Raw genomic sequence first — 72,089 nt, 5'->3', positions numbered from 1 at the left:
CATCTGTTTGCAGTGTGATTAACATTTATTTAGTTGCACTGTAGTTATTCCTCTGTTTGCAGTGTGATTAACATTTGTTTAGTTGCACTGTAGTTATTCATCTGTTTGCAGTTTGATTAACATTTGTTTAGTTGCACTGTAGTTATCCCTCTGTTTGCAGTGTTATTAACATTTATTTAGTTGCACTGTAGTTATTCCTCTGTTTGCAGTGTTATTAACATTTATTTAGTTGCACTGTAGTTATTCATCTGTTTGCAGTGTGATTAACATTTGTTTAGTTGCACTGTAGTTATTCCTCTGATTGCAGTGTGATTAACATTTGTTTAGTTCACCTGTAGTTATTCATCTGTTTGCACTGTGATTAACATTTATTTAGTTGCACTGTAATTATTCATCTTTTTGCAGTGTGATTAACATTTTATTAGTTGCACTGTATTTATTCATCTGTTTGCAGTGTGATTAACATGTATTTAGTTGTACTGTAGTTATCCATCTATTTGCAGTGTGATTAACATGTAATTAGTTGCACTGTAGTTATCCCTCTGTTTGCAGTGTGATTAACATTTATTTAGTTGCACTGTAGTTATTCATCTGTTTGCAGTGTTATTAACATTTGTTTAGTTGCACTGTAGTTATTCATCTGTTTGCAGTGTTATTAACATTTATTTAGTTGCACTGTAGTTATTCCTCTGTTTGCAGTGTGATTGACATTTATTTAGTTGCACTGTAGTTATCCCTCTGTTTGCAGTGTTATTAACATTTGTTTAGTTGCACTGTAGTTATTCCTCTGTTTGCAGTGTGATTAACATTTATTTAGTTGCACTGTAGTTATTCCTCTGTTTGCAGTGTGATTAACATTTATTTAGTTGCACTGTAGTTATTCCTCTGTTTGCAGTGTTATTAACATTTGTTTAGTTGCACTGTAGTTATTCCTCTGTTTGCAGTGTGATTAACATTTATTTAGTTGCACTGTAGTTATTCCTCTTTTTGCAGTGTGATTAACATTTGTTTAGTTGCACTATAGTTATTCCTCTGTTTGCAGTGTGATTAACATTTTTTTAGTTGCACTATAGTTATTCCTCTGTTTGCAGTGTGATTAACATTTATTTAGTTGCACTGTAGTTATTCCTCTGATTGCAGTGTGATTAACATTTATTTAGTTGCACTGTAGTTATTCCTCTGTTTGCAGTGTTATTAACATTTATTTAGTTGCACTTTAGTTATTCATCTGTTTGCAGTGTTATTAACATTTATTTAGTTGCACTGTAGTTATTCCTCTGTTTGCAGTGTTATTAACATTTATTTAGTTGCACTTTAGTTATTCATCTGTTTGCAGTGTGATTAACATTTATTTAGTTGCACTGTAGTTATTCCTCTGTTTGCAGTGTTATTAACATTTATTTAGTTGCACTGTAGTTATTCATCTGTTTGCAGTGTTATTAACATTTATTTAGTTGCACTGTAGTTATCCCTCTGTTTGCAGTGTGATTAACATTTATTTAGTTGCACTGTAGTTATTCCTCTGATTGCAGTGTTATTAACATTTATTTAGTTGCACTGTAGTTATCCCTCTGTTTGCAGTGTGATTAACATGTATTTAATTCACCTGTAGTTATTCATCTGTTTGCAGTGTTATTAACATTTATTTAGTTGCACTCTAGTTATTCCTCTGTTTGCAGTGTGATTAACATTTGTTTAGTTGAACTGTAGTTATCCCTCTGTTTTCAGTGTGATTAACATTTATTTAGTTGCACTGTAGTTATTCCTCTGATTGCAGTGTTATTAACATTTATTAGTTGCACTGTAGTTATTCATCTGTTTGCAGTGTGATTAACATTTATTTAGTTGCACTGTAGTTATTCCTCTGTTTGCAGTGTGATTAACATTTGTTTAGTTGCACTGTAGTTATTCATCTGTTTGCAGTTTGATTAACATTTGTTTAGTTGCACTGTAGTTATCCCTCTGTTTGCAGTGTTATTAACATTTATTTAGTTGCACTGTAGTTATTCCTCTGTTTGCAGTGTTATTAACATTTATTTAGTTGCACTGTAGTTATTCATCTGTTTGCAGTGTGATTAACATTTGTTTAGTTGCACTGTAGTTATTCCTCTGATTGCAGTGTGATTAACATTTGTTTAGTTCACCTGTAGTTATTCATCTGTTTGCACTGTGATTAACATTTATTTAGTTGCACTGTAATTATTCATCTTTTTGCAGTGTGATTAACATTTTATTAGTTGCACTGTATTTATTCATCTGTTTGCAGTGTGATTAACATGTATTTAGTTGTACTGTAGTTATTCATCTATTTGCAGTGTGATTAACATGTAATTAGTTGCACTGTAGTTATCCCTCTGTTTGCAGTGTGATTAACATTTATTTAGTTGCACTGTAGTTATTCATCTGTTTGCAGTGTTATTAACATTTGTTTAGTTACACTGTAGTTATTCCTCAATTTGCAGTTTGATTAACATTTGTTTAGTTGCACTGTAGTTATTCCTCTGTTTGCAGTGTTATTAACATTTATTTAGTTGCACTGTAGTTATCCCTCTGTTTGCAGTGTTATTAACATTTATTTAGTTGCACTGTAGTTATTCCTCTGTTTGCACTGTGATTAACATTTGTTTAGTTGCACTGTAGTTATTCCTCTGTTTGCGGTGTGATTAACATTTGTTTAGTTGCACTGTAGTTATTCCTCTGTTTGCAGTGTTATTAACGTTTGTTTAGTTGCACTGTAGTTATTCCTCTGTTTGCAGTGTTATTAACATTTGTTTAGTTGCACTGTAGTTATTCCTCTGTTTGCAGTTTTATTAACATTTGTTTAGTTGCACTGTAGTTATTCCTCTGTTTGCAGTGTGATTAACATTTGTTTAGTTGCACTGAAGTTATTCCTCTGTTTGCAGTGTGATTAACATTTATTTAGTTGCACTGTAGTTAACCCTCTGTTTGCAGTGTGATTAACATTTATTTAGTTGCACTGTAGTTATCCCTCTGTTTGCAGTGTGATTAACATTTGTTTTGTTGCACTGTAGTTATTCCTCTGTTTTCAGTGTTATTAACATTTATTTAGTTGCACTGTAGTTATTCATCTGTTTGCAGTGTGATTAACATTTGTTTAGTTCATCTGTAGTTATTCATCTGTTTGCAGTGTTATTAACATTTGTTTAGTTGCACTGTAGTTATTCATCTGTTTGCAGTGTTATCAACATTTGATTAGTTGCACTGTAGTTATTCATCTGTTTGCAGTGTGATTAAAATTTGTTTAGTTGCACTGTAGTTATCCCTCTGTTTGCAGTGTGATTAACATTTATTTAGTTGCACTGTAGTTATTCCTCTGATTGCAGTGTTATTAACATTTATTAGTTGCACTCTAGTTATCCCTCTGTTTGCAGTGTTATTAACATTTATTTAGTTGCACTGTAGTTATTCCTCTGATTGCAGTGTGATTAACATTTATTTAGTTGCACTGTAGTTATCCCTCTGTTTGCAGTGTTATTAACATTTATTTAGTTGCACTGTAGTTATTCCTCTGATTGCAGTGTTATTAACATTTATTAGTTGCACTCTAGTTATCCCTCTGTTTGCAGTGTTATTAACATTTATTTAGTTGCACTGTAGTTATCCCTCTGTTTGCCTTGTTATTTACATGTTTGTTTACTTGTGTTGTTGTTATTTGTATTTGTTTAGTTGTGCTGTACTTGTAGCGCTGTAGTTATTCCTCTGTTTGCACTATTGTATACCTGTAGATTAGTTGCACTGTAGTTATGGCCAGAGTTGCATGTCAAGTTGTAACTCCTTTGGGAATGGCTTGTAATCTGACTCCAGATTTTCTCAAATATTCTTTGTGTGGATGTTGAGCTGCTCTCAACTGTGAGGTCGTCAGCACTGCATTCTGGGAAGATTAATCACGAGCATTCAATGAACACCTGGATGAAACTCTGAGCTGCTGATCATCTTTAAAACCATGACATATTCACAATAATGATTGTTAAAACATTCATCTTAACTCATGTCATCTAATAAAAATGTTTTCTGTCGTTTGAAGAAAAAAGAAAGCTAAAATCCTGCTGGAAAATATATAATATTTAATTATTCCTGATTTCATGATCTGTGTGTGTGTGTAAGAGAGAGAGAGAGAGAGAGAGAGAGAGAGAGAGAGAGAGAGAGAGAGAGACGGGGGTGTAACTGTGGTCTGTGTAACTCATTGTGACATATAACAGACATGAATATAATTATACAGTCAATAATCATCCTGTCAATCACACACAGGTTAGGTCTCTCTAAAGCGTCTCTAAGACTCACAAATCCATGAACTTCCTGAGATGTGTGTGTGTGTGTGTGTGTGTGTGTGTGTGTGTGTGTGTGTGTGTTAGACATAGTTTGGGTTACATCTCTGGCCCAGAAGTGAGCTAAATTGGACCAAAACCTTTTGGGAAAATTTTTGAACATTCACGTTTTGAAAAATTATTGATACATTATATTTTTTCTGTTAGGGTTAGAGTTATTATAATCACTTCATACATATATATATATAACAATAAAAGTCTATGGTATTTTCCCATTTAGACAGTGTTTGAATGCTGATTTTTAAACATTCCAAAAACATGAATATCAACACAGACAAACAAGTGTCATAAATTAAAGGGGTCTCAGGGCAGAAATACCATCAAAAAATAACAAAAATGCCCCAATATTGAATTCTTCTGTTTTTAATATGAAAAATCTGATATAGTTCATAATATTCTATTACAGTCCTAGATTTTGTATTAATGAAATGAATAAGTTTGATTTAAATGGACACTTTTGTCCATACTGAGTGTAAATGCGAGATAAAGGGGTGTAACTTAACTTCTCCGGTTAGTTTAATAGAAAGGCTTTGCAATGGTGAAATAGGGGCAAGAGGGAGGGACTCTCTCAGGTGGAAGTGATCAATGAGCCAAATGTCTGAGACCGAATGCATAATAATAAAACTAAATCTTGGGTAGGCCTAGTCCACCTTTATCAATCGGCCCATGTAACTTACTGAAATGTAATCTGGGACGTTTCCCATTCCAAATAAAGGACTTCACTATGATCTCAAACTGCTTGAAATAAGAGAGGGGCACATCTACAGGGAGAGACTGTAGCAGGTAGATGAATTTTGGAATACAATTCATTTTAATAACATTAATCTTCCCAATCATAGATAAATATAATGAAGCCCACCTGCCCACATCACTCGAAAAACTTTTTATTAAGGGGTCGAAATTAACTCTGACTACATCACACAAATGTGCTGGGAATAAAATGCCCAAATATTTAATGCCCTGTTTGGGCCACTGGAAGACACCAGCTGGAAAGCTGTTACTGGGCAGTGCGCTGTCAGAGCCAAAGCTTCAGATTAGACCAATTGACTCTGTATCTTGAGAATTTAGAAAAGGAATTATTAATTCTGTGGAGGCAAGGCATAGATCTAATGGGGTCAGAGACGAATAATAAAATATCATCAATGTAAAGCTAAAGCTAATGCACCACACTTCCCACCACCACCTCTGGAAAATCATCTTCCTTTCTTATTACGGCTGCTATTGATTCCAGGGCAAGACAGAACAATATTGGGGAAAGAGGGCAACCCTGCCGGTGCCCCTATCCAGAGTAAAATAATCAGAAATTAATACATTTGTTTGTACCGCTGCTACCGGGTGTCTATAAAGTAACTTAATCTATGCAATAAAAGTACTCACAAACCCGTATATTTCCAAAATCTTAAAAAGATAATCCCATTCTACCATATCTAACGCCTTCTCTGTGTCAAGTGAGATGCAGCAGAGTCTGATCGTTCGCCACTGATCACATGATATTGATGAAGGAGCCCTGGAGCCTTGCCTGAAGGTAAGGCCTTAATTACCTCGCCAAACTCCTCCAAGTTTATCTCAGAATCAAGATTATTATTTTAGGAAGTTCTAATGGGTCCGCAAAGTTTCTAATATCTTCATCATTAGACGATGATGTGGAACAATAGAGATCAAGATAGAATTCTTTAAAAGCATTATTATTATCAATGGCTGAGGTAAATATTTCACCACCAGCAGATTTCACTGAGGGAATGGTAGAAAAAGACTCTCTCTATTTTATATATCTAGCTAACAGCTTCCCTGCTTTGTCCCCTGACTCAAAGTATGACTCTTGCCCTGAATAACCAAAACTCCACCTTCCATGACAAAATAATATTATAACTGTATTTCAATCAGGTCAATTCTCTGAGGCCATCAGGCTATTCAGCTTCATTTTTAATATTCCCTCCATCTCCATGATTTCTTGTGCTTTGGATGTTTTGGTGAATGAGGCTTACTGTATGATCCGACCCTTAAGAACCGCCATAAGTGCCTCCCAAACCACGCCCACAGAGGATACTGAGGACCAGTTGGTCTCCATATAGACATTTGTTGGAAAATAGGATTTTGCAAAAGGGAAACATTAAAGCACCAACTATATGACAACCGGCACTGCCCAACTTCCTCAGACATTCAAGTGAATGTTGAGTTGATTCAAGCTCACTTGGGGGCAACATGAGAAACACCAAATGTTTTTTTCACTCCATTGACTTTATGAAGGACATTGTTTGCTGTGGGCATGTAAATATTTTACGGCCATCCTTACTATCTATTCTAAGCTTGGCCGGGAACATCAATAAAAAGTGATCTTCCACTGATGTCAGAGTTTCTTGCATTCCTTGAAACGATCACGTTTCTCTCTTGTCGAATATGCAAAATCTGAGAAAAAGAAAATGTTGTGGCTCTTCCAAGAAAGCTTTCCTTTACTCCTCACCTCATGTAACAAGAGATCTTTATCGGATGATCTCAGAAATTTGGTCAGAATTGATCGGGTCTGTCTCCGAGGCAGATCTCCGAGGCGGATCGCCGAGGCGGGACTCTGTGAGCTCGCTCGATCTCCAGCTTATGGCCTGTGATATCGAGCAGACTCGGGAAGAGCTCTTCTAGGAATTTCACCTTATATCTGCCTTCTTCATGCTCAGGAATTCCAAAAATGTGGACGTTGTTTTGCCGATTACAATTCTCCAAATCCTCCGATTTTTCCCCAAATGCATTTCAAATCTACTTTGGTAGCTAGCGGTTTAGCAGCTAATTCCCTCTCCGATAACTCGAGATAATCTATCGATGTATTACAGCAAGACCTTCTGAGTCAGCAACAACTTTCGTCAGCATCACAGACATGTTGTATAGTTACCACTGAATTTCTCCTGCTGCACTATCCAATCTGAGTCCCCGGTCTGCGGGCCCGTCAGGGGTTTCAGCTTGAGCGTGTGTGTCTTTTAATGTCTCCAGAGCCCGAGAATTTTGAATTATTTTCCATGCTGACTTCTTAGAACAGATATGTAGCAGGGTGTATTGAATCTTACCGGTTTATGACATAAAAATAATAAAAAACTATCAAAGTGCGCAGAGCTTGCGTTTACATGTCCGACTCTAGCATGGCGTTATGTGACTCCCCCCAAAAATTTTGAATTAATATATCCACTTTCAGCTGGTCAGAGTGGATTGTGAGAGGGGTTACTACACAATGTGACCTATATGAGAGTGGAGTGTTGAAATCCTTTGGCTAAAATTTTTAAGATTGCCAGAATGAGATTCCTCAGTTCTTCAGGTATTTACAGCTGTGCCACCTGCTCTGTACTGTTTTTGGGAGTAGCATACACCCCTCTAAAGCGGCAGACACTCTGCGAGAGGTGATTACTGCTTTTGGGAAAGGTCATGGGGCATCAGTGTATTACTCCCTGATAAATCAGAGTCTGGGGGGCGGAGCTTTAAATTCTATCAAGAGATTATGGGAGAAAGATTTAAACTTGGTATTGGAGGAGGGAGTGTGGGATAGGACTCAGAAAAACATCAAGTCTGCATCTAGAGATGCAAGGGTGCACCTTATGCAATTCAAGATTTTACATAGATTCTATTGGACCCCCTCTAGATTGTATAGACTTGGTCTTAAAGACACACCCACCTGCTGCCTTTGGATGGGTACACAATCCATGTCTTTTGGTGGCTTGTTAAGATCCTGAAATTTTGGTTGAAGGTTCAGAGTTTTGTGTGTGATGTGTTGGGCACTCGGGTTTCATTTAGCCCCAGACTCTGTATTTTAGGCGATGGAGTCATCCTCAAATAGGGAATAAACACATAAAAAAAATTTGGTTCCGAACAAATGATTTTGGGAGTGGTGCGTGGAGATGGGGAGGATGGCAGATTTCGAGGAGGTTTCATATAGAAGCACCCGTTTTTTTATCCTCTGCGGTACACAGATTATTTTATCGATCTCAAAGCACCGCTTATCAAGAACAACCAACAACAACAAACAATTGCGTGAGGGATTCACATCAATATCAAACCCTCACTGCTCAGGAACAACCAACAACAAAAAATTTGCGGTAATTCATGGCATTCGCTCATGTTTTGATAGCCTCCATCCATCAGCAGTGAGGGATTCACATGTGATAAATGTAAGGAATTAGTCAGGCTGACGGATGAGGTTAATGAGTTAGAGACTCGCATCCGAACACTAGTGGAGGTCAGTGAGAAAGAGAAGCCGTTAAATACTGTTTCGGATGCGGGCAGTACAGAGAGCAACACACACACTTTGGTTCCGGCTATAGAGCCCCTGCAGCAGGGCATTTAGGAGACGTCTCGGCGGCATACTCGTTCAGCAAAGAGACACCACTCTCCCATTCTTGTTTGGGTTTCCAATCGATTCTCCCCACTCAGTGATACACCCACTGAGAATCATATTGAAAGAGCCCTTGTTATTGGTGATTCTATTGTAAGGAATGTGGAAATAGAGACTCCAGACATTATTGTTAATTGCATTTCAAGTGCAAGAGTGTCTGACATTAAATCAAATTTACAAGTGCTGGCTAATGCTAAACATAGATTTTCTAAAATTGTTATCCATCTTGGCACTAACGACGTCCGGCTTTGCCAGTCGGAGATCACTAAAGATAATGTTAAAGAGGTGTGCAAATTTGCAAAAACGATGTCAGACACTGTAATATGCTCTGGTCCCCTCCCTGCTCATCGTGGTGACGAGGTTTATAGTAGATTAGTGTCACTGAATGGCTGGATGTCTGAGTGGTGTCTGCAGAATAAAATAGGATTTATAGACAATTGGAAAAGTTTTTGGGGTAGACCTGACCTGCTAAAGAGAGACGGACTCCATCCCTCCAGGGAATTTGCCGCTCTCCTCTAGTAATTTGGCTCATAGTCTTAATAATTATAGTAATTGACTAACTGGGGCCAGGTCAGGAAGCAGACAAACTGGTTAATCCGAACGTCTGCTAGCTGCCTTGAGACATCACACAGGTCACATAAACTACAACACATAGAGACTGTATCACCTAGATATCTCATAGAGACTGTGTCTGTTCCACGAACTACGAAACACAATACCCTCACTAAATCATTTAGAAAAAATTTGATTAAGGTCAAACGTGAACAAAACAAACAAATAAAAAATACACATCATATAAAAATAGGGCTACTAAACATTAGATCTCTTTCTACCGAAGCTCTAATTGTCAATGAAATGATTACAGATCATAGATTGGATTTGCTCTGTTTGACTGAAACCTGGCTTAAACCGGATGAATATATTAGTTTAAATGAATCTACTCCCCCAGGTTATTGTTATAAACATGAGCCTCGTCTGAAGGGTCGAGGAGGAGGTGTTGCTACAATTTACAGTGAAGTTTTTGGTGTTACTCAGTGGACAGGATATAAATGTAAGTCTTTTGAACTAATAACATTTAATGTGACACCGTCAGATATAAATAAAAATCTCTGTCGTCTTTTGTCCTTGCTACAATGTATAGATCACCCGGGCCTTATTCAGATTTCCTTAGTGAATTTGCTCATTTATCAGATCTTGTAGTTACTGTAGATAGAGCCTTAATTGTTGGTGACTTCAACATTCACATAGATAATGAAAATGATACATTAGGATTAGCATTTATCGATATTCTCAACTCTCTTGGAGTCAGACAAAATGTAACAGGACCAACTCATCGCCATAATCATACGCTAGATTTAATTCTTTCATATGGAGTTGATGTTGATAATATAGAAATTCTGCAGCAGAGCGATGACATCTCGGATCATTACCTCGTCTCTTGCATGCTGCAATCAGCTAATGTTACTCAATCTACACCACGCTATCGTTCAGGTAGAACTATTCTTTCCACCACTAAAGATAGCTTCACTAATAATCTTCCAGATCTATCTCATACACTCAATAAACCCCAAAGCCCAGAAGAACTTGATGAAATAACAGAAAATATAAATACAGTCTTCTCTACTACTCTTGATATTGTCACCCAACTTCGATTAAAGAAAATGAAAGAAATAAGCCCTGCACCACGGTACAATGATCACACTCATGCTCTCAAGAGAGCTGCTCGGAAAATGGAGCGCATGTGGAAAAATACAAAATTAGAAGTATTTTGTAGTGCATGGAAGGATAGTGTCTGTAGATACAGCTTGATCCTGGAGAACTTGCTAATTATAGACCAATTTCTAATTTACCATTTATGTTGAAAATACTAGAAAAGGAAGTATCCTCCCAAATATGTTCATTTCTACAGAGAAATAGTATATATGAAGAATTTCAGTCAGGATTTAGACCTCATCACAGTACAGAGACTGCACTTATCAGAGTTACAAATGACTTGCTCTTATCATCTGATCGTGGCTGCATTTCTCTTCTAGTGCTTTAGATCTTAGTGCTGCATTCGACACGATAGATCACGACATTCTCTTGAATAGGCTGGAGAATTATGTTGGCATTTGTGGAGTTGCATTAGCATGGTTTAGGTCATATTTAACAGAGAGGCTCGTCCTGAGGCACATCAAGACCCAGCTTCTCACCTGCAGTTCATGTATCGTCCCAACTGCTCAACAGACAATGCCATTGCCACCACCCTCCATCTGGCCCTTACCCACCTGGACAAAAAGTATGCATTTAATACTGTTCATAGACTTCAGTTCAACATTCAACACAATCATTCCTCAGCACCTGATTGGAAAGCTAAACCTGCTGGGCCTGGACACCTCCCTCTGCAACTGGATCCTGGACGACTGTGCAGCAATGCACAGCTCAAACCACATCGTCAAGTTTGCCGATGACACGACCATGGTGGGTCTCATCAGCAAAAACAACGAGTCAGCATACAGAGAGGAGGTGCAGCGGCTGACGGACTGGTGTAGAACCAACAACCTGTCCCTGAATGTCGACAAAACAAAAGAGATGGTTGTTGACTTCAGGAAAACACAGAGAAACCACTCTCTGCTGAACATCGACGGCTCCTCTGTGGAGATCATCGGGGTCTCTCTTCCCTCCATCAAAGACATTTACAAAAAACACTGTATCTGCAAAGCAACCAGCATTGTGGACGACCCCACACACCCCTCACACAAACTCTTTACCCTCCTCCCGTCTGGCAAGAGGTACCGAAGCATTCGGGCCATCACGGACAGACTGTGTAACAGCTTCTTCCCCAAAGCCATCAGACTCCTCAATACTCAGAGACTGGACAGACACACACACACACACACACACACACACACACACACACACCTAAATCCCATCTGACTCCCTTTGCGATTTTTGCACATCTCTGTGTTATCTACCCAATTTTTTTTGCTGCTACTGCATTCATAAAAATCCTGTATTTAATTTCTTTTGACTTTCTACCTGGCTGCTACCCCAATAACTGCTGTCCATATATGACATAAGCTTATCTGTTGAATACTATGTCATAGTGTGTTATGTTTACATTCACAGCATTTTCTATTATATTGCTATATCTTTTGCACTTCCTGTTTTATCTGACCCTTTCACAATAGAAATGTGTACTGGTCGGCGCTGCACTGTGTCTTACTGTACCTATTGGCCTGTTTTTAGAAATGATTGTACTGTCTTGTACTGTTTGCACACATGCACTTTATGTAGTAATGTGTAGGTCTTATTTAGTGCTGCGTTTGTTTTTATGTTGTTTTATGTAGCAACATGGTCATAAAGGAACATTGTTTCGTTTCACTGTGTACTGTACTAACTGTATATGGTTGAAAGACAATAAAAACCACTTGACTTCTTACAAAATCTTTGTTTAAACACTGGCACTTAATTTAATATTTTAAAGCATGACTTGCATTATACATAATATAAGTAATATTTACATTATATTCATGATGTTAGTCAGACGGGAACTGACCCCACAGTAAGTCTGGTTTAGGGTTAGGGTGGGGTTAGTCAGAGGGGAACTGGCCCTCACAGTGAGTCTGGTTTAGGGTTAGGGTGGGGTTAGTCAGAGGGGAACTGGCCCCCACAGTGAGTCTGGTTTAGGGTTAGGGTGGGGTTAGTCAGAGGGGAACTGGCCCTCACAGTGAGTCTGGTTTAGGGTTAGGGTGGGGTTAGTCAGAGGGGAACTGGCCCCCACAGTGAGTCTGGTTTAGGGTTAGGGTGGGGTTAGTCAGAGGAGAACTGGCCCCCACAGTGAGTCTGGTTTAGGGTTAGGGTGGGGTTAGTCAGAGGGGAACTGGCCCTCACAGTGAGTCTGGTTTAGGGTTAGGGTGGGGATAGTCAGAGGGGAACTGGCCCCCACAGTGAGTCTGGTTTAGGGTTAGGGTGGGGATAGTCAGAGGGGAACTGGCCCTCACAGTGAGTCTGGTTTAGGGTTAGGGTGGGGTTAGTCAGAGGGAACTGGCCCCCACAGTGAGTCTGGTTTAGGGTTAGGGTGGGGTTAGTCAGAGGGAACTGGCCCCCACAGTGAGTCTGGTTTAGGGTTAGGGTGGGGTTAGTCAGAGGGAACTGGCCCCCACAGTGAGTCTGGTTTAGGGTTAGGGTGGGGTTAGTCAGAGGGAACTGGCCCTCACAGTGAGTCTGGTTTAGGGTTAGGGTGGGGATAGTCAGAGGGAACTGGCCCTCACAGTGAGTCTGGTTTAGGGTTAGGGTGGGGTTAGTCAGAGGGAACTGGCCCCCACAGTGAGTCTGGTTTAGGGTTAGGGTGGGGTTAGTCAGAGGGAACTGGCCCTCACAGTGAGTCTGGTTTAGGGTTAGGGTGGGGATAGTCAGAGGGGAACTGGCCCCCACAGTGAGTCTGGTTTAGGGTTAGGGTGGGGTTAGTCAGAGGGAACTGGCCCTCACAGTGAGTCTGGTTTAGGGTTAGGGTGGGGTTAGTCAGAGGGAACTGGCCCCCACAGTGAGTCTGGTTTAGGGTTAGGGTGGGGTTAGTCAGAGGGAACTGGCCCCCACAGTGAGTCTGGTTTAGGGTTAGGGTGGGGTTAGTCAGAGGGAACTGGCCCCCACAGTGAGTCTGGTTTAGGGTTAGGGTGGGGATAGTCAGAGGGAACTGGCCCCCACAGTGAGTCTGGTTTAGGGTTAGGGTGGGGATACTCAGAGGGAACTGGCCCCCACAGTGAGTCTGGTTTAGGGTTAGGGTGGGGTTAGTCAGAGGGGAACGGGCCCCCAAAGTGAGTCTGGTTTAGGGTTAGGGTGGGGTTAATCAGAGGGGAACTGGCCCCCACAGTGAGTCTGGTTTAGGGTTAGGGTGGGGATAGTCAGAGGGGAACTGGCCCCCACAGTGAGTCTGGTTTAGGGTTAGGGTGGGGTTAGTCAGAGGAGAACTGGCCCCCACAGTGAGTCTGGTTTAGGGTTAGGGTGGGGTTAGTCAGAGGGGAACGGGCCCCCACAGTGAGTCTGGTTTAGGGTTAGGGTGGGGTTAATCAGAGGGGAACTGGCCCCCACAGTGAGTCTGGTTTAGGGTTGGGGTGGGGTTAGTCAGAGGGGAACTGGCCCCCACAGTGAGTCTGATTTAGGGTTAGGGTGGGGTTAATCAGAGGGGAACTGGCCCCCACAGTGAGTCTGGTTTAGGGTTGGGGTGGGGTTAGTCAGAGGGGAACTGGCCCCCACAGTGAGTCTGATTTAGGGTTAGGGTGGGGTTAGGGTGGGGTTAGTCAGAGGGGAACGGGCCCCCACAGTGAGTCTGGTTTAGGGTTAGGGTGGGGTTAGTCAGAGGGGAACTGGCCCCCACAGTGAGTCTGGTGTCTCCCAAGGTTATTTTTCTCCATTAATCAACATCTTATGGAGATTTGTGTTCCTTCAGTCGCCTTCAGCTGTTCACTGGGGTTATTAATACAATTATTATTTCATTAATTATACACAATTCACAAACATATTTAATCAAACTACACAATGATCACTCTGAGACATTATAGATATGACAGTTTCATTAATAATAAATGTTTATGCATGATTTCCTGTAAAGCTGCTTTGAAACGATGTGTGTTGTGAAAGCGCTATACAAATAAACATGACTTGACTTCCATTGCATGTTCATTATTTTTGGTGTTCTATAAGGGTGGATGAATCTGAAACTGATGCTACTACAATGATAAACTGGCATATAAAGTCAGAAGTGCAGCAGCTCACTAACACGATCTAAACTGCATCACAACAAATGAACACTTCCAATATCAGCTCCATTATTTACATTGTTGTTTGTTGGGAACAGTGTGCACTGCTTTAAACACTTGTTTGTCAAATCTGATCTTTAGAACTCACTGTCAAATCAACTCTGTATATTCAGACTGTGTAGACAATATCCACTATAAATTCATGAAATGTGCAGTAAGCAAAACATACAATTTATGAGCATTGAGAACATAGACAGAGAATACACACATGCTCCACAGGAAACAAATCAACATAAATAAAGTCATATACATGAGCTGTTAACTGTGGGTCATCATCATATTTCTATCAGTTCAGGTTAGAGAAATGGGATAACAATAAGTGACACTTCAATTAAGGCTCTCATTAATTAGTGGTGATCTGGATGAGTTAACGAGGCATCCAGGTGATGCAAATATTTCTCTGTTGGGCTATAAAAGTCCTGGTTTGACTGAAACTTCAGTATAGCTGGATTGGTTTTCATAGTAGTTCATCTTGTGGTCAAACATGAGTGCTGTTAAAATTGCCATTGTTCTGGCTCTTTGTCATCAGTTGCTGTGGAATGGTGAGTTTATTTTTGTGTCTGAAGCAGTACCAGATCTCATTGTGTTCTACTAAACATGTGAAGAGCTGTTCTGCATTTAAATCACAAATGTGTACAAGACATCGGAGTCTTTTGACTTCCAAGAGGAAGTGTGTTGCAGATAGTCAAACCATGTAAACCCAAACCTCTCCAGATGTAAACATGCACATCAAATGGACATCTGGGTGATTTAATGTGTGCTATCAGGGAGTAATATTGAAACTGATTCTGTTATGCCACATTTGTGTTTACAAGCTTCTGTGTTTTCTCAGCTCTTGGTTCTTCAGTTGAACATGGTTCTTCTATTGACTCATCCTGGAGTGCTGTTAGGCGAGTTGTCAGAGAAGATAAAGGTGTGTATTTCTTCCTTCCATCTGAGATGCTGGGTTTAATTTTCCCCTACAGTCAGTATCTCACAGGTTAAAGATTACACTGCATTTTATTTTCATGAGCAGTGTTTTAAAAGTAACTTCTCATTGTAATTCAAATTAAGCCCCTGATTCATCTGCCAATGCTACCTGGACCCAGGGCAATGCCACCTTGGTCCATGATGCTCCTGATGGCAACGCTACCCTGACCCAGTATGCTTCTGAAAACAATGCCACCTTGGTCCATGATGCTCCTGAGGGCAACGCCACCTTGACCCAGTATGCTACTGAAAACAATGCCACCTTGGTCAATGCTCCTGAAGGCAGAGCTTGGTGGGCCTGGTAATGTTGACTTAACCCAGACCAATTCTACAGCATCTGTCAGTGGTGGTTTGAGGCAGGACTTTCCTTGTAGGATCTGATTCTATTGACCAGCTCTTCAGCCATGAGTGTTCAGTATAACTCTTTGGACAGGATGCTTAAGAGCCCTCTTCTGGTGCATCTTTACCCAGTGATGTCAGTAGAATGAGGCAGGACACATTCTGCAACTGATCTGTAGATTCTTGATGTGTTTAATAAACCATGATTTGCTCCAAGCTTGTGTTCCTCTTGCTTCTGGTAAATTAAACTTGTTGCACAGTAGAGGATGGATACCCGAACCCGACGCGCCGGGCCGGGTTCGGACACATATTTTGAAATGACGTTCGGGCTCGGTGAGGTCACGTCGGCGCGATAAGGTATTGAACATTTGGAATTTAAAACCGCTTATAATGTTTAACTGGATGCAAATGTTTATTTTTGTGATCAAATTAAAAACATTACCCTAACATCCATCTTCATGTGTGCGGAAATTTGTTTGTTGCTGTGACAACGTGCAACACGTGCGTGCATAATATTGCATATTTGGCTACATGTGGCTGGCAGCGCCACGATGGAAGATGTTAAAAAGAAGTTGATGGATTATGTGAATAGATCCCATGTTACAATTTTATTAGCCACGCAGTTTGAGAAAAATGGTAAGAGTGATTTTTCATTTCAATAAGGTGCATTTGTCTTGCGTTAATGTTTTGTTCTGTTAGCTTGGGCAATTTTTGGTAGACCTAGCTTTGTTCATTTAATTTCAATTGGCATTTGTTTGGGCCTCTTGTGCGCGCCTGTGTTAACTTGCGCTTTGTTGGCCGTGTCGTGCGCACGCTGATGCGTTAGCACATCTGTAAACATTAGCGAATGCCTTCCAGTTGCTAAATAAAAGCGGGGTTTCTACACAAACGTACGTGTCATTAGTATGAGGGGGGGGGGGAAAAAACGAGATTTTTAACTGTGTCGGGCTCGGACATAAATATCTTAATGACGGTCAGGTTCGGTTACTGCCCTGTCGGGCCGGGCTCGGACAGAAAAATGCGGCCCGATCCGCACTCTATTGCACAGGTGTTTGTGGTGGGTGTTCAACTTGCACTTTCATTCAACTTTGTCATCTGTCCCTTTAAAACTGCCCCCCCACACTTTTTGGGGTTGAGTATTGTGGCACTTAACCACTATCCAAACCCATTGTACTGCTTGCTTCAATGACTAGTGTAACCATTCAAACATATCAATTGAACACTTCTGATCGCAATCTGTCTCAACTTAATGAAGACAGATGCAACTTTGTCCATGATTTACTGTCAGGCAAATTCCTCCAGTTCTAACAGGCTCTTCTAGAAGGGAAGCCTTTTTGTGTGACTGAATGGTAGCTTTACACCCTTACTATTAACCCTTCCTTGGTCTTCTGGGTCATTTTGACCATTTTTGAATTGACACTGCTTTTATCATGTCCAGCCTGAAACTTCATGACATCCGCCACAGTTATTCTGAAACTTAATGTTTTTGTATTCACACTGCCATGTCTTTTTTTTTTTTTTTTTTTTTTTAAAAGGGTAAAATCGAACGTTCAATTTCAAGAGTTTACGATGCCGGCTCTGTTTGCACTGTTTCTACTTTTGGTCTTGTTCATGTAGGTGCCAGTTACATTAGCCCTGTGTCTCTGATCACTAGGACCCCATGTTGTGAATCAGTATATCGTGGGCACTAATTCGGGCCCTGGCAAGGGTGTTCATCCAGTGAACCTTGGGACACTTATGACTCCATCACCCATGCCCCATTAACTAGCTTGTGCATTGAAGTGCAGCTGTTTATTGACAGTCGCTGTATAAGTGACAATCAATCTCCTAAATGTACAAGTTATGAATATTACAAGGAACTAAATATAAAGGAATTATAAAAGATTGTTTATCACAAGTACCCATGTTCATACTAAATCTATTTTTAACAACACTTAATTTAATATTTTAAAGCATGACTTTCATTATACATATAATGTAAATATTACTATTCATGATGTTAGTCAGAGGGGAGTTGGCCGGCACAGTGAGTCTGGTTTAGGGTTAGGGTGGGGTTAGTCAGAGGGGAGTTGGCCGGCACAGTGAGTCTGGTTTAGGGTTAGGGTGGGGTTTGTCAGAGGAGAACTGGCCCCCACAGTGAGTCTGGTTTAGGGTTAGGGTGGGGTTGGTCAGAGGGGAACTGGCCCCCACAGTGAGTCTGGTTTAGGGTTAGGGTGGGGTCGGTCAGAGGGGAACTGGCCCCCACAGTGAGTCTGGTTTAGGGTTAGGGTGGGGTCAGTCAGAGGGGAACTGGCCCCCACAGTGAGTCTGGTTTAGGGTTGAGGTGGGGTCGGTCAGAGGGGAACTGGCCCCCACAGTGAGTCTGGTTTAGGGTTAGGGTGGGGTCAGTCAGAGGAGAACTGGCCCCCACAGTGAGTCTGGTTTAGGGTTAGGGTGGGGTTAGTCAGAGGGGAACTGGCCCCCACAGTGAGTCTGGTTTAGGGTTAGGGTGGGGTCAGTCAGAGGGGAACTGGCCCCCACAGTGAGTCTGGTTTAGGGTTAGGGTGGGGTCGGTCAGAGGGGAACTGGCCCCCACAGTGAGTCTGGTTTAGGGTTAGGGTGGGGTTAGTCAGAGGGGAACTGACCCCCACAGTAAGTCTGGTTTCTCCCAAGGTTATTTTTCTCCATTAATCCACATCTTATGGAGTTTTGTGTTCCTTGCCACAGTCGCCTACAGCTTTCTCACTGGGGTTATTAATACAATTATTATTTAATTATTTATAAACACGATTAAGAACCGTATTTTATCTAATTACACAATGATGATTAATCGACATTATAGACATTACAGTTTTATCGTCTGTTAATGCTGATCTTCGGTAAAGCTGCTTTGAAACGATGTGTTGTGAAAGGCGCTATACAAATAAAATTGACTTGAATTAACTTTCTTTGTCAAATATTTGAATCAATCAAAAATATTTGTAGGAAAAAGAAAAGGAGGGACAGGTCAAAATTCATTTTTGTAGTAATCAATTTTATGCCACAAATACTGTTGAATGAACTTAACTTGTATTGAACCCGGAATGTGTTGACCTTAAAAATTTAAATGGTATTTTATTTTACTATTGTATTCATTATAATGTGAATTATTTCTTCCGGGACTTTTATTTTGAAATAGCGATCTGATAGCACAATTGCGGATATGTTATGACATGTTCTGTTGCATTCTGATAAAGGAAAACATCGCAGCACAGCTTAAAAATGCGATCTTCTAACAGTTTAGCTTTGGAAAACATTTGACTAAGTAATCAAGTTTATTCTACTATAATTAAGTTATGATTGTTGAATGTAACAAGTGATTGAATTGATTACAACATTGAAACGAACTTTGTAGAGAATGGTTTGAACTGAGAGTAATCAGTTGACTGTTATCTAACAGTATTATTGTATTTGTTTTCCTGCAGTATATATTTACATATTTTATTTTTTGTATTTCAGTTTTACAGTAAAGAATAATCACCAAGAAAAGTGACGCCTTGGGACTTTATTTCAATATGTTCACTCTGTCTAATGGAACACAGTCACGTTCTGTGAGGGCAGAATACGGAATATTCCTTTAAGTTAGGTTGAATTGAAGTAAAATGAGGCACTTTCTGAACAGACATGTTAGATGATGTGTTGATGGTTCTTTTCATTAAAACCATTGAAACATTATTGAAAGAATACAATTTTAAGCCAGAGTATGTGATATTTATATTGTGTTATCAAGACAGTGTCCATAAATGTGTCCAGAATTAATTGTGACGTGGCTTTAATACAAACAAGTCAATTATGTTGAGTAATTTACAGTTTCAGACAAAAAGTCACCAGTTTGTTTGAACATTTCAGTTCCTGAAGAAGCCGATGCTTTCTTTCAATTTCCACAAATGAACAAGTCCATTACTACAGTCCATAACTGAGAAACCAGCCCATATGTGTGTGTGTGTGTGTGTGTGTGTGTGTGTGTGTGAGTGAGTGTTGAGGGGTCAATGTTGGAATAATACTGTGACAGATTGTGTGATGGATAACCTACTAAGTGTGAAACACACACACACACACACATTGCAGTGTATGTTTGGTTGCCTGTTCTTCACATTCATGCTCACAAATTCAAATTACTGTTTGATTGGCACTCGCAGATGCGCGCGCACACACACAGTAAAAAGCCATATGGCTGCTGCAAAACGCCAGACAAAACACAGATCACATTTAACTCAATGAACTTTAAACTGAGACACAAAATCTGTTTGTGAAGTTAAAGTGGCTTTTTGTTCAACACTGAAAAATAAAAAGACAGAGTTTAGCAACAGCACCTGATATCAGTTTTTTGCCAGAGAATGTTAACAATTAAGAAAGGATTGGAAACAGATCAACAGAAACAGAGGCAGAGAGTTTTTAACGATAAGAGCTCTAAACAACACCTACAAATTACATATAATCAATACATCACGCTAACTGCATGCCAAGCTAACATTACATTGAGGACCACTGAAGCCCCGTTCACACCGCCAGCAACTCACAGTGCCAAAGACCTTGTTTAACCACTCCTGTGACTGCTGTGTGCATTTTACATTTCCCTTTTTGATTTGTGAATAGTAGCACTTAACAAACAACTAAATAAATGTTTCTAGAGCAAATAGTTTTCCTAAAAATGTATGCCCTCATATGTGGACAGTGGGACTAAGTTGTATAAATTAAGAAATTTCAAGCTATATAAATTCAGATTTTTGGGGTGTTAGGTTCAGTCTCACACCCCACACCCGCTCTGAACTTGACTTCACACAAACACCTCCTGCAACCCCCCTCCTGCCACTCAACCTGCACTTAAGATCTGTGAAGATGATGTGTGCCAGGTCTTCCAAAAACTAAAGACAAGGAAAGCACAGGACCCAGATGGTGTTTCACCCACGTGTCTTAGATCCTGTGCTGACCAGCTGGCCTCATCTTCACTCAAATCTTCAATAGATCACTGGAGCAGTGTGAAGTTCCCTGCTGCTTCAAACGCTCCACCATCATTCCAGTCCCCAAAAACCCAAATCACAGGACTTAATGACTACAGACCTGTCGCTCTGACGTCTGTGGTCATGAAGTCATTTGAGAGACTGGTGTTGGCCCACCTGAAGGACATCACTGGACCCTTTCTAGATCCTCTTTAATTTGCTTACCGAGCAAACATGTCTGTGAACGATGCAGTCAACATGGGATTGCATCATATCCTGGAACATCTGGACAGACTGGGGACATATGCAAGAGTCCTTTATGTGGACTTCAGTTCAGCTTTCAAGACCATCATCCCAGATACAGGTGAAACTCGAAAAATTAGAATATCATGCAAAAGTTCATTAATTTCAGTAATTCAACTTAAAAGGTGAAACTAATATATTATATAGACTCATTACAAGCAAAGTAAGATATTTCAAGCCTTTATTTGATATAATTTTGATGATTATGGCTTACAGTTTATGAAAACCCCAAATTCAGAATCTCAGAAAATTAGAATATTGTGAAAAGGTTCAGTATTGTAGGCTCAAAGTGTCACACTCTAATCAGCTAAACACCTGCAAAGGGTTCCTGAGCCTTTAAATGGTCTCTCAGTCTGGTTCAGTTGAATTCACAATCATGGGGAAGACTGCTGACCTGACAGTTGTGCAGAAAACCATCATTGACACCCTCCACAAGGAGGGAAAGCCTCAAAAGGTAATTGCAAAAGAAGTTGGATGTTCTCAAAGTGCTGTATCAAAGCACATTAATAGAAAGTTAAGTGGAAGGGAAAAGTGTGGAAGAAAAAGGTGCACAAGCAGCAGGGATGACCGTAGCCTGGAGAGGATTGTCAGGAAAAGGCCATTCAAATGTGTGGGGAGCTTCACAAGGAGTGGACTGAGGCTGGAGTTACTGCATCAAGAGCCACCACACACAGGCGGGTCCTGGACATGGGCTTCAAATGTCAAACGTCTTACCTGGGCTAAAGAAAAAAAGAACTGGTCTGTTGCTCAGTGGTCCAAAGTCCTCTTTTCTGATGAGAGCAAATTTTGCATCTCATTTGGAAACCAAGGTCCCAGAGTCTGGAGGAAGAATGGAGAGGCACACAATCCAAGATGCTTGAAGTCCAGTGTGAAGTTTCCACAGTCTGTGTTGGTTTGGGGAGCCATGTCATCGGCTGGTGTTGGTCCACTGTGCTTTATTAAGTCCAGAGTCAACGCAGCCGTCTACCGGGACATTTTAGAGCACTTCATGCTTCCTTCAGCAGACAAGCTTTATGGAGATGCTGACTTCATTTTCCAGCAGGACTTGGCACCTGCCCACACTGCCAAAAGTACCAAAACCTGGTTCAATGACCATGGTATTACTGTGCTTGATTGGCCAGCAAACTCGCCTGACCTGAACCCCATAGAGAATCTATGGGGCATTGCCAAGAGAAAGATGAGACACATGAGACCAAACAATGTAGAAGAGCTGAAGGCCGCTATTGAAGCATCTTGGTCTTCCATAACACCTCAGCAGTGCCACAGGCTGATAGCATCCATGCCACGCCGCATTGAGGCAGTAATTAATGCAAAAGGGGCCCAAACCAAGTACTGAGTACATATGCATGATTATACTTTTCAGAGGGCCGACATTTCTGTATTTAAAATCCTTTTTTTTATTGATTTCATGTAATATTCTAATTTTCTGAGATTCTGAATTTGGGGTTTTCATAAGCTGTAAGCCATAATCATCAAAATTATATCAAATAAAGGCTTGAAATATCTTACTTTGCTTGTAATGAGTCTATATAATATATTAGTTTCACCTTTTAAGTTGAATTACTGAAATTAATGAACTTTTGCACGATATTCTAATTTTTCGAGTTTCACCTGTATCACTCCGGACTAAGTTAAACCCACTCTCTGTTCCCACGTCTATCTGTCAGTGGATCACCAGCTATCTGACGGCAGGCAGCAGCTAGTGAGTGGTGGTGGCGGTGGCGTAGTGGCTAAAACACAGGGCTGTTAATCAGAAGGTTGCTGGTTCGAACCCCACAGCCACCACCATTGTGTCCTTGAGTAAGGCACTTAACTCCAGGTTGTTCCGGGGGGATTGTCCCTGTAATAAGTGCACTGTAAGTCGCTTTGGATAAAAGTGTCTGCCAAATGCATAAATGTAAATGTAAATGTAGTGAGACTGGGGAAATTCACTTCCAGCACTGGTGCCCCCCAGGGATGTGTGCTCTCCCCACTACTGTTCTCCCTCTACACCAATGACTGCACCACCAATGACCCCTCTGTCAAGCTCCTGAAGTTTGCAGATGACACCACTGTCTGCATCCGAGATGACGATGAGTCTGCATACAGAAGGGAGGTTAAACTGCTGTCCGTCTGGTGCAGTCAAAACAACCTGGAGCTGAACACGCTCAATACGGTGGAGATGATTGAGGACTTTAGGAGGAACACCCCCAATACTGACCCCCCCAGGTGCTGTTGATACAGTTCTACTCCGCAGTCATTGAGTCTGTCCTCTGCACTTCAGTAACTGTCTGGTTTGGTTCAACAATGATATCAGACATCAGAAGACTACAGAGGACAGTTTGGATTGCTGGTTCGGAAAGGGCTCATTTTTTAAGTTGCGTTACAAGCTGTTCACACATTGGCCAAATAACGTGAATATTACATGCAAAATGTACATACTGCACCTTTAAATAACTGCTCTGTGTGTGTGTGTGTATGTCACTGTTCTAATGAAGAGGAAATGGAAAATGTTGATGGAAACCATGTGACTGCAAAAGGATGTGTGTGTGTGTGTGTGTGTGTGTGTGTGTGTGTGTTTCATGACTGTCACATCTATTCAAGTTCAAGTCTGTGATCAATTTAGAAACACACACACACACACACACACACACAGTGGGGTGTGAAATGGAGGCTGACTGAAGGGGTTCATAGGGAGATGGGGTCAAAGATCAAGTGGAGAGTGATGGGAATGGAATCCGACTTTAACATTCACACACACACACAGTCACGGTTCAAACAGTCTCTACTGCATGTCAAACACGACTCTGTGGTTTGAGCACAAGTTTTCAATTACAACCAAAATCTTCTGTCTGATATTTCCATTCACTCATCCATTTGTATTCACACACACACACACGCTCACACACACACACACATTTGTATTCACACACACTGGAAGAGAAAGAGAGATAGAGATGTAGTGTCATGTTCATGTTTCATCGGTGATGGTAAAGGGTATACTCAGCATTGGCATGTTTTCACCAGGCGGGTACAGAATGTTAAGGGGGTTCATTAGCAGGTTCCAGATCAAAATCACTGAGGGTGCTTCTGAAAATACTGGGGGTGCTCTGCATAAATACAATATATAGAGTATATATAGTATAATATATAGGACCGGAATGAGCTCACACATACAAGGAATTGCTCTCGGTGACAGAAGCTTCCAGTACACAACAGTACAACTGGTGAAGGAAGTGCAACCTCTGCTGGGCTTTCTTCACAATGGAGTCAATGTGGGTGTCCTACTTCAGGTCCTGTGAGATGGTAGTGCCCAGGAACCTGAATGACTCCAGTGCTGGCACAGTGCTGTTCAGGATGGTGAGGGGGGGTCAGTGTTGGGGTGTTCAATGGGAACAATTGGTGTAGTTTAGTGTAGAGTATAGCTGGGATGATGATGACTAATATCGTGTAGGCCCCGCTTGAGCCGCCAGCACTAACTCATTGAGGCATGGACTCCACAAGACCTCTGAAGGTGTCCTGTGGGATCTGGATGTTGCGAGGTGGAGCCGCTGTGGATCGGACTTTTGGTCCAGCACATCCCACAGATGCTCAATCAGATTGAGCTCAAGTCAACACCTGGAACCCTTCATCATGTTCCTCAAACAGTTCCTGAACCATTTTTCCAGTGTGGCACATTATCCTGCCATCTGGGAATACCGCTGCCATGAAGGGGTGTACCTGGTCTGCAATGATGTTTAGGAAGGCGGCACATGTCAAAGTATCATCCACACATATGTGCCAGATGTTCCTTGTCTTTAATGGTGCTAGTTATTACGTCATTTCTTCAGGTCCAGGAGGAGAATCTCTGAAACGAATGATGGCAGTGTTATTCATATTCATGAGGAAAGTGATACCTGATTGGTCAGAGAAACTATAACCCAACCCATAAATCTGACATTAACAAATCAGGTAGCACTACTCATAAATATGAATGACTCTTCGTCTGCCACTTACATTTTAAAATGCATTCGGTCACCTGCACACCTAAAGAACTGTTCAAAGACACGTCCATGTGTACACGCAGTAAACTGATGATTCATTAATGTGTGAGGACAGCATGTGATAAAAGCACTCCTACTATCATCAGATGTAAAATAATAATCATAAAGAGATATTTTCCTCAGTCTCTAGATGACATTCAGTAAATGAGCTGGTGCCAATCAAATATGGGTGTCAATTGTGTAGAAAGGGGGAGGGACTTGTGATGTCACAAATTAGCAAAGCTAATGAATATGAATTAGGTTCCCAACAGATCATTTCAAATCATCTTTGAATGTTTTGATGAATAAATCTGTCGGTCCATAAACACATATGCATGAATCCGCCAGTAGTGTACGGATCCGGGTTCTAATCCACCCAAATATAAAATGTTTATTTTTTCTCCCCAATGTGTAACGGCCAATTCCCAATGCGCTCCAAGTCCTCGTGGTGGCGTAGTGACTCGCCTCAATCCGGGTGGTGGATGATGAATCTCTGTTGCCTCCGCGTCTGAGACCGTCAATCCGCGCATCTGATCACGTGACTCATTGAGCGTGTTACCGTGGAGAAGTAGCACGTGTGGAGGCTTCACGCTATTCTCCACGTCATCCACACACAACTCACCACACGCCCCACCGAGAGCGAGAACCACATTATAGCGACCACGAGGAGGTTACCCCATGTGACTCTACCCTCCCTAGCAACTGGCCCAATTTGGTTACCCCATGTGACTCTACCCTCCCTAGCAACCGGCCCAAATTTGTTACCCCATGTGACTCTACCCTCCCTAGCAACTGGGTCAATTTGGTTACCCCATGTGACTCTACCCTCCCTAGCAACCGGGCCAATTTGGTTACCCCATGTGACTCTACCCTCCCTAGCAACCGGGTCAATTTGTTTGCTAAGGAGACCTGACCCTGGATTCAAACTCGTGACTCCAGCGGTGATAGACAGCATCTTTACGATAAAAGCACTCCCTTCTTCGGATGTGTGCGGCATCACGGCATGCTCAAAGGGTGTCACATGCTGTCTGATGGAGCAGGCGAGAGCACTAACATGAAACACACATGAGCCGTTTAGTGGGAGGAGCCAAAAAATATTTTATGTGATTGGTCACACAGATTACAGTCCTTTTGATTGACAGCTCCCTCTGTACTTTTGCTAAACAAACATTCATACTCGTGTTGCGTTTATGAATACAAAATAACAATAATTACAAGATAATCTCGCTAAAATAATTATAATGAACCTTCAATGTGAAGATCCCGTTGAACTCTCAAAATGCAAAGCGCCAAATGTGCCACGACAGCCTCTCGGGTTCAAAGTTCACGAGTGACGGTGACCTGGTCAAGTGCGGCGCTCAACACCAGCGTCACCACGGCAACAATGAAGAGATCTGTCTCACTCTCATGTTTCCTGTCGTTGAGAGAGAGACAGATGAAGAAACATCGTCCAATCCATCAGTCTGTATAAAAATATTCAAAAGAGAGAGAGACAGTTCTCTCTGATTGGCTGGGGACAGTCATGCTCCTCTCTGATTGGCTGGGGACGGTCATGCTCCTCTCTGATTGGCTGATTAAGAGCTTGTGTCAGTATCTCAGTGTGCTGCTGTTGTTCTTGTGGATTCGAAGCGTTTGGATGCTGGACAGGATTTTCTTCTGGTGTCCAGCTAAAGTCACTCCGATCCGCAGAAGATCCCTGAAACAACCGTATGAATTATTCTCATTAATAATGTTACAGTGACTTTATAAAAATCAACCATTCAGATTTCACGACTAAATGCAACTCTCGATATCAGGACTGCAATTATCACCCTTGAAAATATTAGTTTTTTGATATCAGTATCACATTTGCACGAGTAAAATGAGAATTCTTGATAAGAATGAATGAATCTGAATATTCAATGAGAACAGCAGGTGGGTGGGGCTTGATTGAATCCGTGAGGAATTGATTGGATGATGGAAAGTGACTCACTCAGTGGAGATCTGTGAGATGAGCTCAAAGGAAGTGAATCCGGCCTGCAGGAAGCTCTCCTCATATCGCTCCATCTTAATGGCTCTGAGCCAATCAGAAACTGAGCTGCACTGAGACAGAGGGGGAGGAGCTCGCTGGTCCAGCAGAGGGTGAGACAGGCTGACAGAGAGGAGATGTCAAGCTTGTATTTAGTGTTCATATTCCAGCTGTTTAATAACTGTGTGTGTGTGTGCAGGTACTGACCCGTCGGGGATGCGTCCTGTGATTTTTAGGGAGGCAGGGTTTCGAATGAGTCTGTCGAGCGCAGAGACGATAGTGCAGAATCGCGGGCGTGACGATCGCTCCTTCTGCCAGCAGTCCAGCATGAGCTGATGAAGAGACACGGGACACTCCGGTGGAGGAGGGAGACGATAATCCTGCTCGATAGCGTTGATCACCTAAAGAGGAACACATGTACAGAGTCTGGCGGAGGACACATCAACTGAAAAATGGCTGTTGAAAATGTCGATGAAGGGGATGAAAAGTACATTTTTTAAACTAGGAAATTAAAAAGTTACGTTTTGAACGTGCTGAGTGACTCCGGTCAGGTCTCCTTAGCAACCAAATTGGGCCGGTTGCTAGGGAGGGTAGAGTCACATGGGGTAACCTCCTCGTGGTCACTATAATGTGGTTCTCGCTCTCGGTGGGGCGTGTGGCGAGTTGTGCATGGATGCAATAGCGTGAAGCCTCCACACGCGCTACGTCTCCATGGTAACACACTCAACGAGTCACGTGATAAGATGCGCGGATTGACGGACTCAGACGCGGAGGTAACTGAGATTCGTCCTCCACCACCTGGATTGAGGCGAGTCACTACGCCACCACGAGGCTCTACTGAGTGTTTTATTTGTCACTGCTGTCTCACACTTACGTCCTGGTTGCTCATGTCCCAGTACGGTCTTTCTCCGAATGACATCACCTCCCACATGACGATCCCGTAACTCCAGACGTCAGATGCAGATGTGAACTTACGGAAGGCAATGGCTTCAGGAGCCGTCCAGCGGATCGGAATCTTCCCACCCTGAAGAAAGCAACAACATTTACAGATGATTAAAATATTTCCACCTGTATTCTATAACAATAATATTAAAGAATAAAACACTACTGACCCCAGTCAGACATATGTGTGTGTGTGTAGTGTGTGAGTGTGTGTGTGTGTGTGTGTGTAGTGTGTGTGAGAGTGTGTGTGAGTGTGTGTGTGTGAGAGTGTGTGTGTGAGTGAGTGTGAGTGAGTGTGTGTGTACATGTGTGTGAGTGTGTGTACATGTGTGTGTGTGTGAGTGTGTGTGTGTGTATGTGTGAGTGAGTGTGAGTGTGTGTGTGTGTATGTGTGAGTGAGTGTGTGTGTGTGAGAGAGTGTGTGTGTGTGTACACGTGTGTGTTCTCACCAGTGAGCTGGTGTATGTCGGGTCTGAGGAGTTTTCTGTCAGGAATCTGGACAGGCCGAAGTCAGACACCTTACACACCAGATTACTGTTGACCAGGATGTTGCGTGCGGCCAGATCGCGGTGAACGAAACTCATCTCCGACAGATACTTCATACCCGACGCGATTCCACGCAACATTCCCACCAACTGAATGGGAGTGAACTGACCATCATTCAACTGCACAGAGAGAGAGACAGACAGATTATTATTCATCATGAACTCTGAGCAGTGAGACAGCTACACAGACAGACAGATAGACAGACAGGTAACTGACCCTCAGGAATGAGTCGAGCGCTCCGTTCTCCATGTATTCAGTCAGTATCATGACCGGACAGGAAGCTGTGATCACTCCCTCCAGGTGAATGATGTTAGGATGCTGGAACTGACCCATGATTGAGGCCTCAGACAGGAAGTCCCGCCTCTGCTTATCTGTGTATCCGTCCTTCAGTGTTTTAATGGCCACATAGTTCTCTTTCTTACCGGGAACCTTCAACCGGCCGCGACACACCTCACCGAACTCACCTGTGCGCACACACACACACACACACACACACACACATACATATGAGTGAGAGCTCATATGAACAATATCACATTCACCCATGAAACATGACGCACGCACACACACACACACACACACACGCACACACACACACACACACAGAGAGAGAGTTCTCACCAGCACCAATAACCTCCTCGATTTTGACGAATGAGACCTCGATCTCTTTGGCGAATTCCCTCACAGCCTCGTTTGGATCCTCATATGTAAACGGATCTATGTACACTTTAATACCTGTGAAACCATGGCAACACATGACCATCACCACAGTGCATTCAGAAGAGTTTTAAACTTAAAGCTGAGGTGATCTGATTGGCTGAGACTCACCTTGACCCATCATAAACTGAGCAGTCTTATCTGCATCTGGATCCCTTGTCCTGCTTGAGCGCCTGACACACACACACACACACACACACACACACACACACACACACACACACAGTAGTGTTGTGTTAATGATCTAATACACTTCAGATGAAATGCACATTTGCACACGTATGATGTGTTCACACTAATGTGACAGTGTGTTGTTCCAGAATCGCTTGAAACGAACCCGAGTTCCCCTTCTGTCAATCACTCGATGATATAATGACAATAGGGGTCGCTCTTGAGAGCCCCGTCCCATTCTTTGAGAAAAGGCCAATGAGAATTTGCATGCCTCTCCCCCGGACATACGTGTATAAAAGGAGCTGGAATGCCCACTCCGTTCAGATTTTTTTCATGTTCTCATTGCGAGAATATAACTATGACAAAATTGCGGTCATGGCTTTCCTTCTTCAAACGGGGGAAAGACACTCCAGCAGCCCCCTGTGCTGCGCCTTCTATTTGGGGAGATCAATGGGTGCAGTTTTGCCGGTTAATTCCCAGCTGACATCCCGTTCCCCAGCACGCTAGTTTGCCCCTGTCCGGTTCCGAAACGAGACCAGCCCGCCTCACGGCTGGATAAGTCTTCGATCACTGCATCGGAGAGTGCAATGGTGATGTAGGACGCTGAGGATTCGACTGGGCTGCCACCTTTGGGCCCGCCCGCCCAGTCTGAGGCCGATGCAGAGCTGATCACCATGTTTGCCTGGGCCACCAGGAGTATCGGGTTGGACTGGAACCGTCCAGCCTCCCCTGAGCACTCGCGGCTTGATGATTGGTTCCTGGGTTCTGGGCACCGCTCACGGCCATGCCCACCCCCCAGTTCCTTTCTTCCCGGAGGGGCATGACAAACTCACCTTTCGCTGCCCGAACCAGACTTCTGGGTTTGTCCGGGTTTGTCATCGACGGCGGGGTGACCCACGGGTACACGGATATCCCTCAGGTGGATAAGGCAGTTGCGATGCACCTGTGCCCGCAGAACGGCGGCACCTGACGGGAGCATCCGGCGCTCCCCTCCAGGGCCTGTAGGACTACGTCATCTCTGGCGACCAAAGCCTACAGTGCTGCTGGACAGGCCACCTCTGCCCTGTATACCATGGCCCTCCTGCAGGTACACCAGGCCAAGGCACTAAAAGAACTGCACGTGGGTACTCCTGATCCCGATGTGCTGCAGGAGCTGTGCTCAGTGACCAACCTCGCCCTCCGGGCAGCGAAGGTCATGGCGCGTGCACTCGGGCAGGCGATGTCCACCTTGGTGGTCCAGGAGCGCCATCGGAGGCTGAATCTAGTCGAGATGAGGGACGCTGACAAAGCAAACGTTCTCAACGCACTTCCCATTTCCCAGGTTGGACTTTTTGGAGTCACCGTTGAGGACTTCACCCAACAGTTCTCTAGGTGAAAAAGCAGATGGAGTCCATCCAGCTCATCTTGCCCCGACCTCACTCCTTAGGTCACGTAATCGGTGTCCACAGCCGCCGTTGTCATGGTCGCCGGAGGGAACGGAGGTTACGGGGGAAACTGTGTACTACAGACAAACTGATTCAGCGATTTTATGGTTAACCGAGAGAAATACTACAGCTAACTACACAGCTCGTGTCAGGATGAAATAATCGAAATCATGCTTCACAAATAATAGATTCAGTAAAAAAATCTGATGCGTTTTCCATTATTGCAGACGGATGGATCTGTCAAGACACAAGTTGCTCTCATAGTGCGCTCCGTAAACCAGTCACTTGAAATACAGGAGTGGTTTATTGTCTTCTACAGGATGCTGCAGACAGATGGGGCTTCACGAGGCACACTGATCAAGAGTACATTATCAGCCTTGGGACTTGATAGGACGGTTATTCTGGCCCTTGTGTGCCACTCAACGGGTTATTCCCACAAAACTGGGAGGAGAGATAAAGTCCCCTTTTGAAAAGCCCGAGGACTACGACAGCACTCTGGATAGCCTTATTGAGGAGGTAGAAGACCGCTTTTCCGGAAATTACCTGTTCATTCTCAAGTCCCCTGCATTCTCTCTCCCAAGAGCCCATCAGATGAAAGTGTTGGCGCCGTTTCCACCACGTACAGTATTGATCAAGAAATCAATTTGTTTTCCCGGATGTTCAACGATGGCATTGCTGACGAGAGTAACGAGGAAGAGGAGCGCTCTCAGCTGGAAAAAAGACTGCGATTCTTTTGTGGATTGGCACTGCGTGACACCCTTCCAAATCTGTCCAAATTCCACGTGCTTTCCTTAACTATCCCAGTGACTACAGCATCGGCTGAGAGAAGCTTTTCTTCTTTGCGGCAAACTTCCCCGAGGACGACAATGACAGATGCTCGTGTTTCTGCCAATACTACAGATCTGAAAGGACACGCCGTTAACATACTGGACGCTGTAACAAGGTTTGCCAGCAGAAAGGACAGACGCGTACAATTCTTTTGACAAGGTTTTTAAAGCATGCACATTTGTTATATTTAGCTAATGGTTAGTTGTCACATAAATAGGATTCGTCATATGTTTGTTAAATATTTAGTATTGGGAGCCGTAAGGTGGCCATGTTTATTATGAATGGACAGTTGGCACGCCACAACCCAGGAAATCACTCTGTTTTCTTTCTGATTAAGAACACCCGCTAGTCGTCTCATTACTGAGGGGATATTTTTTGGAAAACTTGCTCTGAGATTAACAAATACTGGAGAGATTTGGGGTGATGAAAAGTACTTTGTGTACTGACCCTGAACACTGCAGGAACTTTATATGGAGCCCCCTCTATCAACAGTGACGCGTCGCCACTGCCTGTAAATGAGAATGCTGGATCTCCGATCAGGAGCCTCGCGGTTGGCATCCGTTACAGATTCTGTGATGCCAATGGGGCCGTTGGAGATGGTAAACGTTTGGATTTGGGGATTATATAGAAGATTTTTGATCACTTTGTTATTTTATTGCTATTCTTCATTTAAAGTGCAATTTGAATTTAGAAATGTCTTTTATGTTTTTCGTGTTTCAATGAACAAATTAAATCAAACATATTCACCGACCCTCGGCAGGGCGTGACGATATACTTCCCTACCCTGCAGCTGTGCTCCCGCTCTGATCAGGTCATGTGACACACTGGGATTGTGAACTCGGTCACATGACCTGAAGTGGCTGACAGATGAAAGTTGAGCATCAGTGATGTCATCAGAGGAGAATAGTGAGTAGTGTATGAGTGTGTGTTTGTGAGTGTGTGTGTGAGTGCTCCTGGGGTCAGATTCATTGTTCCAGTAAGAGTCTGTATGGAGACAGCACTGGGTGGACACATCCTGTTCCCTTCACACACACACACACACACACTCACACCTTCACACATTCTCTCTGTGTAGAGTGAAATCATACATGCAATAGACAAATGAGAACATGTTGGGTCTGAAATGGCTCACTTGTACACTCTATAGTGAGTGTGGCTGGTTCTTTATCTGGGGATTGTCCAGAAAAGATCTCCGGCTGCAGATTGTGTGTTTTGCTTGTGACACTCTGTACACACAGTCTGTTCCTGTGACCCCGCCCCCTCATTCATCATCACAGCAATGCACACCACATCTTACCTGAAGCAGAACACGGCAACAATCACCACGGCGATGAGGATGAGGAGTCCGATAGTGACCAGCACGCCAGTGAGCACCAAACGTGATGGAGATTCTACTTCTGAGAGACAAAACACAGACGTCAAGTGTGTGTCAGGCAACGATGTGTGTGTGTGTGTGTGTGTGTGTGCCGTGTGTGTGTCTGTGAGTGTGTGTGTGTATACCGTGTGTGTGTACCGTGTGTGTGTGTGTGTGTGTACCATCAGGAAGTGTGCTGATGACAGCAGCGGGACTGAAGTGTCCGTATCCAGTGATGGTTCTGGCTCGGATCTGGACCTGATACTGTGATGCACGAGTGAGATCGTTCAGAACCACAGAGTTACTCTTACTGCTGATGTACTGCCAGCCGTCGTCCTGACCCTACACAACACAGGTCAAAGGTCAGGAACAGGTGAAATAAACCAGATCTGTTCTAATAGGTGAGCTCACAAGCTTAGCATGAAACAGCATAAGAGCGAGGAGACGAGAGCTTGCTCACGCTCACACACATCCTCTCATGTCTGTTTGTGTCTCACCATTAAACTGTATCTCAGCTGATACTCCTGAATGTTGTGATGTGTCTGTGGAGGAACAGGCCAACTGAGCGACACACTCGTCTCCGATGCTCCCGTTCTCTTGATACCTGATACAGGAATCGTCACTACACGCACGCACGCACGCACGCACACACGCACACACATACACACACAGACACACACACACACACAGACACGCACGCACGCACGCACACAGATGCACACACACAGTGTTTGAGTGAGGTCATTAATGTTCAGCGGGGTGAAACACAACATACTATAACTGGATTATCAGTCAACTGTAAAAGTTCCTTTCGTTGTTCTGTTGGTTTTGTGGTAACTCTGAGCTGGACAGATTCATAATGAATGAAACATGACTCTCACCGTCTCTGCTGGTGGTGACGTTGATGGCGGTGGAGGCGGGGCTTGTGTAACTGACAGCGCTCACTCCGTTCTGAGCGAGGACAGTGAAGGTGTACGTGGTGTGTGGGAGGAGCCCACGTATGACAACGCGCCTCCCGGTCACGCCCACCTGCCCCGGCCTGTAGGTGACGCTGTCTGCGCAGGGAACACAAACGAACGCTCCGCAGCGCACACACTCGATGCTGTACGTGAGATCAGAGCGGCCGCCGCGGTCCAGCGGTTCTGACCACTCCAGAGTCACCACCGTATCGTTGATCTGAGTGATGATGCTGCGCGGCGCCGTCGGCGGTTCTGGACAAACACAGTATGAGCACACACTCATGTCATGTGCAAACCTTTTCCACTAATGTCCCAGAAAATAAGAACTCTATTGTACAATGTCTTTAAATTGTGTCTTACTAGTGCAGGCCGTATCAGCGAGCTCACTGGCCGCTCTGTAGAATCCTGAGCGACACAAACACACACTGGATCCTGAAGAATGTGTGTTACTGTTCTCTGGACACACCCGACACAAACTGCCACCAACAGACACTTTATACTGACTCGATCCACACGCTGCACACACACACGCGCACATGCACACGCGCACACGCACAGAGATACACACGCGCACACAAGCGCGCGCACACGCACACACACACACACACACACACGCACACACAGAGAAACACACACACACACACACACACACACACACACAGAGAAACACACACACACACACAGAGAAACACACACACACACACACACACGCACACACACAAACACACACACACACAATTAATCTTATTCAGAATGATGGGAAAACATGACAGCATCATTACAGGAAGTTCACAGAATTTGTCAATGCTTCATCTACAGTCTGATCAGTGATACATTTCATTTTGGGGTGAACTATCTCTTTAAGGGGGGGGGGGGATTTTGATAACATTTATTATTCTAAAGCAATCAGAGGATTATTTCTGTAATTGATCAATTTCACAGTATAACCAGCACAAAACAATGTGTGATGAATCGTTCTGTGATGTTGCAATAAAAGGTCTCTGTTGTACTGGTGAACTAGTTTGAGTTTCTCCTGACTGAAGTACAAACTCAAACTGTGTTTCTCACTGGTCTCTCTCTCAACCGAGACAACAAAAGTCACAATGATCCTTCATCTTAAATCTGTGTGTGTCTGGGGGAGGTGTTGGTTAAACACACTCAATCTAGTCTCAGGCCCCCAATGACCCGTCTGTTGTCCTCAAATAATAGAGTCAGACAGGGTGTGACACACACAAGACTCAAAGAGCAATTAGTACAAACAAATTCAACCACCTGCTGCACTGTTTGTGTGCGCGTGCACATGTGCGAGTGTGTGTATGGGTGCGTGCATGGTGTATCTGTGTGTGAGATTGTGTGTATGTATGTGTGTGTGTGTGTGTGTGTGTGTGGTGTGTGTATGTATGTGTGTGTGTGTGTGTATGTGTATGTATGTGTGTGTTAGTGTGAGTGTGTGCGGTGTGTGTGTGTATGTATGTGTGTGTGTGAGTGTGTGTGTCTCAGTGTGAGTGTGTGCATCTCTCCGGGAACTGACACCTTGTTGTGGAGGAGAGGCTTGTGTGGTCATGAGATCCCGAGAGAATTGCTGCCTGTGGCTATGCTCCTGGTAGAGCCACCCATGGCGGTAATATCGGGAGGGAGGTCCCTGACAAAGAGCAATCCAACCAAGACCTCAACAGTGGAACAGAAAGACAATGATGTCTGGCTTTAGGGGAGCATCACAACGGCTGGGAAGGCGGATGAAAGCTGCAGCAGAAAAGGGCTCCCAGTCGTCTTGGACTCCATGCCACTGGATCCTGACCCAGTCTCCCCACTTTAAACAAAATCACACACAGGCGTCCTCTTTAAAAGGAATCCACCCTAACATCCCGCTTTAAGTCCTAAGGCAACCAGCAAGTGGTGGCGGGGCAGGATTGTGAGATCAGGGTGCTAGATTCAGCCGCTGAGCTCTTGGAATGAGGCAGAAAGAGCCCTTCGTGAGCTGCACCCACGACTGAGCAGTCCTCTGTAGGATCCACTCTGCTCACTCCACCTGGGGAAGGGGCTATAAAAGGTGCCCTAAAAATAGCCTGCCTCAAACTTCCCGACTGGATCACTGAGTCCAGAGGGATCACCATTCACAGTAAGAAACACAGAACTATGAACTTTGGAGCCTGGAATGTGCACACACTGATGGATAGTGCAACCAGTGACGGAGAGGAGAACCGTCATCATCGCTAGAGCACTAAGGAGATTGACCTAGTTGCCCTTTGTGAAACCCAACTGGCAGATGAAGGACAGCTGAATGAGGAGAAGGGAGGCTACACTTTCTTCTGGAAAGGAAAAGCTTCTGATGAACCCAAGATCCATGGTGTTGGATTTGCTATTAGGAATCAGCTCATCAGCCACCTCTCTCAACTTCCTGTGGGAATCAGTGAGTGTCTCGTGACTCTGAAGAGGAAGTAAAAGAGACCTTCTACACCTGCTTAGATGTCAAGAATCCCCAGGGAGGATAAGATTATTCTCCTTGGAGACATCAATGCCAGGATCAGCCGGGACCAACACCTCTGGAAGGGTACAATAGGAAAGAAATGCATCGGGAACATCAACTCCAATGGAGTTACGCTTCTCAGCAAGTGTGCTCAGTATGACCTCGCCATCACTAACACTCTCTTTTGCCAGAAAAACAAACTTAAGGCATATTGGAGACACCCCGCTCCAAACAATGGCATCTCATTGTCTATGTCATTGAGCAAGGGACCGCCGTGACGTGAACATCAAAGGGCCATGATCGATGCAAATGACTGCTGGACAAATCGTCACCTCATCCACTCCACAATATCAGTCAAACTCAAGAGGAAGAGGAGGGTTCAAAGGAAGCAGATCAGACCAAGACTGAACCTTGAAAGCTTGGATGAAACTGCCATCAAGCAGCGACTTCAGGCCTCTCTTAGGGAAAGCCTCCAACAGGAATACCCTGATGACATTGAAGAGCACTGGAGCATGCTCAAATCCACCATCCTCTCCACCTGCAAAACCGTTCTTGGGTTCAAGTCCAGAAAACACCAGGACTGGTTTGATGAGAATGACACAGAGATAGAACAACTCATCTCCAAGAAAAGGAAAACCTTTCGTGCCTGGCAAAATTAAAAGGCTCTGGAAATCCAGAGACTGACAGACACGGTTTAGCCCAGAGGCTTTTTCAGCGCTACCAAGGCCGCCTATGGTCCAAGCTACCGCGGCCTTAACCCCCTGCACTCAAAAAGACAGGCAGGAGCTGCTGAAGGACAACGAGTCCATTAACGCCCGATGGAAGGAGCACTTCCAAGAGCTCCTCAACTGTGACTGAAACAGACAATATCTGCCACATCTGCCCCATCAGAGAAGACATGGAGAACCTACAACTGTAACAGAGGTTCAAGATGCCATCGGGAGCCTTAAGAACAACAAGGCCGCAGGTCCAGATGGGATCCCAGCTAAGATCTTAAAAGGAAGGTGGATCAGAGCTCCTGTACCACATCCATGACCTACTGTATGAAATTACAGGGGCATCTCGCTCGTCAACAGCAGAAATTATATTCACAGCATGACAACTACAGGAAAAATGCTGTAAACAAAGGCTGCCTTTGTACATGACATTCATAGACCTGACAAAGGCTTTTGACATGGTAGACCGCAAGGCTCAGTGGAGCATACTATCAAGGTATGACTTCCATGACAAGTACATCAGAATACTGAGGCTTCAGACTTACACTGTGGAAACGGGGTCAAACAGGGATGCATCGTCGCACCCACCCTGTTTGCCATCTTCGACCTCATTAGCAAAGAGCTGCCACAGGGGATCCAATCCTGTACAGAACTGATGGCAGACCATCAACCTTAACAGGTTCAAGGCCAAGAGCAAAGTCAGCAACACTACCATCATGGAGCTTCAGTATGCGGATGACAATGTCATCACAACACACTCCGCAGAAGACCTCCAGGGCATCATGAATGCCTTTGCCAAGGCATACAGAGCCCTGGGCCAAGCCTTAAACATCAAGAAGACCCAGGTTCTAAATCAACCTTCACCCAACCAGCCATCTACCCAACCCACCATATACGTGGCCAACACCACTCTTGAAAACGTGGACCACTTCCCCTCACTCGACAGCCTTCTTTCCTCAAAAGCTGACGTCGACTCTGAGGTCAACCATAGCCTGAGTTGTGCCAGTAGAGCCTACGACAGACTCAGGAAAAGAGTCTTTGAAAACCAAGACCTAAAGGCCCAAACAAAACTCCTGGTCTACAGAGCCGTTGTCCTCTCCACCCTGCTGTATGGAGCCGAGTCATGGACCACCTACAGCAGGCACCTGAGAGCCCTGAAACAACAGCACCAAAGATCCTAACGAAAGATTCTGAGGATCAGCTGGAAGGACAGATGCACCAACATCAGCATTTTGGAGGAAGCCAACATGACAAGCATCACCACCACAATAATGCAGTACCAACTCCGATGGACAGGCCATGTCATCTGCATGTCCAACACACGTCTCCCCAAACAGATCGTGTACTCCCAGCTGAAGGAAGGTCAGTGAGACACTGGCGGGCGAAAGAAACATTACAAGGACAATATCAAGACCATTCTGAAGATTCCACATCACATCAAGCAACTGGGAACACATTCCACTGGACAGGTGCTCCTGGAGGAAATCCGTGCAGGAAGGAGCTGCACATCATGTGCAGTGCCGCAGACAAGGAGAAAGAAAAAAAGACTCAGCCACCACCAACCACTACCACTCTCTCCTGCCCACACTGCACCGAAGTATGTGGATCGTCTATCAGCCTCTACAGCCATCTGTAGACCCACAAGTAGACGACCCAATAGAGAGAACAGTCGTACTCGCCTCGAGTGACCACCGATGATGATGATGATGGTGTGTGTGTAAGAGTGTGTGTGTGTGTGTTCATGAGGGAGCAGAAAGAAAAGAATAGAGAGAATGAGTGATTACTGTGAGTGGTGTGAACATGTCAGCTGGCTCATATTACCCATAATCCTCAGCCACACCCAAAGACCCATTCCAGCTCATTAAAAGTGCATTTCATCAAACGCTACTAAAAAAACACTCACACTCACACGCAGTGATCAGTACAAACACAGCTGCTTCACATTTAGAACAGCACAATGAATCACACACAAATATCGAAGCCAGACCGTTAGTTTAGAGTCGAGAGAGCGCCAGCAGTGTTTTATATACAGTTCATCATGAGCTCATTAACACATCGTGATTTAGCATCTACATATTTTGCTTATTACTTTTGGACAGACTGGTCTATTATTGTGCTATCATCAACTTCAGATTTAGCTGCTCTTAAACCTCAGGTTAAAAAAACATTTACCGCTTCAGATGTCAGTCCTCCTTCCTGTCTACATTCATGACTACTGATTCATGGAACTGTGGTTAATGTGATAAAACACAACTAACGCTAATGTTTTTGTCATATTTTAGGAAACTCACGTCTGCAGCGATCAGAGTCCACTGGCTCGTATCCCGGTTTACATGCACACGACGATGACGGAGGCCCCACCCACTGCCCGTCTTCACCACAGAACATGGTGGGAGGGCGTGGATTCTGGCCAATGGGGGCGGAGTTAGCCACACACACGCCCTCCGCCTGCTGCACCAGCGAATGAGGGAGCGTTTCAGGGAAGGAGGAGAACGCCCTTGTGATGGAGGGACACTTTTTGAAGAACACCCTGATGGACAGCAGGGCCATACATGCCCCCTGCACCTGGAACGCCAGATAGAAGCCTTTCTTTGAGAAAGGACCCATACGAACCGTCTTCACGTTGAACTTCCTCTCGCCTCCGCGACGCAACAGGAAGTCCGCTGCGACCGTGTCCACCTGCAGCAAAACACGAGAGATCACTGTGTGATGTAGCTCAACAAAAATTATACAGCAAAACTTCTCTTGAGTGTTCAGGTATCTGTCTGACTGTGTGTGTGTGTGTGTATATATATATATATGTGTGTGTGTGTGTGTGTGTGTATAAATGTGTGTGTGCGTGTGTGTATATGTGTGTGAGTGTGTGTGTGTGCGCGTGTGCATTTGTGTGTGTGCGTATTTATATGTGTGCATGTATGTGTGTATACACTCACCTAAAGGATTATTAGGAACACATACTAATACTGTGTTTGACCCCCTTTCGCCTTCAGAACTGCCTTAATTCTACGTGGCATTGATTCAACAAGGTGCTGAAAGCATTCTTTAGAAATGTTGGCCCATATTGATAGGATAGCATCTTGCAGTTGATGGAGATTTGTGGGATGCACATCCAGGGCACGAAGCTCCCGTTCCACCACATCCCAAAGATGCTCTATTGGGTTGAGATCTGGTGACTGTGGGGGCCATTTTAGTACAGTGAACTCATTGTCATGTTCAAGAAACCAATTTGAAATGATTCGAGCTTTGTGGCATGGTGCATTATCCTGCTGGAAGTAGCCATCAGAGGATGGGTACATGGTGGCCATAAAGGGATGGACATGGTCAGAAACAATGCTCAGGTAGGCCGTGGCATTTAAACGATGCCCAATTGGCACTAAGGGGCCTAAAGTGTGCCAAGAAAACATCCCCACACCATTACACCACCACCACCAGCCTGCACAGTGGTAACAAGGCATGATGGATCCATGTTCTCATTCTGTTTACGCCAAATTCTGACTCTACCATCTGAATGTCTCAACAGAAATCGAGACTCATCAGACCAGGCAACATTTTTCCAGTCTTCAACTGTCCAATTTTGGTAAGCTCTTGCAAATTGTAGCCTCTTTTTCCTATTTGTAGTGGAGATGAGTGGTATCCGGTGGGGTCTTCTGCTGTTGTAGCCCATCCGCCTCAAGGTTGTGCGTGTTGTGGCTTCACAAATGCTTTGCTGCATACCTCGGTTGTAACGAGTGGTTATTTCAGGCAAAGTTGCTCTTCTATCAGCTTGAATCAGTCGGCCCATTCTCCTCTGACCTCTAGCATCAACAAGGCATTTTCGCCCACAGGACTGCCGCATACTGGATGTTTTTCACTTTTCACACCATTCTTTGTAAACCCTAGAAATGGTTGTGCGTGAAAATCCCAGTAACTGAGCAGATTGTGAAATACTCAGACCGGCCCGTCTGGCACCAACAACCATGCCACGCTCAAAATTGCTTAAATCACCTTTCTTTCCCATTCTGACATTCAGTTTGGAGTTCAGGAGATTGTCTTGACCAGGACCACACCCCTAAATGCATTGAAGCAACTGCCATGTGATTGGTTGATTAGATAATTGCATTAATGAGAAATTGAACAGGTGTTCCTAATAATCCTTTAGGTGAGTGTATGTATGTGTGTGTGTGTGTGCATGTGTGTGTATATGTGTGTGTGTATATGTGTGTGTGCGTATATGTGTGTGCGTGTGTGTGCGTATATGTGTGTGTGTGTGTGTGGAGAGTGTGTGTGTGTGTATATGTGTGTGTGTGCGTGTGTGTGTATATATGTGTGTGTGTATGTGTGTATATATGTGTGTGTGTATATATGTGTGTGTGTATATATATATATATATATATATATATATATATATATATATATATATATATATATATATATGTGTACCTTGCTGTAAGGGTTCTCCATCCAGGTGGGGTGTGTGGGTGTGGCGTTGTCCTCGTCACTCTGGTAGTAATAAAGGTTAAAGGTCTCTTTGCATGAGCGGTAGTTGGACGGCATGGCAGAACACTCCATCATGGTGAAACGGATCTCCACGTACACCTGAGACGCTCCGCGGCGCGGGATAAACCTCGTCCTCAGCCAGTGACTCAATGAACTGTCCATCAGACAAATCTGAAAAGTACGGACGATGTTGCCCTCTTCGTCCAATCCGCTCATCTCCTCCCACTGACGCAAACACACAGAGAACATAAGCTCAACATTACAGGAACATTACGAGGAGGATTCAGGGCACAGACATTAAAGTCAACACATAATTAAACATATTTATTTCTTCATACACACTCCAGGTCTAGTGACCGATTCATCAGTGCATCAGTCATTCATCATCTTATCCTTCACTATATCTGCCTTACAGAGACCCTTTTCACCAGCCCATCCATTCCCCATGAATAACACTGTATTGAGTGTGTCACCTCAGGGTCACTGCTGGGGTAAATGGTCCATCTCAGATCAGACGTCTCTAGTTTTGTGTTCATCAGCACCTCTAAGAGACAGACAAGAGTGAAATAACATCATTATAACTACATATAAACGTAATGTTAGTTCAACATAACACCTAACATCAGTCAATTTCATTGTGTTCACGTCATGTCGGAAGCATCACGATTACAAGATGTTCCACAGCTGTTCCGTCCCGGGACATCAGAAGTGATTGGTTTCCATGGCAACACTCAAAACAGCCTTGTTGTTGAGAACAGCCAAATATTTTGCACATTCTTGTTCCTTCAGTCCTAATGTGATGCTCAAGATCGCTCAAAGTTCCACTTTTAGGGTCAGTTTATAATAGGAAGGGTGCGAGTCTCAGTCTTAATTTAGCTTTAGGGGGTACCTAGGTAACTGTAGTGTGCATGCAGAACTTTTCAGGTTTGAGACTTCTCTTATTTTGTTTTTATGGGGGTAAGAATGTGGCAGATTGTTTTTAATTCCCTTTACTTTCGGGTTGAATATCTCTGGTGGGGAACCAGACAGGAACCTGGAATTCTTCATTGACAAACACGATGGAATCCTGCATTTCTTTTAATTTATGTACATTGAAATGTTGCTTTTAAATAAGCTCTAGGAGTTTGTTCAATGACACATTACTATATCAGCATATTTTAGCTGTGGAATCAAAATTTGGCATTGAGAACTGTAAAATTGCACTGGTACTAGTGTTCAACTTATAATGACGAGTTTAACAACGACATTGAGGGGGGTCTGGGTATCTCAGCGAGTATTGACGCTGACTATCACCGCTGGAGTCGTGAGTTTGAATCCAGGGCGTGGTGAGTGACTCCAGTCATGTCTCCTTAGCAACCAAACTGGCCCGATTGACGGTCTCATACGTGGAGGCAACTGAGATTCGTCCTCTGCCACCCGGATTGTGTCACTGCACCATGACGAGGACTTTGGGAATGGGGCATTCCACATTGTGGAGAAAAACGGGAGAAATTAGAAAAACAAAAAACTATGACATAAAGGGCTTCTACATGTCGGAAACTCATTTACGATAATTCCAACATGGTGTGAACACAATATTACTTTGCATTTGATTTCTCACATACAGTGCATCCGGAAAGTATTCACAACGCTTCACTTTTTCCACATTTTGTTATGTTACAGCCTTATTCCAAAATATATTCTCCAAACAATACCCCATAATGACAACATGAATGAAGTTTGTTTGAAATCTTAACCCTAACCCTAAAAACGAAAAAAAATCACATGTACACAAGTATTCAAGAGTATTCAGTCTTCTTGGAAACCCTGAATGGAGTCCTGAATATGGCCCCAGTAGGGGACTCCATAGTGATGCTGGGTGACTTCAACGCGCACGTGGGAAATGACAGGGACACCTGAAAAGGCGTGATTGGGAGGAACGGCCTCCCCGATCTGAACTCAAGTGGATGTTTGTTATTAGACTTCTGTGCTAGTCATGGATTATCTATAACAAACACCATGTTCGAACATAAGGATGCTCATAAGTCAAGTCAAGTCAAGTCAAGTGGTTTTTATTGTCGTTTCAACCATATACAGTTAGTGCAGTACACAGCAAAACGAGACAACGTTCCTCCAGGACCATGGTGCTACATAAAAAACAACAAAGGACCAACATAGGACCACATGAGACAACACAACGAAATAAAATACCTATATAAACTACCTATATATACCTATATAAAGTGCACGTGCAAACATGTGCAAAAAGTACAGGACAGTACAACAAATTACTGACAATGAACAGGACAATAGACAGTGCAGCGCCGACCAGTACTCAGTAGTGCAAAAAGATGACAGTTTCTAAAAATGTAAACATAATAATAATAATAATAATAATAACTTTATTCTTATATAGCGCCTTTAAAGCAGCTTCTCAAGGCGCTTTACATAATAAAACAAGCAAAACAAAAATACATCACAGAAAAAAAAAAAAAAAAAAAAAGATAAAATACAATAAAATAAAAGTCAAATAAAAGCTAGCCTAAAAAAAATGCGTTTTCAATAAAGATTTGAAATTACTTAAAGACTGTGCATCTCTAATATTTGAAGGGAGTGCATTCCAAAGTCTAGGAGCATAGGATGAGAAAGCCCTATCCCTACAGTACGCAACCGAGTCTGTGGGACTGCCAATAGACCAGCTTGTGAAGAGCGTAAATGACGCTTGGGTGTGTATAAAGTTAAAAGCGCAGACAAATACTGCGGTGCCAGACCATGCAGTGCCTTATATGTGAGCATAAGTATTTTAAAATCGACTCTGAACTTGACCGGGAGCCAGTGCAAAGACTTTAAAATAGGTGTAATATGCTCATTTATTCTGATTCCAGTCAAGATCCTAGCAGCAGAATTTTGAACACATTGTAATTTCTTCAGTGTGGTTTTTGGAACTCCAGCAAGAAGTGCATTGCAATAGTCAATGCGAGAAAAAACTAAAGTATTGATAAGCCTTTCAGTCACAGAGAGGGATAACATAGAGCGAAGTCTGGCAATATTTCTGAGATGAAAATAAGAGTTCTTAACAATGTACCGCACATGAGAGTCGAAGGACAGACTAGAATCAAATATAACTCCCAAGTTTTTTAACTTAGTCTGTGCCTCCAAGTCAGTCCCATCTATGTTCAGAATTAGTGAACCAGCCTTACGAAGCTGATGAGGAGTGCCAATAAGCAAGAACTCAGTCTTATCATTATTTAGACACAAAAAAATTTTGAGACATCCATGTTTTTATCTCAGAAATACAGTGTGTTAAAAAAAGAACATCCAGATTTTGACCAGGCTTAGAGTGAATATAAATCTGAGTGTCATCTGCATAACAGTGATAATTAAGTCCAAGTGATCTTAGTAGCAGTCCGAGTGGAAAGATGTAAATGCTAAAAAGTAAGGGACCAAGAATTGAACCTTGGGGAACACCCGTACGGACAGAACCAATCTCAGACCGAAAACCATTCATACAAACAAACTGTTTACGATGCGAGAGATAAGATCTAAACCAGGTTAATACAGTCTCAGAAACTCAAAAACATAACATACTATGAGATAATGTTCTATGCACATAGCAGTTATTGAGGTAGCAGACAGTTATAAAGTGACAGTAATTAAAGTGCAACTCAGGACACGTGTGTGTCAAACCAGTCTCTGAGTATTGAGAAGTCTGATGGCTTGGGGGAAGAAGCTGTTACACAGTCTGGCCGTGAGGGCCCGAATGCTTCGGTACCTCTTGCCAGACGGGAGGAGGGTAAAGAGTTTGTGTGAGGGGTGTGTGGGGTCAGTCCACAATGCTGGTTGCTTTATGGATACAGTGTTTTTTGTAAATGTCTTTGATGGAGGGAAGAGAGACCCCAATGATCTTCTCAGCTGTCCTCACTATCCTCTGCAGGGCTTTGCGGTCCGAAACGGTGCAAGTCCCAAACCAGGCAGTGATGCAGCTGCTCAGGATGCTCTCAATAGTCCCTCTATAGAATGTAGTGAGGATGGGGGTTGGGAGATGTGCTTTCCTCAGCCTTCGAAGAAAGTAGAGACGCTGCTGGGCTTTCTTGGTGATAGAGCTGGTGTTGAGGGACCAGGTGAGGTTCTCCGCCAGGTGAACGCCAAGGAATTTGGTGCTCTTGACGATCTCCACAGAGGAGCCGTCGATGTTCAGTGGAGTGTGTTCACCTTGTGCTCTCCTAAAGTCAACAACCATCTCTTTTGTTTTGTCGACATTCAGGGACAGGTTGTTGGCTCTACACCAGTTCGTCAGCCGCTGCACCTTCTCTCTGTATGCTGACTCGTTGTTCTTGCTGATGAGACCCACCACAGTCGTGTCATCGGCGAACTTGATGATGTGATTCGAGCTGTGCATTGCTGCACAGACGTGAGTCAGCAGAGTGAACAGCAGTGGACTGAGCACACAGCCCTGGGGGGCCCCAGTGCTCAGTGTGGTGGTGGTGGAGATGCTGTTCCCGATCCGGACTGACTGAGGTCTCCCAGTCAGGAAGTCCAGGATCCAGTTGCAGAAGGAGGTGTCCAGGCCCAGCAGGTTCAGCTTTCCAATCAGGTGCTGGGGAATGATTGTGTTGAATGCTGAGCTGAAATCTATGAACAGCATTCGAACGTATGAGTCCTTATTGTCTAGGTGGGTGAGGGCCAGATGGAGGGTTGTGGTGATGGCATCGTCCGTTGAACGGTTTGAACGATAGGCAAACTGCAGTGGGTCTAGTGAGGGGGGCAGCTGGGTCTTAATCTGCCTCATGACGAGCCTCTCGAAGCACTTCATGATGATGGGTGTAAGTGCGACGGGACGGTAGTCGTTGAGGCAGGACACTGAAGACTTCTTTGGCATGGGGATGATGGTGGTGGCCTTGAAGCACGTTGGAACAACGGCGCTGCTCAGAGAGATGTTGAAGATGTCGGTAAGAACATCTGCTAGCTGGTCTGCACATCCTCAGAGCACTCTGCCAGGAATGTTGTCTGGTCCAGCAGCCTTCCGTGGGTTGACTCTACGTAGAGTTTTCCTCACATCTGCCGTGGTAAGACAGAGCACCTGGTCGTTGGGAGGAGGGGTGGACTTCCTCGCCATCACGTCGTTCTGCACTTCAAACCGAGCGTAGAAGTCGTTCAGCGCATCTGAACGACTGTGTATGTGGTACCAGAGGTCGATGATCGATTTTGTAATCGTGTCGTCGGATCTGAGGCCATATGTTTTCGACACTCGGGTGAAGAGAGGGGCAGAGCTGTCAACCGATCACCATCTGGTGGTGAGTTGGGTCAGGGGGTGGGGAAAGACTCTGGACAGACCTGGGAAGCCCAAGCGACTAGTGCGGGCGAACTGGGAACGTTTGGAGGAGGTCTCTGTCCACGAGATCTTCAACTCACACCTCCGGCGGAGCTTTTCAGGCATCCCTGCAGAGGTTGGGGACATTGAACCGGAGTGGGCCGCGGTGGAGAGCTGCGGCCTCAGGGTTTTAGGTGCCGCAAGGGGTGGTAACCCTCGAACACCGTGGTGGACACTGGTGGTCAGGGAAGCCGTCCGACTGAAGAACTGAAGGATTTGTTGTCACGGAGGTCTCCGGAGGCAGTTGCAAGGTACCGACAGGCCCGAAGGTCTGCGGCCTCGGCCGTGTGGGAGGTAAACATTTGGAGAAACCATGGAGAAGGACTTTCAGTCCGCACCAAATTCTGGAAAACCGTCCGCCACCTTAGGAGGGGGAAACGGGGAACCATCCAAGCTGTATACAGCAAAGATGGGACACTGTTGACCTCAACCAAGGAGGTTATTGGGCAGTGGAAGGAACACTTTGAAGAACTCCTAAATCCCAACACGCCCTCTATGCTAGAGGCAGAGCCGGAGGCTTATGGGGGATCAGATTCTATTTCCCTGGGGGAGGTCACTGAGGTAGTCAAACAACTCTGCAGTGGCAAAGCCCCGGGGATTGATGAGATCTGACCAGAAATGCTGAAAGCTTTGGATGTTGAGGCTCTTTAACATTGTGTGGAAGTCAGTGACAGTGCCTAAGGAGTGGCAGAACAGGGTGGTGGTTTCCCTCTTAAAAAAGGGGGATCAGAGAGTGTGTGCCAACTACAGGGGTATCGCACTTCTCAGCCTCCCTGGTAAAGTTTACTCCAAGTTGCTGGAGAGGAGGCTTTGGCCGATTGTCGAACCTCGAATTGAAGAGGAACAATGCGGGTTCCGTCCTGGCAATGGAACGATGGACCAGATCATTACTCTCGCAAGGATCCTGGAGGGGGCCTGGGAGTATGCCCATCCGGTCTACATGTGTTTTGTGGATCTGGAGAAGGCATATGACCGGGTCCCCTGGGAGAGACTGTGGGAGGTGCTGCGGGAGCACGGGGTGGGGGGGGGTCCCTTCTTAGGGTGATCCAATCTCTGTACGTCCAAAGCGAGAGCTGTGTATGGGTGCTCGGCACAAAGTCGAGTTTGTTCCATGTGGGGTTGGTCTCCGCCAAGGCTGCGCTTTGTCACCAATCCTGTTTGTGATATTCATGGACAGGATATTGAGGCGTAGTCAGGGTGGGGAAGGTGTGCGGATTGGTGGGCTGGGGATCTCATCGCTGCTTTTTGCAGATGATGTAGTCTTCATGTCATCATCGGTCCATGACCTTAAGCTCTTACTGGATGGCTTGGCAGTTGAGTGTGAAGCGGCTGGGATGAGGATTGTGAAGGAGTGCAAGTACCTCGGGGTCTTGTTCAAAAGTGAGGGGACAATGGAGCGGGAGGTTGGCCAGAGAATGGGGGCAGTGGGGAGGTACTGCACACGCTCTATCACACCGTTGTCACGAAAAGAGAGCTGAGCCGGAAGGTAAAGCTCTCGATTTACCGGTCAATTTTTGTTCCTATCCTTACCTATGGTCATGAAGGCTGGGTCATGACCGAAAGAACTAGGCCTGTATGGTAGAGTGGCCAGACGGAAGCCACTCCTCAGTAAAAAGCACATGACAGCCCGCCTGGAGTTTGCCAAAAGGCACCTGAAGGATTCTCAGACCATGAGAAACAAAATTCTCTGGTCTGATGAAAAAAGATTGAACTCTTTGGCCTGAATGGCAAGTATCATGTCTGGAGGAAACAGGCACCGTTCATCACCTGGCCAATACCATCCCTACAGTGAAGCATGGTGGTGGCAGCATCATGCTGTGGGGATGTTTTTCAGTGGCAGGAACTGGGAGACTAGTCAGGATCGAGGGAAAGATGAATGTACATTGCTGCAGAGACATTCTTGATGAAAACCTGCTCCAGAGCACTCTAGACCTCAGACTGGGGTGAAGGTTCATCTTCCAACAGGACAACGACCCTAAGCACACAGCCAAGATAACAAATGAGTGGCTACGGGACAACTCTGTGAATGTCCTTGAGTGGCCCAGCCAGAGCCCAGACTTGAACCCGATCGAACATCTCTGGAGAGATCTGTAAATGGCTGTGTACCGACACTCCCCATCCAACCTGATGGAGCTTGAGAGGTCCTGCAAAGAAGAAAGGGAGAAACTGCCCAAAAAACAGGTGTGCCAAGCTTGTAGCATCATACACAAAAAGACTTGAGACTGTAATTGGTGCCAAAGATGATTCAACAAAGTATTGAGCAAAGGGTGTGTTATGTACATGTGATTTTTTTTTATTTATTTTGTATAAATTTGCAAATATTTCAAACAAACTACTTTCACGTTGTCATTATGAGGTTTTGTTTGTAGGATTTTGAGGAAAATAATGAATTTAATGAAGGCTGTAACATAACAAAATGTGGAAAAAGTGAAGCACTGTGAATACTTTCCGGATGCACTGTATATGTAACAATGCAGTGAATGAATTCTTGAGGTGTTTTTAATATAAATATATCTGTACAGGCATCTGTTTTAGGAACACTTACAAAAACAGACTGTAAGCAATTAACACTTAATTTAACATTTGATCCTATAAAAGTGCATTTAACTGGAGTACAGATGAACAAACACACACAGCTTCAGTCATTTCACATTTCCTGTGTTATAAAAGACTTTATCATCATTGTGAAGATTGACAGATTCACTGCAGGAACACACAGATCCAAACGCATCAGAGATGTTGATGGAAAGAGTTCTACAGCAATACACACACACTCTCACACTCCTGAGTTCCTGAGTGTCCGTGAAGCGGAACAGATAAATTACAGCTCACACTGGACACACACACACCTCTAATCTACACATCATCAGTAATTACAGAGCAACAGACAGACCGAATGAATGACGGAGAGAGAACTTGAACGATTAGCAGTTCACACACATTTATAAACACACACAAACAGTGAGACGTTCAGTTACAGACCTCTGCGTGTGTCTGTCAGATTATTAATCTGGATGATTTTTGTTTGATTACAGTGCTGTGAAAAAGTATTTGCCGCCTCCGGATTTCTTCTGTGTTTGTGTATAGCTCATACTAAACAAAATCTGAGTAAACACAGTTTTTAAAGGATAATGTTATTTATTGAAACGTTACCCAACACCAACTGGGCCTGTGTGGAAGGGATACACAGCGATTTCACAGGCTCTGGGACTCCAAAGAAACACAGTGAGAGTCATTATCTCTAAATGAAGAACACCTGACACAGTAGTGAACCTTACCGGAAGTGGCTGACATCCAAAATTCCTCCATGAGCACAGCGACGACTCAAACAGGAAGTCACAGAAAAGCCAAGGACCACATCCGAGGAACTGCAGGCGTCTCCCATCGGTCACTGTTCATGACTCCACTATCAGAAAGACACTGGGCAATAATGCCAACCATGGAAGTGTGGCGAGGAGGTGGTGGTCGTGTGATGGTGTGGGGGTATTAAACTTGCAATATTTGAGGGAAACATGAATTCTCTAGCAGAAATCCCAAAGGAGAACGTCCGGTCATCAGTCCGTGAGTTGAAGCTCAAGCACAACTGGATTATTCAGCAAGAAAATGATCCAAAGCACAGGAGTAAATAGTCAAAGTCCTTAAACCCGATTGAGACGCTGTGGCAGGACGTTAAACGGGCAGTTCATGCTCGAACCCTCCAGTGTGTCTGAACTAAAGCCGTTCTGTGCAGAAGAGCGGGACAGAATTCCCCACAGTGTTGTGAACGACTGATCTCCATTTATCAGAAGTGTTCGGTTGCAGCTGTTGCTGATAGAGGCGGCACAAACAGATATTAAGTTTAAGGGGGCAGTTAGTTTTTCACATGGGTGATATAGGTGTTGGATTACTTATTACTTTCAATAAAAACATTTATATGAAAACTGTATTTTGTGTTTACTCAGATTGTTTTTTCTGCAAACACACATACACACACAACCACACATACACACACACAACACACATAAACACACAACACAACACAACACACACACACAACACAACACACACACACAACACACACTTCAGTTGTCCATCGTTATCCGATGATGACGTCCACTCATTTAACGGTGAGATCTTTGATGGCTGAACAGTCCTATCCTGGACCCACAAGCTGTATCACAGGTGGGGCATATATATGTGTTATTGATGGCAGCCCTGGCTGTGTGTCTCCTGGCTCTCTCCTGTTGTCTTTTGGTTGTCCTCTCCATCTCCAGCATATGTGCCCCATCCCTACAAAGCCGTCGCCAGATGTTCCGATCAACAGCAACATACTCCAGGTCCTCGGGTCTGATCTTACACTTTCTCAGAGCAACCTTCATTTGATCCTTATAGCGCTTCTTCGTCTCTCCAGCTGAGCGTTGACCATTATGTAGCTGGCCATATAGCACTCTGCGGGGTAGTTGGCATGGGGGCATCCTTATCACGTGGCCCAGCCACTGCAGCTGGCGCTGGGTGATCATGGCCTGAATACTTCTGCAGTTGATCATTGCTCACGCAATGTAATTCCTAGAATGCGCTGAAGGCATCTGATATGGAAACGCTCTAAGGACATAATCTGACGGCTATAGAGTACCCAATCTTCACATCTATAAAGGAGGGTGGTGACACAGACCGCTTGGTATACAATGACCTTTGTAGAGAGATGAAGGTTCTTGTTCTCAAAAACTCTGTGCCGAAGTCTACCAAAAGCAGACGAGGCCTGTTTAATCCGGCTCTGGATATCGCTGTAGATCCCACTATCCTCTGAGAGAATACTCCCCAGATATTTGAATGATGACACTACTGACAGTTTTTCACCACCAACACTGAAGGGGGGTAGAGTGGATGGGACACTGGTACTCCATTGGCAAACCACTTCTGTCTTGTTGGTGTTGACAGTCAGCTCCATCCTGCTGTACGCTCTCACCGCCACAGCAAGGACAGACTGGAGATCCTCTGGAATATGGGCCACAAAAGCACATTCGTCTGCATACTGCAGCTCCAGGACTCGCTCTCTACTGAGTTTAGTGGAGCGTGGAGCCTCCTGATGTTAAAGAGATTGCTATCTAGTCTAAATCCTCTGCCGCACCACTGCTGCTCTCAATCTCATTGTGGAGAGTCTTGGTAACACACCAAGAGGATAATTCTAAAGAGCATTGGTGCTAGCACACACCCCTGTGCGTACAAGGAAGGGCTCTGACTTTTGTCCACTGAAGGTCACCCGAGCATTCATCCCATCGTGGAACTGGCGGAGGATGTTTACAAATTTATTGGGACAGCCAAACCTGAGGAGGACATCCCATAAGAGCTCTCTTTGCACAGTGTCAAAAGCTTTGGAGAGGTCGGCAAAGGCCATAAACAGGTCCTGATGTTGCTCCCGGCACTTTTCCTGAAGCTGCCGGACTGTGAAGATCATGTCGACCATACTCCCGTTCCTCCGAAATCCACACTGCGATTTAGGCACCATTGACTTGGTGATGTTACTGATGAGTCTCTGATGCAACTAGCCAAGACCTTACCATCAACAGAAAGAAGTTATATGCCCCTACTATTGCCGTAAATGGCACGGTCACCCTTGTTCTTATAAATGATAACAATGTTTGCATCTCTCCATTGTTGTGGGATGATCTCATCAGTCCAGGCCTTCATAATATACTGGTAGAGGGTGTGCCTACACATGTACCCTCCTTCCGTAGCTCAGCAGGGATATTATCTTCGCCAGGGGGCTTGTTGTTCTTAAGGGAACGGACAGCTGACAGAACCTCCTGGAAGGTTGGTGTTAGACTGAGGTCATGGATGGGAGGATGTATAGGCAATTCATCAGTACAATTCGAGTCTGCATCAGAGACCTGATTAAGCAGGGTGTCAAAGTTTTCAGCCCACCTCAATTATATAAAGTGGACTGACACTGAAACAATGAATGAAACAGATGAGAGAGAGAGCAGCCACAAATAATCCATGTATAATCAGACTGATAGTGCAATCAGAGTGAAAACTCCAATATGTTGATAAATTATTAATAATAATCTGTATGTTAAACTCTTCCTCTGACAGTTAACACTATAATCATCTCTTGCTGCTTTTAATATCATACTGATGAAATACTCCCGTTCCACCGTCCATTAAACATCTGTACTTCAGATACTCACATGCTCTTCTGTCAGAGCAGGAACAGTCACAGAGTTTCACACGCTGATGCTCGTTCTTTATTTGCTGAGGAACGTGAGTCACATAAGAAAACTTTTCTGCCATATTTTCACAATTTCACACTTTAGAGTAATTCTCTTCTCTTCACATGTGCAGACTTCTTGTGAACATGTAAACTAATATTTGTATCAGATTGCAAAGTTTAGGGGACACAAACAATAATAATAATAATCTGCAATCAGATTAAATGTATTCAGATTGATGAATATTAGTACATGTTAACAAAACCAGTGTGAACAAACACAACTGAGATCTTTTTCAGTTCCACTTCTACAGACCTGAGATTCATTATTTTATAGAAGATTTCAGAAAACACCCATAGAGAGACTTCAGGGTCAGAGGTCACTTCACATGTTAATCCCCCTATATATATCTCTGCTGAGACCAATCTGATTACCAGAATCACTGGAGACCTCTCTCATTCTCACACACACACACTCAAACACACACTCACTCACACACCCTCAAACACACTCACACACACACTCTCACACTCATACACACCACACACTCACTCAAACACACACACACACACTCACACACACACACACACTCACTCACACACCCTCAAACACACACACACACACACGCACTCACACACTCTCTCACACACACACTCACACACACACTCTGACACACACTCACTCACACACCCTCAAACACACACACACACACTCACACCCACACTCTGACACACACTCTCACACTCATACACACCACACACTCACTCACACACACATACACTCACTCACACACACTCACTCACACACACACACACTCTCACACACACACATACACTCACACACACACACACGCACACACACACACACACATACACACCACACACATACACACCACACACACATACACACACACACACACACACGCGCACACACACACACACACACACTTAAACTGCATTTGAAAGTCAAATCTGCTCCAGTTTGTGTTGATGAGAGAAGATCAGCTGTGAGTCTGAGAGGGTTTAAATCTCTGAAGGTGTTTCGGGTGTTTGAGAGTTTTTGAGGGTGTTTGAGGTTTTTTAGGGTGTTTCAGGTGTTTGAGGGTATTGGAGGGTGTTTGAGGTGTTTGAGAGGGTGTTTCGGGTGTTTGAGAGGCTGTTTGAGGGTATTTGAGGTGTTTCGGGTGTTTGAGGGAGTGTTTCGGGTGTTTGAGGTGTTTGAAAGGGTATTTGTGGTGTTTCGGGTGTTAGAGGAGTTTGAGAGGGTGTTTGAGGTGTTTCAAGTATTTGAGGGTGTTTGAGGTGTTTTGGGTATTTGAGGGTGTTTTGGGTGTTTGAGAGGCTGTTTGAGAGAGTGTTTTGGGTGTTTGAGGTGTTTGAAAGTGTGTTTCAGGTGTTTCAGGTATTTGAGGGTGTTTGAGAGGGTGTTTCGGGTGTTTGAGGGTATCTGAGGTGTTTCAGGTGTTTGAGGGTGTTTGAGGTGTTTCGGGTATTTGAGGGTGTTTCGGGTGTTTGAGAGGCTGTTTGAGGTGTTTGAGGGTATTTGAGGTGTTTGAGAGGCTGTTTGAGGTGTTTGAGGGTATTTGAGGTGTTTTGGGTGTTTGAGAGGCTGTTTGAGAGAGTGTTTCGGGTGTTTCAGGTATTTGAGGGTGTTTCGGGTGTTTGAAAGGGTGTTTCGGGTATTTGAGGGTGTTTCGGGTGTTTGAGAGGCTTTTTGAGGTGTTTCGTGTGTTTGAGAGGCTGTTTGAGGTATTTGAGGTGTTTCGGGTGTTTGAGAGGCTGTTTGAGGTGTTTCAGGTGTTTGAGAGAGTGTTTCGGGTGTTTGAGGGTATTTGAAGTGTTTCGGGTGTTTGAGAGGCTGTTTCAGGTGTTTGAGGTATTTGAGGGTGTTTGAGGTGTTTGAGAGGCTGTTTCGGGTGTTTGAGAGAGTGTTTCAGGTGTTTGAGGGTATTTGAGGTGTTTCAGGTGTTTGAGAGGCTGTTTCAGGTGTTTGAGAGAGTGTTTCGGGTGTTTGAGGGTATTTGAGGTGTTTCGGGTGTTTGAGAGGCTGTTTCAGGTGTTTGAGAGAGTGTTTCGGGTGTTTCAGGTATTTGAGGGTGTTTGAGGTGTTTTGGGTATTTGAGAGGCTGTTTGAGGTGTTTCGGGTGTTTGAGAGAGTGTTTCGGGTGTTTGAGGGTATTCAAGGTGTTTCAGAGGGTGTTTGAGGTGTTTCGGGTGTTTGAGAGAGTGTTTCGGGTGTTTGAGGGTATTCAAGGTGTTTCAGAGGCTGTTTGAGGTGTTTCGGGTGTTTGAGAGAGTGTTTCGGGTGTTTGAGGGTATTCAAGGTGTTTCAGAGGGTGTTTGAGGTGTTTCGGGTGTTTCAGGTATTTGAGGGTGTTTGAGGTGTTTCGGGTATTTGAGGGTGTTTCGGGTGTTTGAGGGTCAGTTGAGAAGAGAGATCTGGAGTTACTGAGAACTTTAAGCTTCTTCTGCTGTTCTTTTGTGTTTCAGATGTGTGTTCATCCCACCAGATTAACTAGCACAGCTGGTTAACTTCACCAGCGCATGAGATCATCAGATGACTTTTCCTTCTGACTTTTCCTTCCAATTATTCCTCGGACATTCGTCCATTTTATGGTCTTTTATAGACGGGACGGAGGTCTCTTCCTGTCACACTGAAATGTTGAAAACCTCAAAGAGTTTAGAGCGAGATCTGATTGAATGTTTGTAGAAGAAATGTTTCTCTGGTGAACTGGTCACAGTACTGGTGACCCTCATCCGTTTCACTGCTGGACTGTCCAGATTATTTGGACAGTGTCAGATATTGTTGATCTTTCAGGAGGACAAATGAAAGTGTCCACATTCATAATGACAGCAGGGATTCATTTCACTCTGGAGAAATCATCATCATTATCCTCAATACACAGCTATGTACCGGGTCTGAAATATTACCACGAGTTTACTGCAAATATACTAACCCACATTTACAACATCAATAATCCAGTGTGTGTGTGTGGTCGTCCAGAAGTGCACGTGTGTCCCGAGATAAACTGTCTCTGTCACTGTGATCCTCGGCTCAAGACAAACTAAATGTAGATTTTTAAATGAAGTTTAGTGTTTGTTGACATTACATCATCATGGTAATGAAGTTATTAATAATCTTCACACAGATGTGGTCAGTGCGTGTAATGTGTACAGATTAAACCCCATTGACTTCCATTGGAAGTGTCTCACTGGAACACATTTAAAGAAAAGGAGGAACGAGTCAAATTCATTTGTGTAGTAACCAACATTATAACACAAATTACTTCAATTGAGCAGAACATCTTTAAATAAGACAACGTTAGTCTCCAATATGTCCTCATTTACAGTGACGTGTGTGTTATTGGATGATTCTGGTGCTGCTGAAGGAAGTGAGCACCTTAAAACATGGAACCAATCCACTGAGACACACACACACACTTACACACACACTGCACACGCTCTCACACATGTACACTGCACACACACACACACTGCACATGCTCTCACACATGTACACTGCACACACACACACTTACACACACACTGCACACGCTCTCACACATGTAAACTGCACACACACACACACACACTGCACATGCTCTCAAACATGTACACTGCACACACACACACACACACACACACAGCACATGCTCTCACACATGTACACTGCACACACACACACTGCACATGCTCTCACACATGTACACGCTCTCACACACTGCACATGCTCTCACACATGTACACTGCACACACACACACTGCACACGCTCTCACACATGTACACTGCACACACACACACTGCACATGCTCTCACACATGTACACTGCACACACACACACTGCACACGCTCTCACACATGTACACTGCACACACACACTGCACATGCTCTCACACATGTACACTGCACACACACACACACACACACACACACATACACACTGCACACGCTCTCACACATGTACACTGCACACACACACACACTGCACACGCTCTCACACATGTACACTGCACACACACACACTGCACATGCTCTCACACATGTACACTGCACACACACACACTGCACACGCTCTCACACATGTACACTGCACACACACACACACACACTGCACATGCTCTCACACATGTACACTGCACACACACACACACACACTGCACACGCTCTCACACATGTACACTGCACACACACACACACACTGCACACGCTCTCACACATGTACACTGCACACACACACACTGCACACGCTCTCACACATGTACACTGCACACACACACACACACACACTGCACACGCTCTCACACATGTACACTGCACACACACACACACACACTGCACACGCTCTCACACATGTACACTGCACACACACACACACACACACTGCACACGCTCTCACACATGTACACTGCACACACACACACACACACTGCACACGCTCTCACACATGTACACTGCACACACACACTGCACACGCTCTCACACATGTACACTGCACACACACACGCACACACACTGCACACACTCTCACACATGTACACTGCACACACACACACACACTGCACACGCTCTCACACATGTACACTGCACACACACACACGCACTGCACACGCTCTCACACATGTACACTGCACACACACACACTGCACACGCTGTCACACATGTACACTGCACACACACACACACACACTGCACACGCTCTCACACATGTACACTGCACACACACACACACACACTCTCACACATGTACACTGCACACACACACACACACACTGCACACGCTCTCACACATGTACACTGCACACACACACACACACACACACTGCACACGCTCTCACACATGTACACTGCACACACACACACACACACTGCACACGCTCTCACACATGTACACTGCACACACACACACACACTGCACACGCTCTCACACATGTACACTGCACACACACACACTGCACACGCTCTCACACATGTACACTGCACACACACACACACACACTGCACACGCTCTCACACATGTACACTGCACACACACACACACACACACACTGCACACGCTCTCACACATGTACACTGCACACACACACACACACACACACACACACTGCACACGCTCTCACACATGTACACTGCACACACACACACACACACACACTGCACACGCTCTCACACATGTACACTGCACACACACACACACACACACACACACACACACACACTGCACACGCTCTCACACATGTACACTGCACACACACACACACACACACTGCACACGCTCTCACACATGTACACTGCACACACACACACAAGGACAGACTGTCTGAACACATTCATGATTACACACGGAGTTAATCATCACACTAACTCCAGTGGTTCATGGTAATGTGATGGTGGTCAGTTTGTTTGAACTTTTCCAGTTTCAATAAAACAGTTTGAGAGAATCAAGAAAACCACAATAACAAACAGCAGATCATTTATTTACTGGAGAACCTTTATAAAAGTTATAAAACTTTAAATAACACAAATACACTGATCTGACAAAACACATTATTTCACCATCGTAGTGTAATACATCATCAAATAACTCATTTGTTTGAATAATAATCACCTTCTTCTGCTGTGATGAGTCCAGTCAAGATCCAGAAGAGAGAAATAATCCAGCAAACATGATCCATCTCAAACTCTGGGATTAAATCCGATCATCCAACGGGACTGAAACTCAATCCTGTGAGTGCGCGTCCCCGTGAGTGCGCGCCTCCACAATCCTGCAAAACACACAATTGTCTAAATCCAGCGGTGTGAACTTCATTCGTTTAAATCCGTTTATACTCCACCAATCGTTCAGATTAACAGTAAAGTTCATAAAACTACATCGAGACAAACTACTAAAGCAACTGACGCAGAGTTTCACTCGACGAGAACTTTTCTTCAGGACTGGAGCGCGAGACACAAACCCCGCCCATAACCACCCAAACTCCGCCCGTAGCCACCTAAACCCCGCCCATAACCACCTAAACTCCGCCTGTACCCACATACCCATAGGCCTACTCACATAAACTCCGCCCAAACTCCGCCCGTATTTTCTAAACTCCGCCTATACCCGTCTAAACTCCGCCCGTACACACCTAAACCCCGCCCACATCAGTAATAAGCCTCACCATTGGTCCGTTCACCTGTCTGTCCAGCAGAAACATGAGTGCGCTTCTGCGGAGATAAACTGATATAGACGCACAGAATGAGCAAATACATCTGGATAATAAATACTTAAAACAAATGCAGACACTAAAAGAACACTAACATTAATACATATCAGTTTATTAATCGGAGGAAAGTAAACTTATAGAAATCTCCTCGACCTGCATTAAAGGAATAGTTCATCATTTCATCACCCTCATGCATCCCAGATGTGTGACTTTCTTTCTTCTGCAGAACACAAATGAAGATTTTCAGAAGAATATTTCAGCTCTGTAGGTCCATACAATACAAGTGAATGGTGACCAGAACTTTAAAGCTCCAAAAAGCACATAAAGGCAGCATAAAAGTAATCAATTGTCGCCAAAGTTAGAAATGAAAGGAGAAATCATTTCCTCACCCTCATGTTGCTGTAATTAGTAGAACTTAATTTCCTCTGTGGCAGGTGCGGTCATCTGTACGGGCAGGGTGGCAGAGCTTCACCTAAATAAACATTGATCCATAATCTACAGGACAATAATATCATTTGTATCCCATAAGTGTGTTCAGAATGGTGACGTTTATAAACAAGCATTGAATCGTGATGTATGTAAAACTTCATATTTCCCATATTTACTGTTTCAGCCTTTGATAGAGGTGTATGTGATTTAAACATTATTATTAAAGTATCAGAATAAAATTATCCATTCTTAAATACTCTGACATTACACTGAAATCTTTCGGATCTATTCTGAACACAATATTGAGTTACCGCTTCTCTTCCTCATCAGCACCATCACTTCTCTCTCAGTAACAATTCATCAATAACAGAACATCATTTATTTGGCTAGTTGCTAACACAAGACTGACTAGCTAGTGCTAATATCCAGAAAATACCGTTTGACTCTCTGGGATCTTTGGAGCTTTAAAGTTCTGGTCACCATTCACTTGCATTTTAAGGAGCTTCTGAGCTGAGATATTTTAATATTTGTGTTCTGCTGAAGAAAGAAACACATCTGAGATATCACGCGACTCGACCATCACATCGTCACCTTATCTTACTCCATATTTCCTTGCAGGAAACTCTCTCACCCAATGCTAGATGCAGCACGTTCTCTCTGACATCTGATAGCGGGCATGAATGTTGGGGGCATACCTGAACTAGTTGATACAGGAAATCTGAAGCCTAACAAACAGGTTGACTGGCACAACAATCTTTTATGTATTTCGAAAATACACAAACACCAAACTTTATTCAAACACTTTAAAACACAAAGTACAAAACAGTATTTTGCATTTCAAATATATGATGTATGTGAAATACTGCCCATCTCTGCCCATCCCTGCCATCCCTGCCCACTATGTGCAGTTATGCCATAGAGTCGTAGTGGCTAAAGCACAGGGCTATTAATCAGAAGGTCATTGGTTCGAACCCCACAGTCACCACCATTGTGTCCTTGAGTAAGACACTTAACTCCAGGTTGCTCCGGGGGGGATTGTCCCTGTAATAAGTGCTCTGTATAATACATTGGTAATCAGAAGGTTGCTGGTTTGATCCCCACAGTCACCACCATTGTGTCCTTGAGTAAGACACTTAACTCCAGGTTGCTCCGGGGGGATTGTCCCTGTAATAAGTGCTCTGTATAATACATTGGTACTCAGAAGGTTGCTGGTTTGATTCCCACAGTCACCACCATTGTGTCCTTGAGTAAGACACTTAACTCCAGGTTGCTCCGGGGGGATTGTCCCTGTAATAAGTGCTCTGTATAATACATTGGTAATCAGAAGGTTGCTGGTTTGATCCCCACAGTCACCACCATTGTGTCCTTGAGTAAGACACTTAACTCCAGGTTGCTCCGGGGATTGTCCCTGTAATAAGTGCTCTGTATAATACATTGGTAATCAGAAGGTTGCTGGTTTGATCCCCACAGTCACCACCATTGTGTCCTTGAGTAAGACACTTAACTCCAGGTTGCTCCGGGGGGATTGTCCCTGTAATAAGTGCTCTGTATAATACATTGGTGCTCAGAAGGTTGCTGGTTTGATCCCCACAGTCACCACCATTGTGTCCTTGAGTAAGACACTTAACTCCAGGTTGCTCCGGGGGGATTGTCCCTGTAATAAGTGCACTGTAAGTCACTTTGGATAAAAGCGTCTGCCAAATGCATAAATGTAAATGTAAATGAGTCAACGCCACCTTCATTATATGGAAACAAGTGAATGGTGACTGAGACTGTCAGTTCCTAACATTCTGCCTGACATCTACTTTTGTGTTCCAGTCATAGAGGTTTACAACAGCATGAGGGTGAGCAAATAATGACAGAATTTGTATTTCCTTTAAGTTATTCCTATGAATGTACATAGTGATGCAAATAAAGTGTTTGTTAATGATAATATCATGATTTTCAGTTTTTGACAAGAGTAAATTATTTGTATTATTGTTTTATTATTTGTATTATTAGTCAGTGTGGAGCGGAGGGGGGCGGGGCCGGGTCGGAATATCGCGCGCCCGGTCCCCAATCGGCCTGATGAGGCGCGCGAGGGATAAAGGCGGCCGGTGACGATGTTCGAGAGAGAGAGAGAATTACGGGCATGTCCGTCATATGTGTGTGTTTTGCGTTTAATTAAATTATCATTTATATTGACAAGCCGGGGGGTTGTTTCATAAAAGAAGCTTAGAAAAGCGGGGATTAAGCTCCAAAACCCGACTTGAATTAACCTAACAAATCAGTTGGGGCTTAAGGCGGTTTCATAAAAGGTCATTCAAGTTCACGCAGTCTCACTAATTTGAACCAGGTTTATCTAGTCTAGATAATTGCGCGTGCACGCTATTCTTAAGAAGCCCTGATGGTGGAGCATAGATTCATCAATTTAACATGGCAACTAAAGGGAAAGAGAGAGCAGCAATTACTTCTCGAATCTTACGAAGAATTTAAACACATCATTACAAAAAAAGGAAATACCGCAGCAATGAATAAAACCAGAGAAAAAGGCTGGCAGGAAATTGCTGATCGTCTCAATGCGTAAGTAGCAATTAATGTAGACATTACTATATTTTATTAAAGTTAAATTAAATGTTTGTCACAATACATTGAAGTGTGTGTGTAACTTTTACAGCAGCAAATTAAGTGAAGAAAAAAGAACATGGCAGCAGGTGAAAATAAAATATAAAAATATTGTTCAGAATGGTAAGTATTAATTATAAAGTATAAATCTATGTAAGTACTTAAGCATAACCAGCTTGATGTTACAACTGTCCAGTCTCATGATGTTTAATAATTGCAGCTGCCAAAAAGAAGAGTGAGGTTGCTGGCACTGGGGGAGGGCACCAACAGCCAACTTTACTCCTGCAGAGGAGCTGGCATTAGACCTGAATAAAGGGAGGCCTGTCATTGAGGGAATAGAGGGGGGAACAGCATCTGGATCCATTCCATCCAGTATAAGAGATCACTACTTAAAAGGTATTTTGTTTATTTTATTTATTTTTATTCTTGCATTCCTAACTAAATCTTTTTGTTTTATAGTGATGTCAAATTCGGTGTGCTTTCTGGATCCACCAGACATCATGCTGAACCCTGTGAGTATGACAGTATGAGTTTAAAGCACTGATTTGTCAAGTGGTGATTTATTAAACCAAGTTTAATTAATGATTTTAGGTTGAAGGCCCATCAGTTGAGGAGGATGAGGAGACTGTGTCAGTATGTTCAAGGAGGCCTGAGGTAGGCACAGATTTGCACATTATATATTTAAAAGCCTACCTGTGAGGTGCTAAATTGTGTGTATTTCCATTATTGGCAACAGGATGCTGACACCCTTCTAGAGCCCTCTCAGTCTGGGACCACATGTGACCAAGTGAGTATTAAAAAATTACAAAAAAGTGCCAAGAGCACTAGATCAAATTGAAAACTTAAATTTCTGTTCCTACAAAACCCAGAACATAAAGGGAGTCTACAAAAGGTATCTCCTGAAACAAATGGAGGCCATAGATACTGACATCCAATATAAAAAACTGAAGATGAGAAAGTTGGAGCTGGAAATCCAACAGCTTGAGAAAAATGCAAGTAGAACTGCCATATTTAAAACAATGACACATGACCTTTTTGTTTTTTGACCACATTTAATTGTATGTTTTCACCCCCAACAGCCAGCTTCAACCTAAAGAAAATAAAATATGACTTGTGTGTCTGGTAAATTAAGGGGAAAGTGAAAACTTTTAACATGGTTTGGACAGTATTAACCAAAATAATTATTGGCATAACGGTCTCTTATAACCCTGCCTATTTCATTGTCATCAGAAATGCCTTCAATGTCCCAGTCTTGCACTACAACAATCCTTGGTTGCCTCTCTCTCCTCAGACAGGAAACGTTATGGAGCACTACACATGCAACTACAATGTCACATGCCCTAGGTGGAGTCACTCTGAGGTGCTTCAGGCACTGAAACCTTGACTTTATCAGCACAAATGCCATCTCTATACGAGCTCTTGTGCGTGCATGGGCAATGTTGTAGTGGTGCTGTGCCTCTGTCTGGGGCTCCTGATAGGGAGTCAAGAGGTAAGGCAGGCATGGGTATCCCTTGTCTCCCAGCAAAACTCCTGAGAATCAACCTGAATCAAAAAAATAAAAAATAAATTAAGCATTAAATTTGGTGAAGGTATTTTAAAGCTGTAGTTTTTGCTATATGTTAAGTGACTAACATACCTTGTGCCAGTTGGTGGGAAAGAGAAGAGGCCTGAAATATTGTGGAATCATGCACTGAGCCAGGCCATTTTGCCTCTACATTTGTGATGATGCAATCTGCATCACAAATCATCTAAATAATTAAAACTGTAGGTCACTACGTTGGACTTACATAGACATATATAAATAGAATTGTTAATGCATTTGCATTGAATAGAACACTGGTGCCCAGCTTATTGTAAAGAACAATCGCTTCTAGCCTACAATATAATCTCAGTGGGACTGTACCTGTACATTGATGCTGTGTAATGATTTCCTATTAACGAAGTCTGCTTCATGCGGACCAGACGGGCACTTTATGCGCACGTGGGTGCAGTCCAGAGCTCGGATAACATTTGGGAAAGCTACAAAAGTTAAGTGTTTGTCTGTCAGTTGCCTGTCTTACATTAACAGACAATAAATATTTCCATTTTCTATATAGTTCTTATTTGAACTTACCAGCGATTCCATAAAAGGCATGTTTAATGGTACGAATAGCTCTGTGGCCAGGGAAGGTGATGAACACATTGAGTAGTCTTTTTAAAGAAAGGTACACAATTTGTACAGAGCGGCAAACTGATGCTTTGCTGATATTCTCTGCATCTCCAACTGTGTACAAAAATGTTCCACTGGCAAAAAAGCGAAGTGCAATGCACACCGTCTGTGGGACTGTGAGCGCTTTGTTGCGGCGTGTATTATTTGCAATGTGTGGGCTTAGTAATCTACAAATATATGCAATCCCTTCCCTCGAGAATCTATACCGCTCATGCAGGTAGCTGTCATTAAAAGCCAACGGGTCTGACCTGTCCCTGAAAGTTCTCTCTCTTTGAAATGCCCTCCGCAAGACTATAGCTCCCTCATCCACCACCTCATCTATGAAAGGACACGCCATGACTATGCGTCCTCCTACACATATGGGTGGAGCTCCCTATTTATAGACATTTAATTGATTCATTACAAAAATCACACCAACTAAACAAATAGGCCTACCTTTACTTTACATTTGTTTCACTTTTTGTATGTTCGAATGTATTACATTTATTTTTAAAGTGCATTTGTTTTTATTGTTGGACTGATAGTGGTTACCGTAATTTCCGGACTATAAGCCGCAACTTTTTTCCCACGCTTTGAACCTCGCTTAAACAATGACGTGGCTAATATATGGATTTTTCCCACTTTCAAATTTTATTTAAAAAAAAAAAAAACATTGTGACGTGCTCAGTTTTTTGGCGGCGTGAAGCTTTCATTAGACCAATGAAATTGCTGAACGGGTTAAGGTCAAAACAACTTTTTTTTGTTTACTGTTTAGATTAAATCGAGCGCGCTCAAACTTCCCATCATTCTGATTATGGTAGTCATATTGTCACCCTCAAGACACGGAGAAACGCATATGATGCAGCTGTCAAGTTGAAGGCGATTGATCTGGCTGTGGAAAAGGAAATGGAGCTGCTGCACGGGAGACGTTGGAAACGGCAGCGTGAGGAATTGACTCAGTGCAAAAAGACAACTAAAGCTGAGGCTATTCAACTCCGACACCGAAGGAGATGACTTCAGTGGTTTCAGTGCGCAAGAGGAGGAAGATGGTGACCAATGACTTTCTTGCTAGGCTACTGTTTACTGCTAATTTTTTATTACAAGCCGTGTGTGGCAGCGGGGGCGTGGTCAAGCGCCCGTCCGGGAGAGAAAAGCGGTAAGGGCGCTTACACCTGAGCTAATGTCTAACACCTGTGTCTAATTTCAGTAAGCGTGGGGAGAGCGGCATAAAAAGGCAGCAGAGTGAGTGAGTGAGTGAGTGAGTGAGTCTGTCTGTCTGTCTGTCTGTCACGTCAGTCTAGTGTTGACGCATAGAAGACCAAGAATTGAGAAACTTTATAAAATTGATTGTAAACATTGCTGTGGCCATTAAAAGATTTACCTGGAACGTCAAGTGCCCTGCTTCACGTGTCCTCCTTGGGAAAACTGGCACCAATGTGACAGTTTTCAGCACTTTATGTAAGCGCCCTTACCGCTTTTCTCTCCCGGACGGGCGCTTGACCACGCCCCCGCTGCCACACCGTGTTTCGTTAAAGCCTATTTTTGTTACAAGCCGTGTTTCATTAAAGCCTGAGTAAAGTTCATGTGTTTCAATGTACCGGTAGGCACCTGCGGCTTATAGACAGGTGCGGCTTATTTATGTTTAAAATAATATTTTTTTTTTTAAATTCAGTGGGTGCGGCTTATATTCAGGTGCGTTCAATAGTCCGGAAATTACGGGTACATGAAATAAAATGGCAGCATGCCAGAGAGTCCGATGTAATATCACATTCCCAGTGGGTCAGTGTTAAAACGGTATTCTGGTTAAGCATCATTTCAGGCTTAGCCTGACAGTTAGCCTGCCCCACACCAGGCTAGTTTCCCAGCATAAGTTTCCAGGGTAACTGAGTTTGAACTATTTTAAGTTTGCTTTATGAAACCGAATTCACCAACAATAAGTCTGACTAACCAAAATAAGCCTGGCTTATTTTCTAATCTTGTTTTATGGAACAACCCTCTGTTCTCGCCTCTTCCTTGCCCATCCTTTCCCAGTGTAACACAGTTAAAGGAAGAGAACACGATTGATTAGAATGAACGTCTCATGGTGATGGAAGAGTTTAGATCTTGTGGATCATATTCACATGATTCTATACTGTCGGTAAATAGTGCTGAATTATTATAGAAATACTTACATAAATCATTCAATCACTAAATCAATAATCGTGTCTTGTATTTCAATCTAGAAGTACAATTTAATTTCAACATTATCCTTGGGATTATTTTTGTATTATTATTTGTATGTCACTCGATGACAGCGGGCGTCACTGAGTTTGATTTATTTAGTGATTTCATGAGTAATCTTTTTAATTTGATCATATTTAAAACTTTCTCAATATTTAATTTAGTGTCATTTGACCCTCTTGATTATGTTATCCTGTTCTTTTTTTGTGCTGAATATTGTTCTTTTAATTTTATTAACTTTTTATTTTTTACGTATCGATGCTTTGGAAATATTGTGAAACAATCAAACAATCTCTAGATCACAAGATTGAACTCAGTGCTCAAGTAAATGTGCTTTATATACAGAACAGTGCAAAGAAAACTTGAGAATTTGTAATTAAAGCCGCCAAAATATGGTGTTGCATCCCCGTTTGTTTTAAGTGAACCCCAAACTGTGTTCAGTGTGTGTGTGTGTGTGTGTGTGTGTGTGTGTGTGTGTGTGTGTGTGTGACACATTAACCCTGAACAAAGACACACAGACGGGGACAATAGGTGCCCCCAGGGGTCACCACGGAGATGCCTGTTAGCACCACACCCGCTGGAATGCCACTAATGACATCACAGGGCAGGAAGTAGGAACAGAATATGTCTCACCTCTGGCACCAGTCTCCCCCGCCTTACTCACCGAATGGAACATTCCGCTTCCTGTCTGGCTCCAGACACACACACTTCATGAGACAGACAGAAAGGTAAGATGTGAGATGATATGTTTGATATGGGTTGAATTCCTCTCTGATGACATCACTGATCATATGAGATGAGCAGAGACACAAGGGTACAGTCTCGATTGCTTAAACACTATAACCAGGCCATTTATCAAAAAGCACACCCATTTCCATAAACTAGAAATGAATGATGCATGAGTCAGATTTGTTGAACTGTCACTACAAAACTACACACAAATCCCTTCATTTCTCATTGCCTACACCATGTGGTCATTTAGAAAGCACTAGCATTGAATATTGTTCGCTCAGGTCAGCACAGCTTGAGCATAATTAGCACACAAGTACCCAGGAAACACTTCTTCTCTTTTTATTCTTTTCATGAAAATGCATTATTTATACCAATCAAATACAATTCATTTGAAATTTCCTTTACATTTCCATGATCAGAAAGGAGCAGATGGAAGAATAATAGTCTTATATTTATCTGCCCCCTTATAGACATCAATAGTAGATGGCATTAACATTGTTCCCTCCACCATCACCAAAAATGTATTAACATACATAATAGATATCATTAGCACTGTTCCCTCCACCATCACCCAATCTCCAACATATCTGATATTTATTTAAACTTTTATACATTGACCACATACAGTCCAATTCAAAATTCAATTTGATATAATTCAAGTTGTTTCTTTTTATAACTCTTCTTAAATTCCAAAATATTTTTACAACTTTTTAAGTCTTTCCTTAGAAGATTCCATGCTTTTACTCCAGCAACAGACAAACACATTTGTTTCAGGTTTGTTCGTGCTATTAGATGTTTAAAGTCATACGGCCGTCTGTGATTTCCATCTTCCGAAGTAAAAACAAATAACGTTTGTAAGTCATGTGGAAGAGCTTTGCTTCTAGCTTTAAACATCACTAATAAAGTTTGTAATTCTACAATGTCTTTAAGTTTTAACAAACCTGACCTAATAAAGAGTGGATTTGTGTGATCTCTATATCCTGCTTTGAAAATAATGCGAATATTTATTTTACAGAAAAGAGCCAAAGGCATAATGTTACTATGATATGTATTTCCCCATATTTCTACACAATAGTTTAAATAAGGCAAAATCATTGAACAATATAACCTTTTCATTGTATTATACGGTAAGCTGTATTTAACCTTATTCAAAATAAAAAGGCTTTTTGCCATCTTATTTTTAACATGCAATATATGACTTTTCCACGTCAATTTTTCATCTAAGGTGACTCCTAAAAATCTAATTTCAGACACCTCAATATTTACATTATTTATAGATAAGCTGACTTCCTCTTTTCTTTTATTGTTGAATATCATAAACTTCGTCTTATTCCTGTCTTATTTGACAATATAAGAGTCAAAACTGATCACACACAAATCAGAACCTTCAATAGAGAGATAAAAGTGCTCAAGACAATTCATTCAGTTTTTGAATAATAGATCCATAGAGACATGAAGGAAGAGGTTGAGGACACTGGAGAGGAGGAAGAGGTGAAGGAAGAGGAGGAGTAGGGAGAGGTGAAGGAAGAGGAGGAGTAGGGAGAGGTGAAGGAAGAGGAGTAGGGAGAGGAAGAGGAGGAGGAGTAGGGAGAGGAGGACGAGGAGGAGGAGTAGGGGGAGGTGGAGGAGGAGTAGGGAGAGGAGGAAGAGGAGGAGGAGTAGGGGGAGGTGGAGGAGGAGTAGGGAGAGGAGGAAGAGTAGGAGGTGGAGGAGGAGTAGGAAGAAGAGGAGGTGGAGGAGGAGGTGTAGGGAGAGGACGAAGACTAGGAGGTGGAGGAGTAGGGAGAGGAGGAGGAGGTGGTGGAGGAGGAGTAGGGAGAGGAGGAAGAGGAGGAGGTGGAGGAGGAGGAGGAGGAGTAGGGAGAGGTGGAGGAGGAGTAGGGAGAGGACAAAGACTAGGAGGTGGAGGAGGAGTAGGGAGAGGAGGAAGAATAGGAGGTGGAGGAGGAGTAGGGAGAGGAGGAAGAGTAGGTGGAGGAGCAGGTGTAAGGAGAAAAGGAAGACTAGGAGGTGGAGGAGGAGTAGGGAGAGGAGGAAGAGTAGGAGGTGGAGGAGGAGTAGGGAGAGGAGGAAGAGTAGGAAGTGGAGGAGGAGTAGGGAGAGGAGGAAGAGTAGGATGTGGAGTGGGAGTAGGGAGAGGAGGTGGAGGAGGAGTAGGGAGAGAAGGAAGACTAGGAGGTGGAGGAGGAGGAAGAGGAGTAGGGAGAGGAGGAAGAGTAGGTGGAGGAGCAGGTGTAAGGAGAAGAGGAAGACTAGGAGCTGGAGGAGGAGTAGGGAGAGGAGGAAGAGTAGGAGGTGGAGGAGGAGTAGGGAGAGGAGGAAGTGTAGGAGGTGGAGGAGGAGTAGGGAGAGGAGGAAGAGTAGGAAGTGGAGTGGGAGTAGGGAGAGGAGGAAGAGGAGGAGGTGGAGGAGGAGTAGGGAGAGGAGGAAGAGTAGGAAGTGGAGGAGGAGTAGGGAGAGGAGGAAGAGTAGGAAGTGGAGTGGGAGTAGGGAGAGAAGGAAGACTAGGAGGTGGTGAGGAGGAAGAGGAGGAGGTGGAGGAGGAGTAGGGAGAGGAGGAAGAGAAGGAGGTGGAGTGGGAGTAGGAAGAGGAGGAGGTGGAGGAGGAGTAGGGAGAGGAGGAAGAGGAGGAGGTGGAGGAGGAGTAGGGAGAGGAGGAAGAGAAGGAGGTGGAGGAGGAGTAGGAAGAGTAGGAGGTGGAGTTGGAGTAGGGAGAGGAGGAAGAGAAGGAGGTTGAGTAGGAGTCGGAGAGAAGGAAGAGGAAGAGGAGGAGGCGTAGGGAGAGGAGAAAGAATCGGGAGAGGAGGAAGAGGAGGATGTGGATTCATGGAAGAATCATGAGAAATAATTACAAAATTAATACAAATTGAATAGAAAATAAAGTGTATATATAGAAAACACAATAAGACAATCTCTCTCTCTCTCTCTCTCTCTCTCTCTCTCTCTCATTTTAGGGCTGTCAATTGATTACAATTTTTATTCGAATTAATTAAATGGTGTCCCAATTAATTAATTGAAATTAATCACAATTAAATTGCATATTCAAATATTTGCTGAGAAACCCACTCATATAACAATAATTCAAGTTATGATGATGAAATAATTATACACAGTTATCATTAAATATTTATATAAAATATTCTATAGATAATTAAAATGCATCACATTCTTGTAGCAGAAGAGTTCATCATTAATAAGACAATATAAAAGCATCTTTAGAATACAATGTATTGTTTACTACCATATTATTGATCATAAGTCAATCATTGACACACAGTTCACAGTAATCCATTTCACAAGTGAATTTATCAATCAGAGATTTATTATGAGGGCTTGTTTAAGGACCCGTCAATGTACACCTAGCGTCAGACATGCTTGTGTAGCGTCTCGGTGTGTTGTGTCATAAACACACAATCTTTAGGTCACTGTGTCATTAAATATAGTTTAATACTTACAATACTTAAATAATCGGATTTGCGCTCCATCAAGTGTTTAGAACGCAAGAATGTAACACATGTTTGTGTTGTTTTGTTCACTGTATAAACTGTGTGTTGCCACAATGCTGAAGTTTCACTTACTGCACTCTGGAGTAAACAGGTGGTACTACAAGCATAAATGTTTTTTAACACGTTATTTTTGGTTAAATTAATTGCACTGAACTGATGCATTAAATCGACAGCCCTAATACATACACACTTTTCTTTTTAGGTGTTACCCTGAGGGGGTTCAACAGAAATTTGACTGGTACTGAAAGATGAAACCACTTCTCTCTCACACACACACACACACACACACACACACACACACACACACACACACACACACACACACACACTGCACTAATTACAGGGACAATCCCCCCCCGGAGCAACCTGGAGTTAAGTGCCTTGCTCAAGGACACAATGGTGGTGACTGTGGGGATCAAACCACCAACCTTCTGATTACCAGTTTACCAGTTATGTGCATTAGACCACTACACCACCACCACTACACCAACATACACATATACTTACATACATATTTACATACACATATACTTACATACACACATACATACACCTGTGGTAAATTCAGTTGATTGGACATGATTTGGAAAGACACACACCTGTCTATATAATGTCCCACAGTTAACAGTGCATGTCAGAGCACAAACCAAGTCATGAAGTCCAAGGAATTGTCTGTAGACCTCAGAGACAGGATTGTATCGAGGTACAGATCTGGGGAAGGGTACAGAAACATTTCTGCAGCATTGAAGGTCCCAGTGAACACAGTGGCCTCCATCATCCGTAAATGGAAGAAGTTTGGAACCACCAGGACTCTTCCTAGAGCTGGCCGCCCGGCCAAACTGAGCAATCGGGGGAGAAGAGCCTTAGTCAGGGAGATGACCAAGATATACACACATACACTCACCTAAAGGATTATTAGGAACACCTGTTCAATTTCTCATTAATGCAATTATCTAATCAACCAATCACATGGCAGTTGCT

At 43.6% G+C, this 72,089-nt stretch overlaps 1 protein-coding gene and 1 long non-coding RNA gene across 3 annotated transcripts; one reads left to right on the top strand and one right to left on the bottom strand.

Moving 5' to 3' along the window:
* Positions 1-26,143: 26,143 nt before the first annotated feature.
* Positions 26,144-59,154, bottom strand: LOC127625544 (ephrin type-B receptor 4b). 2 transcript variants are annotated; one of them, XM_052100862.1, is made up of 17 exons: positions 58,835-59,154; positions 42,165-42,235; positions 41,635-41,916; positions 39,507-39,894; positions 34,393-34,548; positions 33,955-34,284; positions 33,571-33,695; positions 33,256-33,415; positions 33,017-33,116; positions 29,408-29,469; positions 29,201-29,314; positions 28,796-29,043; positions 28,483-28,698; positions 27,966-28,115; positions 27,299-27,492; positions 27,056-27,214; positions 26,144-26,779 (listed from the first exon to the last, which is right to left on the bottom strand). In XM_052100862.1, the coding sequence occupies exons 1-17, from the start codon at positions 58,899-58,901 to the stop codon at positions 26,671-26,673; spliced, it is 2,931 nt and encodes a 976-aa protein (XP_051956822.1). In that variant the 5' UTR covers positions 58,902-59,154; the 3' UTR covers positions 26,144-26,670. The 2 variants fall into 2 exon arrangements, with proteins under 2 accessions (XP_051956822.1, XP_051956823.1); XM_052100863.1 differs by having other exon boundaries at positions 33,571-33,677.
* A 3,662-nt stretch (positions 59,155-62,816) lies between these two features.
* LOC127625565 (uncharacterized) lies at positions 62,817-63,251 on the top strand. Its single transcript, XR_007968302.1, has 3 exons — positions 62,817-62,974; positions 63,054-63,116; positions 63,199-63,251. It is a non-coding gene; the product is annotated as an uncharacterized LOC127625565 (long non-coding RNA).
* The last annotated feature ends 8,838 nt before the right edge of the window (positions 63,252-72,089 follow it).

The sequence above is a fragment of the Xyrauchen texanus genome, chromosome 31, assembly GCF_025860055.1.
Source record: "Xyrauchen texanus isolate HMW12.3.18 chromosome 31, RBS_HiC_50CHRs, whole genome shotgun sequence".
NCBI classification, from domain to species: domain Eukaryota; kingdom Metazoa; phylum Chordata; class Actinopteri; order Cypriniformes; family Catostomidae; genus Xyrauchen; species Xyrauchen texanus.
The sequence above is the reverse complement of the archived record's forward strand: the minus strand, read 5'-3'. Positions and strand labels throughout refer to the sequence as shown.

Excerpts from the sequence above, each read along its gene's own strand:
- LOC127625544 (XM_052100862.1), bottom strand. The coding sequence starts at position 58,901 with ATGGATCATGTTTGCTGGATTATTTCTCTCTTCTGGATCTTGACTGGA. Across the intron at positions 33,416-33,570 it reads AGCTGAGATACAGTTTAATG|GGTCAGGACGACGGCTGGCA; the intron begins GTGAGACACAAA and ends TGTGTTGTGTAG. Across the intron at positions 27,215-27,298 it reads ACAGGACGCATCCCCGACGG|CCTGTCTCACCCTCTGCTGG; the intron begins GTCAGTACCTGC and ends CCTCTCTGTCAG.